Source organism: Ochotona curzoniae, unplaced genomic scaffold, assembly GCF_017591425.1.
Source record: "Ochotona curzoniae isolate NIBS_2020 unplaced genomic scaffold, NIBS_Ocur_1.0 scaffold_4683, whole genome shotgun sequence".
NCBI classification, from domain to species: Eukaryota; Metazoa; Chordata; class Mammalia; order Lagomorpha; family Ochotonidae; genus Ochotona; species Ochotona curzoniae.
The window spans coordinates 12,973,514-13,034,461 of NW_024467121.1; the positions used below are offsets into that span (position 1 = coordinate 12,973,514).

At 43.7% G+C, this 60,948-nt stretch overlaps 1 protein-coding gene across 1 annotated transcript; it reads right to left on the reverse strand.

Annotated features, from left to right (window-relative positions):
- Nucleotides 1-26,531: 26,531 nt before the first annotated feature.
- ASB13 (ankyrin repeat and SOCS box containing 13) lies at nt 26,532-54,125 on the reverse strand. The gene is made up of 6 exons (XM_040968090.1): nt 54,058-54,125; nt 38,900-39,087; nt 37,644-37,794; nt 35,291-35,425; nt 28,907-29,098; nt 26,532-28,210 (listed from the first exon to the last, which is right to left on the reverse strand). The coding sequence occupies exons 1-6, from the start codon at nt 54,098-54,100 to the stop codon at nt 28,083-28,085; spliced, it is 837 nt and encodes a 278-aa protein (XP_040824024.1). The 5' UTR covers nt 54,101-54,125; the 3' UTR covers nt 26,532-28,082.
- Between the last annotated feature and the right edge of the window lie 6,823 nt (nt 54,126-60,948).

Consider the following 60,948-nt stretch of genomic DNA (forward strand, 5'->3'; position numbering starts at 1 on the left):
CCACCCTGTGGCACCAACATCCCATTTGGATGCCAGTTCATATTCTGGCTGCTCCACTCCCAATCCAGTTCTCTGTTTATAGCCTGGGAAAGCAGCAGAGGGTGGCTCAAGCCCTGAGGACCTGGCACCCATGTGGGAGACCCAGAAGAACTTCCTGGTTCCCAGCTTCTGATTGCCACAGCCCTGGCTGTTGGAGCCATTTAGGAGTGAACTATCCCATGGAAGATCTTTCTCTATCTCTCCTTCTCCCTCCATAAAATCTTTCTTTCAAATAAAAATAATTAAGTTAAAAGAAAACTGCCTAAAGAAGGTAAGGAAATAATTGAGTAGGGTCTCACAGACCTGGCACTAAGTGAAGCCCACTAAATAAGCATTAATTCAATGGTGGCTATAGGTTATTCCTGGGCCAATTAAATTATTATTAAATCTTCCCCTAAACCTTTGAAGTAAATATTTCCTGGGCACCACCTGGTCCAGCCCGGGCTCTATGCCTTCAAGGCCTAGGCTCTCAACCACTGGGGTCTGGATTGACTTCACTATTTAGATAATCAGCATTTGGTGATGAATTACCTTTCTACCATGGCCCCGACTCCTTACTTAAAAAAATAATAATACATATTTTTATTGGAAAGGAAGATTTACAGAGAGAAGGACAGACAGAAAGAAAGATCTTCCATGTGCTGGTTCACTCCCCAAATGACCAACAATGGCTGGAGCTAACCTGATCCAAAGCCAGGAACCAGGAGCTGCTTCCAGGTCTCTCAAGTAGATAAGGGTCCCAAAACTTTGGGCCATCCTACTCTGCTTTTCCAGGCCATTAGCAGGGAACTGGATCAAAAGTGGAACAGCTAAGACTCAAACTGGCACCCAACTGGCATGTCTGCACTTAGAAGAGCAGGATTAGCCAGTTGAGCCATTGCACCAGCCCCTCTGTCTCCTTATTTTGCAATCATTATCACTGACAACCATTCACTCAAAGCATATCCATGGTCTATGCTGGAGACTGCAATTGGGCAGCAAAATGACAGAAGCCCCTCATCTTGGCATTGAGATTTACTGTGACACCTATCAATCAATCACACCGTTGGCACCCAAGAAACAGGTACTACCTGGCAACAATAACTAGCCAAACCTTCTGGGACAACCTGTGGCCACCAAACACTTCTTTTGCACCTAGTCCATGTCCCTCATCAATCACCTGTTGTGAGTTCAGGTCTGGTTCCTGCCTAGTGATTAGGTCTAGCTCTGACACTCAGCTTGTAACCACCAGTTTCTAGCTTAGTTCTCAAAGTGTACAAGAGGCTCACAGTTGATAAGACTGGCCAAACCCAGAATACTACCTATGCAAGATACTAGGCAGCCTCACTTCTTCCTGCACACTGCTGGTTCATAGTTCCTCTAAAATTAGCACAGCAAAGTGAGAGTTTATTTGGTACAGAATGAAACACTTCTCTTTAGATAAACGCTTTTGCCCCACTTTTCCTATTTTCTAAAAGACGTATTCATTTATTAGAAGAGCAGAGGAACAGAAACGGAAAAATAAAGAGATCTTCCAATCATTGGTTCACTCCCCATATGGCCACAACAGGGGCTAGGCCAGCTCAAAGCCAAGAGCCCAGGTATCAAACCCTGTCTCCCACATGGGCAATAGGGGTCCTGCAGTCTTTGTGGAAAGCTCTCCAGTCATTTTTGTTCAGGGAAATTCAAGCGCTTTATGGAGCCCTGAAACTTTAGGAGACTCTGTCATCATGACCTGTTAGAGGGACTTGCTGGTCCCTCTTGGTCAGTGAACAAACTTCAGGACCAGATCTCATAAGAAAATCAGCTGAGTGTGAATTTTCCTTGAGTTTGAGACTGGGTAGAGATCCTGAGCACTCCATCCCATGGGAGGGAAGGGGGAAGTAATGAGATCATGTCTGCACTGTGCCCCGGCCCCCTTGGATGATCCTTCTGTAATTTCTTGGAAAAGGCTTCTCCTTCCAGTCATTTCGGGCTCACACCGGCTCAGTTTTCCTCGGCTGGCTGCAACCACAAGCAGCAGCCTGCGAATCTTTGCCAAATTTCCATTTACTTGCCCTCTGGTCTTTTCATGCTGTTGGGTTTCTCCTCTCGGGACCAGATGCATGTCTGGCCACATGAGCCAAGTTTAAAATTGTGTGGTCTGCTCTAATCACTTAATCCTTCAGATAACTGTAATAAAGAGTGCTTGGGGATTTGAAGGGGACAGGTTTCATTTTGTTTTTCTCATTGTTATGCATTCCTTCACTCTGTCCGGATACAGGAATCTGGGGAGGGAGAAGGGTGGAATTTCTTTGTAGGCAAGGCTCACCTATTGGTGAGCACAGTACCTTGGACTCTGGGGACCCTTTGTGAGCCCTCAGCTATGTGTGGTTTCCTTTATTGGTTTTTATCAAGTTTCTTTCTCAGTGTACTGTGTTGGGTGTGGGTGGGGTGGCCCTGAGGCTCCCTAAACAGCTCTGCCCTGGATGCCATGGGACTGGGCTCCAATTCTGCTTCTCATGCTAAATGCTTGATGATTGATGCCAAAGCCCCTTTCATCTCAGTTTCCATCCTCTCCTTTCTGAGATGGCTGGTCTATCTGGCATCCCATAATTTTGCATGGGAATGTGAAGATGCTGCTTTGCCAAGGATGCAGGTTAATGAGGATGGAAGTATGAATCATGGGAGCAGCAAAACAGGAGGGCTGGCATGGGAAAGAGGAGTCAAGGAAGACTCAGAGACAACAGCTGGAGGACCAGGAAGGAGGAAGCTGGACAGGTGAGTAAGGTTGCTAGGGGAAAACTAGGCAGGGAGTTCAAAATCAATCAATCAGTAAAACTGAAAGAATTTTCCCCACAACTTCTATGTAGCATTGCATTATCACTCTGCCCTGTCAATCCTGCATGTACCTGTACCTATAGGTACATATCTGTGCAAACCTGTATGCAGCTGTCACTCCAGAGTGCTCACTTTTCTATGATGCACTTGTGTGTCATCTATGACCAGAAGGGAGGAGATGCCACAATGGCCATGTGGAGATTAAGTCTATGAAACTCCCAGAAAGCCCCCCACACACACACACACACACACTGAACTCACTCCTATTTAAACAATCAATTAGGGCACCACCCCCTATCTCACAAAATAAGCTGCTAATATGGAAGGGGTCATTCTTCTGCTCTTGGCTTCTGGACCAACTTTTGGGTCCTTCCCTGGCCTCCTTCCACTCACTATCCTCCACAGGCAACTTCCTGGCCCACTGTGACATGTCGTTCTGTTGTGCACATTCACATATCAATGCAGTCTAGGCAGACAATTGGGCAAAATCTTTAATACTGTGTTAAGGGGTTTGGGCTTTGCCCTGAAGACCAAGAGTTCTTCACAGGGTGCTAATGGAGTCTGGGACAACCAGAGGCAGGAAGACTCTGCTCATGCAACCCTTGGAGGGCCTCTCAGAGCAGCAGAGTGAACGGAAGCTCCAGGGATACCCAGAGACTCTAAAGCCTTCCGGCAGAGCTATGCCTGGAGAGTTTTGGGCCACTTGGGGGGCCAAAGGAGAATTTCAAAAGCATCAAGAATGTTCTGCTTCAGAGCAAGGGGCTTGCCCTATATCTGGGCCACACATCTGTTCACCAGTTGCGTCAGTTTGTGCATTGACCCCAGCTCATCACCCAGATTCAGCAGGGTGAGGCCAGGGCAAGACTGAGTGTTCTACTTTGAAGTCAAACTAACAGGCTCTGGAAGCAGGTAGAGGCTTGTGACTAATTACCTTTCCCTCGCTAGGGGTGGAGCAGGGTAATGATTAAAGGCATGGATTTGGGTGTTCAACAGCCAGTTGGAAATTCTAGCTCCTCTGTTTAACAGATGTACCAGATTGTGTTTCCTTTTTTTAAAAGATCTGTTTTATTTTTATTGGAAAGTCAGATATACAGAGGAGGAGAGACAGAGGGGAAGATCTTCCATCTGCTGATTTTCTCCCCAAGTGACTACAACAGCCAGAGCTGAACCAATCTGAAGCCAGGAGCCCAGAGCCTCCTCCAAACCTCCCACACAGGTGCAGGATCCCAAGGCTTTGGGCCATCTTTGACTGCTTTCCCTAGTCACAAGCAGGGAGCTGGATGAGAAGCAGGGCTGCCAGAATTAGAACCGGTGCCCATATGGGATTCAGGGACGTGTGCAAGGTGAGGACTTTAGCCACTAGGCTACCGTGACAGGCCCATGATTATGTTTATTAATGTCTCTGGACTTCCATTCCTTCACTATCAAGGTGAGTTTCCTAGGAATATCTACCCCATAGAGATAGCGTACGAATTTGGTGACATGTGTCAAACACATAGAAGTGCACCTGGCACTTTGGGAGAGTACATTAAAACTAGCTACCTGGTGACCTGTTTTGCTAAGTTTTTCTAAACTACCTGTGGAAATTCGGATAATAATAATGGTAAGTCTATTAAGTAGTTTGGAAGTAGGAGCTATAATTACCCCCAACTTCCTTATGTGGAAGCAGAAACTCAGAGGGCTAAATAAGTTATCTAAGATCCAGGGCTCTAGGCAAGGCTAAACCTAGACACAGAGTTTCACTTCCCAAGTACAGCAGGGAGAAGGGCAGCTGTGGACTAAGCCTTAAAAAGGCTATTTGTGTTTGGGAAGATGGACAAAGGGCCATCATTGTGGTACAGCAAGTTAAGCTGCCATGTGCAATTCTAGCATCTCCTACCAGAGTGCCCGTTTGAATCCCAGCTGCTCTATTTCTGATTCAGCTCCCTTAGTGGGAAAAACTGTAAAAGATGACCCAGGTGCTTGAGCCCTTTGCATCTCCGTGGGAAACACGGATGGAGTGCTGGGTTCCTGGTTTTGGTCTAGACCATTGCTATCATTTGGGGAGTGTGAAAGTGCACAAGCAGCCTGATGAAAGATTCTGTCATCTTTTATCTCTTCCACTGTGTATTTCAAATAAATATATATCTAAAAGAAGAGGAAGGCTGGATAAGTAGCAGGCAGTCACATGCTTGGGTCTCTGCACTGAGCCAGAGCCCCAGGCTGGCAGACTGGAAGGAGGTGGCTCACTCAGACTGAGGAGGCAGGACCCTGCACGTCTCCATGCAATCGCAGAGGTCTGCACTTTCTCTCCCCCAGTTGTGGGAGGCATCAGCATTTCCTCTGCAGAGTTGGAAAGGACATCCAACCCCTGAGGCCAACACAGGCTCCCCTAACCAGTAACAGCTGTGGCCTCAGCTGGCTGAGGGTCAAGGTTCCAGCACCTCTCTCTCTCTGCGGCTTTACAGCCTTGCTGAGCAGCAGCTGAGAGCAGCGGCTGGAACTCGGTGCATCGAGCCCAAATCTGCCCTCAGCCTGCTCTGTGGGATGGCCCACTTACCAATCTACAGAGACTGAAGCAGCGTGGGTGCTCACTCCAAGCTGAATCAGCAAAAGCACACAGATGGCTAAATGAACGAATCCATCCTTCTGCCTCTTCTCTCCTAGAAGGCATTGTCAGAATAACTATTGCGTCAGCTTCTGTGGGCTTTTCCGGGACTGTGATGAGGATACTACTCAGGGTCGCCCCCCCACACACCCTGCTGCAGCAACTATCAAAGATCATAACAGGTGGCCCAGCAGGCAGCCCACCAGCCCATTCTTCTTCCTCCTGCAGAGACCACTCATACCCACCACCCATCCTTCACCTGGCAGCTGTGTGCCTGAGCACCTGGGAGTAGCTGACACAGGGGAGAATCTACCCCAGCACAGGGTCTAGTGCTGTGCTGAACCAGGCAGGACACAAGGACAAGTGGAAAGAAAAGGCCGTCTTTTTGGGAAGAGAGGAAAAAAAAAAAAAACTACACCTCACAGGCGCTGAGCAGAACATGTGGAGAGAGTTAACAGAGAAACCACACACCAGGCCCTCTCGGGAGAGGCTGAGGTTGCAGGCAGGGCCAAGAAACGGGAGAAGAGAACCACTGATGGTGCAAATGCAGGCCTCACGGTCAGCTATCCATCCAGACAGCATTTCCTTTCCTTTGAGGCTGCCTGTGGGAAGCCCTATCTGGGGAACGTCTCCTCCCTCTTTGCTCCCCACCATCCCCACAGCCCCCTCCCAACAAAGACCTTTCTCCAAGGTCAGAAAAGACCGCACCGAAGCAGAGCCCCTCAGCCCATACATCAGAACCTTGTCATGGTCGTTGTTTCAAGTGGCTTGGAAATGAATTCATTCCGGGTTTGTTCTGAGGCCAAGCTATGTGTTCTTACTTTCTCCTCCCCTTCCTGGTGAATGTGTTATGACGGGGTTTGGAGACTGGTTTATAAGAGCGTAGAGGGTGGAGAATGTGGCCCTGGTCCCAAGGAGGGGAGCTCCAATCTGAAGGAGGGAGCTCAGATACCTGCCTGGATAAAGTCAAGGATCAGTGGGTAGAGTCCCAGGAGTGACAGGAGAGGGCAAAGGAACTGCCTAGGATCCAGGTTAGGCAAGGGATGAGTTGGGGAGACAGACAAAGGAGACCCCCGAACTCTTTGATGTTCTAGGCAATGCTCTGAGTGCAAGAAGCATTTTCTCAATTTCAGTTGTCTCCCCCGCCTCCCGCTATTTCTCTTTTGCTTGGGAAAAATCAAAAGCCAGAACTTAGATCCCAGTCCTCTGAGCCCACCAGAACAAAACCAACTCCATGAGTACCCTCTGCCATTGCTGTGATTGGCGGTAGCCTCAATTCCCTGGCCCTTGGGCGCTGAAGGCAGGAGCAGGCAGGGCTTGCTCTAGAGATATCAGGGAATACCACCAGCAGCATTCCACAGTGACCACAGCCTGGGAGAGGCTGAGGACATAGCTCCAGACTAAACAGAAGACGGGAAAACACTAATTCCGAAGAACTGCTATTTTCACATCCTCCTTCCCCAGAATTCCAATGTGTTGCAGATATGATCTAATGCAGAAAGAAATAGAAGAGAGGGTGGGAGACTACCCGTTATACCCATGAATGAAAATGATTCACTCTGCCAGCAAATTTCTAGCACAGTATTTCACTTGGGTGGCAGAGGGTTGAACAAATTCAGATTTCAGGGTATCTGGGTACAAACCCTGAAAATCAGTCCATGAGTAGAGCCCAGAACACCTCGTACTCCATCACTACCCAGACCCAGCTGATGCTTTGACATCATTACTTAGGGGTCAGGTGCTGAAATGCAGGGATAGTTAACTGCAAGCAAGGTGGATAGCTTTGTCAAGGTTCTTTACAGGAAGCCCCACCAGCCAGGCATTAGCTACAGTGATGCCAAACAAAGCCAGTCTTGTCCGGATACCTATGGATGCCGAATAAATGGGTGGAATTTGGACCCACCTGTTTGAGTTCCACTCTGCAATTTTTTTTCCTATCCAAACAAGCATTCCTCCAGATCTCACCAGGAGGACCATGAAGGGATCTAGTCCCTTGTGCCAAGACTCCAAGCCCTCATTCCTCTGAGACACATCGCAGCTGGGTCTTCCTCAACCAGTGCTTGGAAAGCAAAGTTTACATAGGTTTCCTTTCCCATCCCCTAAAACACTCCCTAACAGGCTGGGAACCAAAAAGAGAATCAGAGAGTGATATCTGACTTGGTCAACACACACAATGCTTCAGCGATGGAGGATGAATAGACCCTTCAAGAACTCCTGTGCAACAGAGTGACTACAGTTAACAATCCCCTATTGTATACTTGAAATTTGTGAAGACAACCAAATAAAAACCTTCACCCCAAGGAAGGCATTCAATGCAGCAGTTTAGCTGTCACTTGGTGCATCGACATTCTGTATCAGAGTGTCCAGGTTTGAGTCCTGCTCTTCTCCCTATTCCAGCTTCTTGCTAATGCCACACTCTGGGATGTAGCAATGATAATGGTACCAGTAGTTGAGTTTCCACTACCCAAGAGGGGAGAGATTGATTGAGCTCCTGGCTCTTAGCTTCAGCCTGGCTTAGCCCTGGCTATTACATGCACCCAGGGAGTATTCCAGCAAATGAGAGAGCTGGCATTCTCTCTCACTCTGTCTGCCTTTCAAATAAATTAAATAAATAAAAGCTTAACTATGTGAGTTGATAGATATGTTACCTTGATTGTGGCGATCACAGAATATACATAGAACAGAATGTCACACTGTCCATCTTGAAAAAAAATAAGATTTAACATTTAAATTATTTGAAATTTATAGAGAGCAAAAATGATGGTAGAAATCTTTCCCATCCCTCCACCTTGCTTTTCAGGTAGGGAGGTGACTCGTCCCCCACATCCACCACCTCAGTAGTACCACTAAGTGGTAGCTCGGCTTGACCTCAGACCAGTACTTTCCCTCATTGTATCCAGAATTACTGTGTTCACTCAGGGTTGCAAGGGGCAAAGAGTCTTCTGGGCAGCATCCTTCTAAGCCCAGCCCCATCTTCCTGCCAAGCCAGACCTGGCTCTTACAGGTCGCTTTGTGCAGCACTAAGCTGGCACGTTGGTGCCCCCATGTGGCCAGATGTCTAAATGCCAGGCTGGGTGCAAAAATTGTTTCCCCAGAACTTGATTCCTACCTGCATTAATAATCATACAAGACCAATAACAATAAGAAAATTGCTGCATCAAACTTCAAATCATGATTACTTTATGGATGAGTAGAGGCTGAAAAATATTTTGGAGTGTACTCCTGACTCTCATGGAAACTAAGGACTTGCTGAAGACCCTGAGTTAAAAGAAGTTTAATGTCAACATTTGAAAGGCAATCTCAGGAATTTTTGTTTTCCTTCTTGAGGTTAGCAGTTACAGAACCCCAGAAGGACCACTTCCCCAGAGAATTCCCAGGGCAGCCCAGCCTAGGGATGGTTGTGATAACAGGTGGGACTTGGTGCTGATTTATCCTCCAGGCACTACACGCATGACATCTGGGGCCTGTGACACTGTTCAGGGCTCCTGAAAATGTTTTCACTTCTAGTTCTTTTAGAAATCAGAAGGGAACCATAAACATATAACCAGGAATCCAGCCTGCATTCTGTTCATTCTTGTACTAACACATTCCTAAAACAGAACTTTTACTTTGTTTTTTCTTCTCTAAAGGAAAGCACAAAGTACTTAAGTCGGGCCCCACTATGTCCTGTCGAGGCTCTGAAGACATCATGCCTCCAGAAAACGCTTCCTAAACATTCATTTCCAGAGACGAGGAACACAATGCACCATTCCCTTTATCCTAACGTTTTTACTGCACTCTGAGAAGGAGCAATACCAGGATGGGAGCGTCATCAAAGAGCAGTCCAGAGGAAGGGAGAAGTTAGGCCTTGAGGGAGGAAGATGGAGGAGGGGCGTGCAATCCACCTAGAAACAATGAAAAGAAGCAGAGCCAGGAGCACTGGGTCTCCTCTGCACATACCCTGTTATCCTTGGCATGCCACTCTGTGCAAATGATCTAATCTCAGAGCTCATTTGCACAAAAGGGAAGACAACAGGGTGGAGAAACTAGTGTTCCATAGGCACCCGAGCCATGGGAGCTGTCCTGAAATATATATTTTTTTCTGTCTTTTCCAAAGTAGATACTAAGTCAAGATGTGGCCCTCAAAGAGAGCCCTATGGGATAAGCTTGCAGGTGGAAGTACCAGGGGGTCCAACAGATGATGTTATTGTCATTTGGTTACTGGTTTGCTGACTATCTGGCTTTGAACAAAATGCTATGGCCTCTTTGGTCCTCTGGGGAACTCTGGGTACCCCATGGGGGCCAAGGCACCATGCTCTTCCTTGATTAGAAATTTAGAAATGCCAAAGAGTTTTTTTGTTGACCGTGGGAAAGTGGCTGGTGTTGACCAGCACATGTGCCAGAGGCTATTTCTGGAAGATTCTGCGGATCTTCCTTCAGGGATGATTCTCCTATCCAGTAAATAAGCACAGGTCAGTTCCTATTCTCCAGTGCTAAAATTTAAGATTTCAGATTTCAAATGTTACTAACATCTGGACTCATTGATCCCAGAGATTGTCTGGCTGAGTCACTGCCCTGAGGCCCCTTTCATATTCACAAGGCTCCCCGTACAGTTGGATCAGTGACAGCCAAAAAATTACAGAACTGCCTCAGTTCTTGCTCTATTCTGTGTGCAAGAGCCGGTGCAATCAGAAAACTGATGGGGGTGTGGATACCCTCACCTCACACAGCACGGAGAGCCAGGGACCATGAAAGTCACTGCTCATCTCATCCCTCAATTCTGGGTGATGATCTCTGTCCGCAAAGCACTTATGAGTGGGGGGACCTGTACAGTCATGTTCACGAACTGTTAGAACTGGGGTGGGCATTTGGCACAGCAGTTATACTACTTAGGGTGCCCACATCCTAAGTACTTCCAAGTTCTAGTTCCACCCCTGCTAATGCACACCCTGAAGGCAGGAAGTGGTAGCCCAAGTAGTTGAATTAGTGTTCTCCAAGCGGGAGGCCTGGATCAAGATCTTGGTTGCTGGCTTTAGCCTGGCCCTGCACTGCTATTACAGTCACGTGGAGACTGATAGATCTCCCTTTCTCTTTTTCTCTCTTTGCCTTTCAAACAAATCCATGTAAAATGAAAAGCACCAATTGTTAGAATCGAGTATACATGGAAATAGTGTGGAATTTAAACCAAAGTGCTTGGGCCCGGCACGATAGTGTGGTGGTTAAAGTCCTCGCCTTGCATGCCCAGGATCCTATATGGTCTCCAGTTCTAATCCCAGCAGCCCTGCTTCCCATCCAGCTCTCTGCTTGTGGCCTGGCACCCACGTGGGAAAACCAGAAGAGCTCCTGGCTCCTGGCTTCAGATTGGCTCAGCTCCAGCCATTGTGCTCACTTGGGGAGTGAACCATCAGATAGAAGATCTTCCTCTCTGTCTCTCCTCTCTGTATATCTGCCTTTCCAATAAAAATAAATCTTTTCTTTAAAAAAAAAAACAACAAAGTGCTTCAGGTAGTTATAAGCAACACAGGTGGAAATTCAAAACAGGGCATGATTCTTCAAAGCAAAGACAACTTAAGGAGAGTTCACAAGGGTCGTAAAGGAGCTAAGCCCAGAAAGATGAAAAGGATTTTCTTCCTAACTAAGCAACCTTCCACACCCTCTGAGACATTTTTCACCACGCAGTTTCCAATGATGCTGTGAGTTATAACCTCACTGTGTTAATGTAGCTGTCAAGGAATAGTATGCAGAGCACACTGGCATTTAAACATTCCAGTCCCCAAACTCACAAACATCCAGAAGCCACACACCAAGCTGCTCCTTCCAGGACTGTAGGGATGGCACGAAGTCTGGCTGCTGCAACAAAGAACCATAGACTGCACAACTTAACAACAGATATTTATTTTCTCATAGTCCTGGACACTGCACATTCAGGATCAAGCTGACAGCATGACTGGATTCTGGTTGAAATCCCTCTGGCTTGCAGATGATAAATCATCTTCTGCCTTTGTCCTCACGTGGCTTCATCTCTCAAACAGAAAGCCCTGGTGTCTTTCCCCTCCTTTGTGGACACCAGTCCTACTGGATCAGAGTTCATCTTTATGCCTTCACTCCACCACAGACACCTCCTTGAAGGTCCCATCTCCAAACACAGTTGCATTGGTAGTTCAGACTTCCAAATATGAAGGGGGCACAGGGAGCACAACTCATGTCATAGGCACACCCAGTTGAAAGGTTGAAAGAGAAAAGGCCAGGGAGGAAAGAGCAGAAATTAAGGGGCATGGTCATGATGGCTGTCTGAGAGAGCTGCCAAAGACAAGTGGAAACCAAGGCTCCAGGCCCTGTGGGGCCAAAGGAAAAGGCTGGAGGGCACATGATCATCTCTCTATGTGTGCTGCCCTATTCTAACACTAACACAGGCTATCTTTGCTGTTGCCCTCACCAGAAACTCATTCTGGAAAACAGGAAGGGGTGATGAGACAGAACAAAGAGAGAAACCGTTACACTGAAGATCCCTGGAAAACTCGGTGCTCTCTGGGCCTGCAAGTTCAGGGACTTTCTACAACACCACATGTCTCCCAAGACAAGGACAGTGTTCACAGAGCAGCAATTCCACAGTTGGGGAAAAGACTCGTAGAGAACGGAGCAAAGCCAAGGTGGGGAAGTGCTGCCTTCTCACAAAGTAGGCTTAAGGAGTGTTGGAACGGGTGCTGAAAGTTTCACAGAAACTACTTCTCTACATCCTGAACAAACAAGACAGGCAACTCCTGGTACCCATAACCCATCATCCATCATGCTCTGGAGCCCTGTAAGCCCTCCTGTCAACTGCTAAAGCTGCTAGCCATTATTACTACATGAGCAATACATAATGGCCTCTCTTTCATTTGTTCCCCACCTGGAAAACTGAAGCATGAAATAAGTTAGATTTTGTAGAGTTTTTGTTTTTCATCATTTGCCAAGAGTTGGAAATTATGACTCCATTTTTTCTGCAAAGCAGACTGTGAGGTTGCATTTTCAGAAAAGATCTAATCAGGGTATGAAGTTGGAGGTAGCCAGAAATAAGTAAATGGGGATTTTTATTGATGGATTTTACTGAAATGTGCTTGTCATGGTATTACTCTAGAAGGAGAAGGAGAATTTACAGAAAAACAGAAAGAGAGCAAGGGAGGGAGAGGGTGGTAGGAGCTACTCACTATCTATTCTTTCTTTCTTCCTTAATAAGATTAATCGTGTATTATTTGGGATAGCAATGTGTCCAAACCAAAATAAACAGAAAGTATAAACAAGGCTCATTCAGTTGGCAGACGCCCCTTCGCTCCAGCTCTTTCTTTTTTCTTCTATCTGGCATGTGGGCATGAGGACTGGATCTACAATCTCCATCATGGGACCAGGAGGGAAAGGTCAAGAGAATTGTAACAGCACTGGCCCTGGCATATCTGAGCTTCTGCTCCAAATGTTGGTAAACGAGGGCATCTGAACAAAGTCTGGGCCAGCACTTATATTTGTATTGAATTTCAATTGGAGTTCAGTTTGTATTCATTCATTTGCCTGAGGCTGATTTTGCTTTATGATAATGGAATTGTTGCAATCAGGATCATGTGGTCCACAAATCTGCAAATATTTATTATCTTCCCTTTATATAAAAAATTTCTTTACCTGGGTTCTAAACTGTAGGGAGCAACTGCCTACCTCAAAATTTATGATGTGAAAATGTAATAATCATGTATTTAAGATGTGAGATTTTCTGCATTTAATGTCTTTAATGCATTTAATGTCTATTAAGTATCTGTCACCAACAGTCTAACTAACAGAATGCACCCATGAACTTAGAGTCTACACAACGATAGGAGCAGAGCATGGAAATTTCAGAGAAATTATAAAAACTGACATCCCAAAGCACTCCATTTGAACAAGAAGCATGGTCCATCAACTGGTCATAGCTCCCACAATAACTCCAGAAGAGTCTATAGTCGCAGTAAAGCTGTGCAGTGCACAGCCTGGGTAGTTGTATTAGCAGTCACTAGCCCTGGCTTCATCTTGCAGCCAATTTGGTCAACACGAGTGTATGGGTGACCTCTGACAAATGCTGTGGAAGGAAATAAAGCAAATACCCATATGTTATGGACTAAATTATACCCGCCCCCCATCCCAAATTCCTATCTCAAAGTCCTAGCCTCTGGTAGGACTGTATTTGGAAATGGGACCTTTAAGGTTGTGATCATGAATTAGGTCACTGGGATGGGGCCCTAAACCAAGGAAGACTGTTGTGTTTATGAGATGAGGGAAGGGCACCAAGAATGCATGGACACAGGGAAAGGCAGTGAGGCCACAATGAGAAAGAATCCTACCACCTTTAAACATAGGAGTGGGGTCAACCTGCTGACACCTTGATCGACTTTGCAATCTCCTAAACTGTATGAGACAATACGTGTGTGGTTTGAGCTACCCAGTGTGTGGCGCAGCATTATGCCAGCCCAAGCAAACTAATACACCAGGTAACTATACTACGTGGTAGCTTGAGGGAAGTATTCCAGAGTTGCAAACATAATTCAGCAACTGGCATAATTCCAATTGCTGGGGCACAAAAAAAAAATTGCAGTCCCTGTCTTCCATTCAGACAACCAATCTTTGAGCTGTTGTTGGTACATTCCCTTAAATGCAGTGAAGACGGTGAGGCTGAGGTTGAGATTTTCCTGGGTGAATTTTTTTTATTTGCAAGGCCGGCATCATTTTGGGAGACTAGAATTTACCTTCTCTGATTTCTTCTCTCTAATCTAGATTGGGAGAATCCTCTTCTAAGTTGGAAATAAAAATACTGACGAGGTGCCAGTGGGAACTCTTTGTTGTTCATAAAGTATTCAAGATAAAGTGTGTTGGACTTTAAGCTGCAGTCTTTTAATTCTTAACTTCTTGAGAACATGTTATTCTGGAAACAACATTTCCATAGCCTCAAATGAACTCAGATTAGCAAATATTTTTGCTGCTGCAGCTCCTTTGTCCTTAAATGGTGGCATTTGACATTGTCAGAGAATACCTAATCTCTGATCTGCCAGGCAGCTTGGAGAGTCCTAGAGGGTTGGAACTGAATACTGGGTTAGACAACACAGGAAGGGACACATACTTCCCCCCTCCCTCCCCTGCAGGGAAGATTAATGCAATAAGAATGCAAAATCTGACTCCAAGAAGGAACACTTCTGGACTTTCAAGGCAGAAATGTCCTTGGGTGTTTATGTGCGCATCATGTATCAAGAACCCCAGAAGAGGGTGACTGTTTTCTGGCTAGTAATTTGGTTGGGGGGAGGCATCCTTGGGGAATAAGGTGGCAAGTGGCAGGCTTTAACACTCTTCTGTGCACCACTCTTTGATGAGAGAACAGGGTAGTTGTTTGCTGTAGCCCTGTCTTCAGTGTCTAGGCACCGTCGCTTGTCATTTCTTGGTGTCGTTCCAAAGATGTTTCGTGTTCTAACTAGCTGATACATGGTAGTTGAGTCCACCAGTGCCTGCTGAGTTGGTTGTAAGGGCTGAGCCTCCGCCACGTGTTTCTCTCCCCTGGTCTTTGGGCCAACTGCAGAGGAATCACAGGGGAATGTCAAGACCTGAGATGGTGAACCCACTACACAGGAGCTGGGGTTCCTGACGAAAGCCCCCTTAACCTGTGTGCCGTGAACAAAAAACAAATTTGATTGTGCCAATCTCTGGGATTTGGGGCTGTTTCTTACAGCAGCTGCCTCTTATGTCTGATACAGAGACTAAAGCATTAGCAACTCCAACACTGAATTCCTGATCTTCCTTCAGAACTTTCTGAACTTGAGCAGCCTCTGTCACAAAGGAACAATACGCCTTAGTATTAAATATAAGTACTGGATGACTTATGAACAGCATTTATTGTCACAAAGTTCCAGAGTCTTCAAAGCCAAGATCAAGCCATCAGCAGGTTGGTTTTTCCGGAGGCCCTTTTCCTTGGCTCTCAGGAGGCAGCCTTCTTTCCTGCTAAGCTCTCATGACCTTTCCTCTGTGTTCATGCATCCTTATCTCTTCCTCTGCTCACAATGAAACCAGTCTCAATTGGCTTAGGGCCCCATCCTTATGATATTAATTCATAACTGCATCCTTAAAGACCCCATCTCCATGCACTCTAGGGTAGGTTTGAAATTTATACAGATATTCATTTTGAGTAAGGGAGGCGTAACAGTCCATAACCTCTGTGTGCTCCTCTAATTTCCTTACTCCTGTAAGTTTCTAAAGATCAAGGAGCATGTTTTATTCCCTTTCCACATTGTCTGACATAGTGATCATCCACATACCCTGGCTGAATGGGTGAACTGCAAGATGAAGTCAGGGCCACAGGTTGCCAACCCAGCTTCCCAGGCTGTGCACAATTTGTCTCTCCTTAGATTATGACATGAATGGAGCCTCCTAGTTCATAGAGTGCGGTTTGTCACTATGTTCCAAACATGCCGAGAGGGTGTCTCTATGGTTTATTTTATAAGAGCACTAATTCCAATTACGGGAGTGCAGTCCTCATACTCTAATTACCTCCCCTAGAGTCCCACCTCATATATATATCAGGATATTGTGTGTGTGTGTGTGTGTGTGTGTGTGTGTGTGTGTGTGTGACACAGAAATATCTTTGATCTTCTGGTTCATGCCTTGAATAGCTGCAATGGCAGGGGTTGGGCTGACCTAAAGCCAAGAGTCAGGTGTTTCCCTCCAATTCTCCCAGGTGGATGCAGGAACCCACAGACTTGAATCATCCTCTGCTACTCTTCCCAGGCCATAAGCAAAGAGCTATTTCATAAATGGAGCATCCAGAACATAAACAAGCATCTATAGGGATGTCAACACCACAGGTGGAAGCTTGGCCTACTGTGCCATGGCCCCCAGAGTCCTACTTCTTAACATCATCACTTTAGAAGTAGGATTTCAACTTGTGAATTTTGAAACAGTGAGACCATAACACACAATGATCCTGGGCAATATTAGTTTTGTAGGAAATATTGACAAGCTGAGAGTAAGCTTGATATAAACCCATCCTGAGACAGGCTCTTGATATTTTACTTGTGATGTTATTTAACAGTAAATAACCCAGGCATAAGAAAACACACACACACGTGTGTGTGTGTGTGTGTGTGTGTGTGTGTGTGTGTGTGTGTGAGTGTGAGTGGTGTCTGTATGCTTTTCTTTTTGGGAAAATGAGGGCCTGTGTGGGTGAGCATAGGTATTCTCCTGAACACAGCGGCCATTGTCACTACTGATTATCATGAGAAGAGATCAAAAGGTTTATGTTATGGTGAGAAATTAGGACTAGAAGGTGGATCCTTCATGAGAATAAAGGAAATAATTTCTTTTCTTGTATCTTGAGTTTGAGCTAAATCTAATTGAAAAGTTGAAAAGTTGAAAAATGGAGATTCCAAGACATCACAGTCAAGGGAGGCAGCCTGGAAGTGAGACAGCAGATGGCCCCAAACTTGCAGTTGATTCTCAATGTCCTTTCCGCCTGATACTTCCTGCACTGGGATGCATGAAACAAACATATTTGCCCTGATCTTGGCAGTGAAAAAAAAAGGCAAAGAGGATCTCTACCTACAAGTCCAGAGAGTTCTAAAAGTCCTTGGTAGTCCCCAACTACCTTCTAAAGGTGACGTGATGAGGATTCCAGACGGATGTGCGGAACCTGCCAACCAGCATTTATTTTCAGGGAAAGGTTAATATTCCAAACCAAAGTTTTCAGGGGTCATCTTACCACCACCACTGGGGTCACATACCAGTGTAAAGAACTCCAGCTTAGCATGAGAAAACAAAGGTTACTTTCTAGTTATTGAATGCCCACTCTTAGACCAATGAGTCTCTTAATATAGTCGATTTTTACCAATTTGGCAGGCATGGCCTCACCTTCACTTTCTCCCACATTGCCATCTCTTAGCCCTCTCTCAAACTGCAGAAGATCCTCTCATCCAAGCCTCCAGTCCCTATGCCATCCATCACAGTCTGACTAGTCTTCCAGGACACATTTCAGTTCATGTCATTCCCTGACTGCCTGTTCCAAGTTTAGCTTAGCATCTCCTTCTCCAGACATGCATATTTGGGAGGAAAAAAGTGAATTGTATGGCCTCTGCTACACTGTGACCTTTGCTAAAATTAGTATCAATATTGTTTACTCATCTTCTATCCCTCCTCAGTGAGGAAGCTAAAATGTTTGCATTTCCCTTCAAGAGCCCAGTTCAGAACATTTGTTGAACCTTTGCTACATGGCTAGACAGGTAAGTATTGGGTATATGGAAATGTATACAAATAAATGATAGTAAAAGGATAAATTAATCATAGACAGACCATCTACGTGGATGAGTGGATAGGTAAAAGAGATGATAAATAATAGACAATATATAAGATATAGAAAGAAAGGTTAACAGATGGGTAACAGTAGCAGCCATTATCTCTGCTCTTTTAAAGAATGCCACGGAAACCATGTTACCTTCCTGATTGTGTTGTATTTCATACTCTGGGTTCATACTCTGCCTGTAGCTTCTGGAATATGGTATAAAAGAATCCTAACCCTAAGTAACCACCTTTTTCAGAGTGTCTCCCTGGGAATATCCCATAAACCCAAGTGAGCATTCTGACTTCCTAAGGGAGTTGGATGTCCCAGTTTGGGCTAAAGAACTTTAGGGAAAAAATAGCAGCTGAGGATCCATTCTGGTAAACTCCCTAAAGAGAGATAAACTGTCCATAGCCCAGCACTCACTGGGATGTAGTAGCTTCTCAGAATGCAAAGGTATCACCTTCTGGGGCTAGCACTGGCATGTGGAGGCCATGTGTCCTGGCAGCTTTTATATGGGTAGGACATTTTCTCTAGTGTATGTTTTTATCCTACTCAGCACTCTAGTGCAGAGAAAGGGGGGGGGGCAGCTCCCTTCCTTGACCCCATGAAGCTTCTCAAAGGCAAAATGTTACAGAGTCTTGATTTGGTTGGAAATACAAAATGCCCAAAAGAAAACACAATTCAAGTGGTTTGCCTTACTCCTTGGCAAGATACAGGTTTATGTAACATCTTTGATTCTCTCTGGCTCATCAGTCATTCACTTCAATGCTGGGAACATCACAAGGAAACTAGTCGTCCACACCTGTTCTGAAATAACTAGTGGGACTGTGAGCACAAAGTGCACACAATTACAGTGTTTGGCTGCCAGAGTTCAAAGCTTGGCTTAGTCTTGAAGTCTAACAAGAAGTGATAGAATAACACACTATGATTCCTTGCAACCAAGATCTGTAAAGCAGGCTCCTGCTTAGGAAACCAGCTTCTGCGAGCTTTCTCCAATAAGCAGGCTGCAGAGTCTATGGTGGAAAAGCAGCCACAGGTATTGCCCAGCACCTCTAGACTCCATAAGATTTGAGCAGCACTGGGTGTCTGGTCTTGTGGTTAAGATGCCAGTGTCTCGAGTTGGAGAGCCTGGTTTCAGGACTTAGCTCCAGTTCTGGCTCCAGTTTCCTGTGAGTGCAGATTCTGAGTGATGCCTCAAGTGATTGGAGACCTGCATTGAGTTCCTGACTCCCTGGCTTCATTCCTCCCTCACCATCCCAGACCACTGAAGACATTAGGAGAACGAGCCAGTGGATGGAAACTTGAACCTCCTCTTTTTGCCTCTGAATCACTGTTGTTTGTCTGTTTCCATTTAAAAATAAAAGATTCAAACAGGTTATCACGGTGGTTCTCAAAGTACGTTTCTTCTATACACCCCACCAGTAGCATTAGGACCTCTGGAACCCATAGAAATGTAACACATAGGCCTCATCTGAGCTAAAAATTCTATGGTCAGAGTCAATAAATCTGTCTTTTAGCTAACCACTCAGATGACACTGGCACATGCTTCAAGTCTAAGAACCACTGGAAGGGACTGGTACTGTGGCTAGTGGACTAAACCATCACCTGTAGCAATAGCATCCCATATGGGTGCCATTTTGTATTCTGGTTGCTCCACTTCAGATCCAGCTCCCTGCTTAAGGCCTAGGAAAGCAGTAGAGGATGGTTCAAGTGCTTGTGTGCCTACATCCTCATGCAAGAACTGACATGGGAGTTTCTGGCTTCAGATCCGCTCAACTTCGCCTATTGTGGCCATATGGGGAGTGAACCAGCAGATGGAGGATTTCTCTGTCTCTCTCCTTCTATCTCTGTAACTCTGTGTTTCAAATAAAAATAAACCTTTATAAAAACAGAAACACTGGAATAGGAAATTAGCTGGCTTAGGAAATTTGCATGGTAGGTAACTTGCTCCATCAAGTCCAATTAATCTTTTTAAAAAATATTTATTTCTTTTTATTTGAAAGGTAAATTTATAGAGAGAAGGAAAGAAGAGAGATATTCCATCCACTGGTTCACTTTCTAACGACCTCAATGGCAGAGCACAGCCAATTCAAAGCTAGGAGTTTTCTATTGGTCTATTACATAGGTGCAAGGGTCCAAAGACTTGGACCATCATCTTCTGCTTTCCCAAGATGTAAGCAAGATACTGGATTGGAAGTGAAGCATCCAGGACACAAACTGGCTCCCATATGGAATGCTGGGACCACAGGCAGAGGATTAGCATGCTAGGTCAGCCCCCAAGTCAACCTAATCGTAAGACTCTGGAAATTCCAATGCAACTCCTTCCCTACATTAGCCCCTGACAATAGACAATTCTTACTGGATGGCAAACTCTGCTACCTCTTTCAGTAAATATCAGATTTTAAACATCATTACTGTTTGGCAAATGATGGCCTTTAAATTCATGTGTAGCCATCTTCGTATTGAATGACAATCAGACATGAAAATTACTGACTACTAATAGAATCTCTATGTCTCAATCCAGCTATAAAGCATCACACTCACCGAAATTAACTCCAAATAGTACCTGAGCTATGCTGAGCCAAATTTCCAAACACACATCTCCTTTCCTCCTCTAATTCATCTTTTTTTTTTTTTGGTATTCATTTTGATTCTTATACTCTTCTCCTGTTGTCAGCCTATATTTTATTATAATTTTTTTAAGACTTACTTGGCGGGGGGCAGAGAGGAGCATCATGATGGCCTAGTGACTAAATCCTTGCCTTGCATGTGCCAGGATCCCATATGGATGGCAGTGCATGTCCCTGTTGCTCAACTCCCCTTATGGCTCCCTGATGGTGGACCAGGAAGGCGGAGGCCTTGTGACCCTGCACCTGCATAGGGGATCAGAAGATACTCATGGATTTTTTTTCGTTAAAGATTTATTATTAACAATAGAATGATGGACTTATGACTGCTTATGAAAGACTATACTATTGTAATAATATGGGGAAAGTAAGTTGGGGAGGGAATAAGAGGAGAGGGTAGGGGAAATCGTAGAGCCTAAGGAATTGTACCATGAAAGTAAAATTAAATTGGGGAAAAATTTTCAAATATTTATTTATTATCTTTATTGGAAAGTCAGATTTGCAGAGTGAAGGAGAGACAGAATCTGACCACTGGTTCACTGCCTAAATGGCTGCAATACCTAGAGTTGAGTCAATCTGAAGCCAGGAGCCCAGAGTTTCTTCCAGGTCAACAACGTGGGTGCAGGGTCCCAAGGCTTTGGGTTGACCTCTACTGCTTTCCCAGTTCACAAGCAGGGAGCTGGATGGGAAGTGGAGCATCCAGGACCTGAACCAGTGCCGGTATGGAATCCCAGCACCTGAAGGCAAGGATATAGCCACTGGTCATCGCACCAGACCCAGCTGATATTTTAAATTTTGTTTTGCTTTACTCTTGGGTAGTTTTGATCATGTTTCTTTGCTGCCCAGTATTTCAATGACATTGTTATTCCTCCTTGCTCCTATGCAGTCTTCTCTAGAACGCTGAGCAGCCTGCTGCTATAGGTTTCACCTCTGTGTGACTTCGGTGAAATCTAGCAAAATGCTCTGACTATGGAAGACAGTTGACTTGGTTAATTAAATGCAAAGGGACAACATACTGTTGGAGGATGGCCTAGGAACTTAAACATCCCTCGAGACACAAGTTTCCAGGATAAGAATATACTCCCATCATGAGTCATGGTTAACACTTATTATTAGAAATATCACTGAGCTTTGTTAAGTCTTAGTGTTTGCCTTGCTTCCATTGCAAAGTGACACAGCATTAATTCATGGACTGGATCATTGAGTTTGGGGAAGAGCCTTATGAACTAGGCCACTTTTTGGGACAACCTCCCAGGGTTGGGAACTTAGGGTGTGACAGGGTGCAGCTGGCTGATAGCACTCATAGCAGGTGTGACTTGATTTTAGTTCCTTGACTAATTTACAAGATTAGTTAACTACAGCTATCAGCTTCTGTAAACAGGCTTGCTACCTGATTGGCTTAAGGTATGGTCTGAACTCAAGTTGATTGGATTGTGTGCTACTTAAGCTGATAGGATGATTTGTAATGCACACCGTCTAAGTTAATTGGAAAATCCCCGGCTGCTGTGTGTCAATAAGATCTTAAAAACCCCTGACTGCGGCCATGCAGTGCAGCGGTTTCTAAGTGTAGTGGGAGCTGCTGTTGCCAAGCTTGCCTAATAAAGATTCCTCCTTATGTCCTACACTTGTGTCCAGCGTGATCTCTGTCACTCTCAGTAACAATGGATGGGGGCGGGGACAAACACAAGGAAAGGACCGATTAGAGGGTTCAAACTTTTTTCATTCAGCCTTTAAGGTGCTATTGTTATGATATGTGCCATATTTGACCAAGGCTGGGCCTAAATAGTATATTCCTTATTTGCTTGAATAAAACTTCATACTGTTTGCCATTTTAAAAGTAGTTAGGGATACTGTCCTATGACCCAAAGAAGAAAAAAAAATATTAATCAGATTCTTTGAAGGTAGCTTGTGATGGATTTTATTCTACGGCTTAGTGAATTTCAGGTTTTCAGAATGACCTGCTCCTATTCTGCCATATGCGAATTCCCACAGGCTTCTCAGCAAAATCTCATGTCCTCTGTGTGGCCCAACCTTACCTTTATGGTAATATTCACAAAGCTTCTGAAAATTATAAGAAGAGATTATAGCAAATCCTTTTACACATGTAAAATTACATCTTTGTTTTTATGCTTGGGAGCAGACAACTGTATCGAGTTTTCTGTAAACTCACATTCCAGAAACTGCTGCCAGTAATCCAAATCCTTGTGTGTATTTGTATATAGGGAATATGAGGGTTTGGGGCAGGCATTGGGGCACAGAGGTTAAGCTACTGCTTGGGACATCACACCTTATATCACATTAGTTGGGTTATAGACACAGCTGCAGATCTGGCTTCATGCAAACGCTCATGCTGAGAGGCAGCAGGAGACAGCTCACATGCTTGGGTCCCTGCCACCCATGTGGGAGGCCAAACTGGAGTTCCAGTCTTCTGGTTTGAGTCTGTCCCATCGCTGGTTGTCACACATATTTAAGGAGTAGGAGTAAACTGGTTAGTGAAAGATTGCTTAGTCTCTGTCATTCTGCTTTCAAGTAAATAAACTTTTAATGCTTTGGGGGGGGGGGTTTAAGGATTTATTTATTTTACTTGGAAAGTCAGAGTTAAGAAAGACAGGCAGAGATCCTGCATCACTAGATTACCCTGTAAATGGCTGCAGAAGGCAAAGCCAGGCTTGTTCAAAGCTGGGAATCAGGAGTTTCTCCCGTGTGGGCACAGAGGCCCTAGGATGCAGGTGCAGGATCCCAAGGTTTTGGGCGGTCCTCCACTGCTTTCCCAGGCCACAAGCAGGGAGCTGGATGGGAAGTGGGGCCACCGGGATTAGAATCAGCGCCAATGTGGGCACAGAAGCCCTAGGACTTGGGGAATCTTCTGCTGCCTTCCCAGGCCATAAGCAGAGAGCTAGATTGGAAGTGGAGCAGCCAGGGATGCTAGCTATTGCAAGTGGAGGATTTGCCTATTGTGCCATCAAGGTGGCCCCTCAATGAGAATTTTTAAAGCTATGCAATCAACTTCATAGTTGAAGACTTTAGCAACTGGGTCAAAGGCTGTCTTTTCTGATGTCCCTTGGTAGGACTGCAATTAGTTGTTCCTGCCCTGTCAGGAGCCCATGCCTTGTTTTAACATCTTCAGTCTGCAATAAAAAATAGCACAATAGGTGGATTTTAGACAACAGCAGTATATTTCTCGCAATCCTGAAGACTGTAAAGTTCAAGGCCAGGGTACCTGTGAATTCAGTGTCTGGTGAAGCTGTTTTCTGGCTCCCAGCTCGTGCCTTCTTGCTGGGTACTCACAGGGTGGGAGGAGCATGGCAGTTGAGATCTCTTGGATAAGAACATTAATCCCATTCACGGGATTTGCCACCACCAAACACTCCACATTGAGGGTGAGGATTCGAACGCAGGAATTCAGCATGGGGGAAAGGCAAAAACAATCAAACCATGATACCCCTACCCTGCCATGTCACTAGAGGTAATATTTGTGCCTGTTCCCTAAGAAACAGACTTGACATTCGGTGTGCAGTGAGCTAAACCATGTGCGCATTCTGGCTCAGAGCTCAGTGGCAAATTCTCACAGGCTCTGAAGTTTGTGTTCCTAAGAACTGCACACCTGGAGACCAACTGCTAGAAAGCAAAGTTGTGTATAAACAGATACAAGCGTATAGAGGTATGTGAAAGAGACAGAGCTACCATCAGTCGGCCCTCCCTCTAGTCTTGGTTTGGAACATTAGGCTCTTATCCCTGGACTAACTTAAGAGATGTTTTCCTTCAATTTAGCAGAGATCACAAGAATTCCCTGCCAACACTGGCCCAGCTGCCAACACCATGAGGTCCCATCGTGAAGAAAAAAAAGAGAAGGCAAAACACTCCAGGGACTGGAAAGGTTTTCTAGGTCATTACAAGGAGAACAAGACGTGCTAGGGAGCTGTGGTGCTGTCTTAAGCTGTAACACAGCTCAGCTGCTCACAACATGTACAGCCATTCAGCTTTGTTCTAGAAGCCAGTTCCATGTGTGTGTTAGTAAATAAAGGAACTCAGCTGCCTAAAAGAAAAGAATGCTGCCTATAGCAAGAAACCATGAGCACCACAGCACTAGTGCTAACCAAGGAACCCACAGAAAGGCAAAGGCACTGTACATCCCAAACACCTTCTAAAGCCTCAGCAGATCCATCCAGAAGGAGAAAGGGATGCTGCAGGTAGCATTTTTGTGATGGAAAAAGAGACAAGACTCCACTTCCTCCTCAAAGCCTTAGAGACATCCTGAAGATCTGTTGCTGGGGTCCAACCCAGAATCCCCTTCCTTCCTCCTTTATCTCCACTTGCCTTCTACCTACAGAGGGCAGGCTATGCCCGGGAATGGGCCACTCCAGTACCAGGCTGAGGAGAGTGGGTGAACTTGGTTCTACTGTGAAATGTGCCTCAATTCACCGGAGCTTTTGAACTCTTCAAAGGTCAGAAACTAGGGAGATGGTACAAAACCCCATTAAAAGCTCATCCTTATCTAGGGAGTGAGCCACGCCAGAGCAAATGAGGGTAATCAATAAAGTATACGGCACTTTCCTTCAGATGACTGAGGGAAGACTCTGGAACCGAGGCAGTGTAAACCAGGGCTTTTCTTTTTAAAGGTAGGCTTTCTTTTTATCATCATCATCATCTGCGAGACAAGAAAGAATCAGAAAAATCGTTCACTTACTGTTTTATCCCCAAAATGCCCACAATAGCTGGTGCTGGACCAGACTGAAGTCAGGAGCCTGAAACAATCCTGTTGAATCTTCCCACAAACCTTGTGGGAGCCTGAAATAATCTGTGGCTCTCCCTTGGGTGGCTGGGACCCTGGTATTCGGTCTTCACCTGCTGTCACTCAGGTGTGCATCAGCAGAAACTGGAACTGGAAGCAGAGGTAGAACTCAAACCTGAGTATTGGCTAACTTTGCCAAATACCAGCCCCCAATCTAGAATTTTTTTTAAAGATTTTTTTCTTGACATTTTAATATATATTTTCATTATTATTTTCCATGATACAGCTTTGTAGGTAAAGGGATTTCTCCCTCTTTTTCCCTCCCCCCATGCATTTTCCCTCCCAACATTTTCCCTAATTTATCATGGTAGTATATAACCCCTTAATAATAATTACAAATTTGATTTTCTGTTATTTACAATCGTTGTACTGTCGGTACAGGTAAAGATAGATAATCTAGCATTATACTGCCAAGGTATATTTATTTATTTTGTACTTTGCAGGTAGGTTGTCTTATATCAGAAAGAATATGTTTCTCCTCTTAATCTGGGTTATTTCACTAAGCATAAAGGTCTTCAGTTAAGGCCATTTTGTTGCAAATGGTAAGATTTTACTCTTTTAAGGCTGGGTAGTATTCCATAGAATAGATATACTTTATCCATTCATCTGTTGACAAACGGCTAAGTTGTTTCCATGTGTTCACCATTGTGAATTGTGCTGCTATAAATATGGGGCAAGCAAGGCCTCATTTCCTCACCTGTGGCAAGAAAGGATTTGCTCTATGGTTGGCTATCAAAATCCTTTCAATAATGCATCTCTGATCTGTTATTCCAATATTGCTACTGGGATAATCCAGGTCCAGAAGAGCAGAAATCTACCCTATGATCACAATCCTGCTTGAGGGAGGAGAAAGGCCTACAATCTTATACTCATTTGATCAGTTGGACACTGCCTGTCTCCCCAAAGTCCACAACAGTGACTCACTAAAGACAGCATGAAGAGGCTTGGGAAAAAATCCAGAAGGTGCAAGTGACCCCTCTTTGCCACATAGGATGTAGCCGATTTCAGTGTTAAGAAACAAGTCAGGGCCCAGTGGCATGGCCTAGCGGCTAAAGTCTTCGCCTTGAACGTGCCGGGATCCCATATGGGCACCGGTTCTAATCCCAGCAGCTCCGCTTTCCATCCAGCTCCCTGTTTGTGGCCTGGGAAAGCAGTTGAGGACAGCCCAAAGCTTTGGGACCCTGCACCCGTGTGGGATACCTGGAAGAAGTTCCTGGATCCTGGGTTCTGATCAGCATAGCATCAGCCATTATGCTCACTTGGGGAGTGAATCATCGGACAGAAGATCTTCCTCTCTGTCTCTCTTCTTCTCTGTATATCTGACTTTCCAATAAATAAATAAATCTTTGAAAAAAAAAAAAAAAGAAACAAGTCAGATGAACATAAGGATGAACTTCATTCAACCATGTTTATTGAGCAGTAAGATCTTGTAATAAAGTGCCGTATTATGTAGAGATGTAATCAGATTTCATTTCACTGATAGAGTCAAGTTTCTGTTACAAAATTGAAACAACAGAACTCTCTTTTGACAATTATTATTACTACATGCAGAGACAAGGATTCATCTAGAACTTGTATCTAAGACTTAATCCAACAGAAGTGGCTCTTTTCAGTTTAAGATGAAGCCCTAATTACAATGGCTAAAGTCTTGGAGATGAAAAATACCCAGATCTATGGCCCCACTAAAGTCACCAAGTAGAGAGGTGAGCTCTGGTCAGGTGGCACAACTAACACTGTGTTGACTATCTCAATCTCATTCTAGGCCATACTCCCATTTCTAAGCATACTGTCTCCAGGACACTTGTGACCCAGCATTCACAGTTGATGCCTTCTCCATTCCCCCAGAAACCAAATATACCTAAACTAATTCCTGCTTTGAGTGACGAGCCTCATCTCTGTTGTTCAAAACACTGGAACAATATCCTTTCGAATGACACATTTCAGGAGACATGTCCCACGAGTATCCGAAAAATGAACAAAATAAGTGGGAGCTAGGGCCCATTGGGTTACAAGTATTAATGCCCACCAGATGCTGTCAAACTATATTACTTTTATAACTGTAAGCAATTAGGAAAATTTAGAGCGAGTGAATAACGAATGAAAATCCATCCCAGTATAGGCTAACAGCCCTTTACATTGGAAATGACTATTCTCTAACATGCCTTCATATTACCTTTTGATTGAATGACTCATTCATGAAACTTTAGTGTTATAGCCTACATGGCCTCTAAACATATTTTTTAATCCTACATAAACATTTTTCTAGGAGTTGAGACTTAACACTGAAGACAGACTTCTGAAGGAACACTGTGCTGGTTATGGGAAACAGAGCCTAAGCTATCCCCCAGACCTGGACGAAACCCCTGAGTGACAAATTCACCTGGACACAGATGGGCCTTAGAAAGTGCTACCTGCTGCTTCAGAAAAAAACCATCAGGGTGGCAGAATGTCAGCAGTGTGGGTAGGATCTGATGTTCCATGGGTGCAGCCTCTGGAGCACACTCACTGGCGTGCACCCAGAGATGGCAGCTGGCACCCAAGGCCCTGGTGCTTCTGTGGCATGCTACACAGACATGAAAACCAATAGCTGTGCCTTGCAACACCAGCCTCACCTGGCCTCCCATGCTCCCTGAGCTGTCTGCCCTGAGGAAGATCAGTGCAAAGAGGCACGCTGGTCTACTGGGCCCAAGCTGGAGCTGCAGCATAAGTTCCAGACCACCAGCACAAGGTTATACCTACAAGTGTGACCTGAGACACAGGACACCTCAAGAGTATAGAAATACTCTCCAGGGTTCAGAGTTCAGGCTGCTGAGGGGCTTAAATAAATGTTCTATCCATAGCAATTATAGGGTTTCAGACAAACAGGCAGAGCCCTCTCCTGCCTGATGCTGGGCACAGCAAAAGCAGCACGAGTCCCCAGGCTGTCCTGGTCCATGTGCCTGCACCTCAGTTGTAGGAAAGGTAATCGATGAGCCGGGGAGGGATGTTTAACTTGGCGATTTTCTCCAGCCCTCGGACTCCGGTTGCCTTCCTCAAGCTCACCCTGCAGAGCTGTGACAGGGTTAGAGGTGTCTCTGAAAAAAGAGAAGGAAGAGGTACCTGGGGAGGTTAGTGTCACAAAGGAGCACAGTATCGTTAAGCCTGATAAACACTGATATGGAATTGAAACATCTACCCTTCCCCCTGAAAATAGGATACACCCAGCTGGTCTTCTCTGGAAGCTTATCATAAAGGATGGCCAGGGACCCAACAAAAGATCAGAAGATAGAACTGGCTAACATTCACTGGGATTTTGTTTGGGAGAGCACTAGCTTTGGAGAGGTGTACGTGGGCTTTTTGGTATGTTTTGGGGGAGGTCTTTTGATTATTTCTCATTTGTTATTTTTGAGCCATTGTATGATACTTTAGTGTACAGATTTATCAACAAAGGACTTGTCTGCAGCTAGTAGGTTCATTGATAAAGCTTCTAACAAAACAAGGCTCAGGCCAGAGGGTTGGGTTCAGGGCAGGTGCTAGCAGCCAGCTCCTGTTGCTCCATGCTAGAGGCTCTACTCTCCTCAGTGAATGCCACAGATCACAGGGAACCCAGGGAAAACGGGTGCATGAACATAGACAACTACAGCAGATAAAGCATTCAAATGTACATCCAAAGGGCAAAATTTGAGGCCCAGGCCTAATACGAAGCTTTCAATGGATGCACAATGAGAACTAGCAAGCTGGGAACCCCAGATGAAAGATGGAGGTGCCCGATAGCATGACGCAGGACTCACTTTCATAGTACTCAAAGCACTTGGCAGGGGCACTGCTGCTCCACGTATAGTCAGATGGCTTCTTCCCACGGTTGTCCCGGGCGTAGATGTTGCCGCCAAACTCAATGAGCATCTCAATGAGATCCACGTTCTTCACCTTGGCAGCATGATGAAGGGCTGTCTCATGAAGTTTTGCTGCGTTGACATTGGCCCCTGGAGGCCCAATGCAGAAATCACATGTCACCAAGGAAAGAACTTACAGCCAAGACAAAACTGCCTTCTACATCTTCATCCAGCACAGTAAAAAACAAACAAACAAATAAAAAGAGCCAAAGCAATTCGTATCCAGAAAACAAACTCAAGACAGACTCTACCATAGTACACTCAAAAACATTTTTCAAAATGCCAAAGCAGCACTTACTTTTCCTTTCCTTATGAGAGCAGAGTTAAACACAAATAGTAATGGGAAAGAAATGTAACTGCATATAGAACCAAAAAGAAGAAAAACTACACAAAAACTTTCCTCATGAATTAAACATCAGCTCAGACAACCCAATGCAGTTTGCCTCACCAATCCTGAGATTGCTGGAAGCTCAGGCTGAGTCACCCCAGCACTCAAGAACACACACATTGCTTCTTCCTACTGTGGGCACAGCACAGGGCTCTCAAAATATTGATGGAATGAAGGGATCAATATTTCTTACACATACATATACCTCTAGCAAGGGGAGAATAAAGAGAAATCAGGTATGTGTCTTTTTAGGTACCTAAAAACTTAGGGAGTTCATGTCAAGACTGCACTGTGAATTCAGCTCCATCCTCTGTATCCTTCTAGTAGACACTGAGAAAGACATGAAGAAATGACAGCTAAGGTACAAATGCAATGGCAGAGTAGCCTAAGCCTCTGCCTTCGGCATCAGCATCCTATATGGGTACCAGTTTGAGTTATGACTATTCCACTTCCCGTCCAGCTCCCTGTTAATGTGCCTGAGAAAGCAGTGCTTGGGAGTGTGGCTCAAGTCCTTGGGCTCTTGCACCCACATGAGAGACCTGGAAAAAGCTCCTGGCTCCTGGCTTCGGGTCAGCTTAGCTCTGGCTGTTACAACTATCTGGGAAGTGAACCAACAGATGAAAGATATTTCTTTGTCTCTCCCTCTGATTTTCTGACTTCCAAATAAAAAGAGAAAATCACAAAAATAAAAAAGAATTGCTAGCTAAATACAGTACTTCTCAATGCAATAAAACTTACGATTTTGATAAAAATACAATTTGTGTAAATCTATTCTTAGAGCCTGGACATAACTGATTCTACACAGCAGGGCTGCTGGGACCTCAGAGCTATTTAGAAAAGAAGTATCAAGTTCTTTGAAGTTGATCCCTGAATAGAACTAACAAGAGAAAGGAAATTCAAGAGAAGTTATTTTAAATAAACCAAATAACCTGACCAGGCTCAGTGATCATTGGAATTTGAGGTGGGCACTTGGCGTAGTCAGTCTTGTTCTGCTCCTGCTCATGCATGTCCCTGCAGGCAGCAGGCGATGGTTCAACTGTCGGGTGCTTGATATCTGCACGGGAGATCTGAACTAAATTCTCAGGTTCTGCATTTAGCCCTGGTTGTTGCAGGCATCTGGGGAGTTCATCAGTGCATGTGAGCTCACTCCCTGTCTGTATTCTGCTCATCCTCTTGCCTCCCTCTCTGAGATGTATGTGCATATGTGCCTCCAAAATAATTTTTTAAAGATTTTTTTTAATGTGAAAGATTTTTATAGAGAGAGGGGAGGCAGCAATATCTTCCATCTGCTCATTCACTTCGCAGATGAGCATAACAATCAGATCTGAGCTGATCTGAAACTAGGAGCTAGGAGCTTCTTCCAGATCTCCTACATGGATACAGGGACCTACAGCTTGGGCCATTCTCTGCTGATTTCCCAGTCCATAAGCAGAGAGAACTGGATTGGAATGAAGCAGCCAGGACACAAACTGGCACCCATATGGAATACCAGCACTTGCAGGAGGAGGATTAAACTGCAACACTACTGCACTGGGTCCAATAGTTTACTATAATAAGCAACAAATTTAAAAAAATCATACCACTAGTATGTCACCACTTAATGGCAATGTCAGAGAATTTTACTGGACTATTTGCTCAGCTTCTTTAAAGTCTTTTCTCTAATCCCCTTATAATCTTCTTGTCAGATGACTTTAAGGAAGATGCCATTGTATACAATCAAAGATGGCCATGCCCTTAGAATGCCAGTTTACACACTGTTTTTATCAAAACTGCTATTGGTAATGTCTTGAAACAAAATGAATATAAGGCTATTATAAATTCTAGTTGCGCCAATTCTAAAAAAAAAAAAAACCCTCATTTCTGCTTTGTAATAATAATACAAAGAAAAGTTTTTCCATTTCCAAAACCAAAACTCAGAATTTAAGCCAAAAAATGCTTAATATATATGTAAAGTTTTCTATTTTACAGAAATGTATTATGAGAAAATATTAAAAAACAATACATTTGACAAAAGAAACATTTTTCTCAACAACAAACCACTATCTCACATCAGGGGTTTTCATCCCATACTTGCCTATAAGATTAATAAATTTAATTGTATTACAATCATAATGCAAGTAAAAACATTAAATGCTAAATGCACAACCACAATGAAAAACAAATCCTAAGGCCCACAGAATCTGTAGTCCAAATAATTCGTCTACTGTCATTAGTTCTGGCATCTTGTTGCCAACTAGGAAGGAAAGTGATTATTTCTAATTTAGCAATAGAGAAAGAGGCACAAGAGAAGCAAAACTACTCCCTCACAATCACAGAGAAAAGTGGCAGGAAAGAGCTGTGAAAACTTTTCCCTCCCTTTCATGCTGTTGGCTAGACAATTCTTGGGCAAGGTGGCTCTTGCTAAGGGCCTTCCCAAGGCACACACAATTGGATCTTTCTAATATATGTTTGGTATTTTCTGGTTGGAGGCAAAGATAGGAAGGTGAATATGGAAGGAAGCTAGAGTCATCAGCAGCAGTTAGAAACTCCAAGCCAGGTACGCACACATCAAAGTGGGCAGATGGACCTGGAAATATAATGTTGGATAAACAAAGAAGAAATAGAGTAAGATATACACCTAGTGCCATCTATGTACATTAGAAATGCCTGCCTTGACTGATGAGCATTTTACAAAGACAAAGAGATTTTAAAACACAGACACATATGGAAGAGGGAATGTAGGCACAACGGAAGGAAAGAAGGGAGGGAAATGGGGAAAAATAAAGTGGCTTTACATGAAGCAAAGATGCGAATCGGTCCAGAACTAAGAAGTGTGAGAAAGAGACAGAGAAGAGAAACCAGCACAACAAACATCATCTAGACATTAAAATCTCTCAACTGCACATGCTTTGCAGAAACAGGTCAAAGTTGGTTCATTATTAAAACCCAGACTTCAAAGAAAAATAGAATCAAACTGGATTCAGAGTAAAACCATGGCCAAGTGAAAGATGCAAGGACTTTGTGATACCTGGTAGCATGCCAGGAACCAGCACAATAAAAAACACATAGCTCACTTTGTGCTTTTGCAACAACAGACTGCCAAAGGATTGTGACAAGGAGTGTGCTGAAAGTGGCCACATAACCACAGCACTGCTTCTGAAGGCTTCCTTTGGAGTTAAACATTTACTGGGAGTGATCAGATTAAAAATTACTTCAGCATAATAACTGGACTTTCACCTTTCCTAGCCTTCCTCCTTTGCAAATATAATCTAGTTCCTTGACTTGTTCTCACTGCCTACAGAGGGAACAAAAAGAACAATGGTCTTTGTGTCTATCCTGTGGAACACAACACAGCTCAGCTTCTGCAGCAATGCCCAAGTCCTCTCCAGTTCACGTACAAAGACAACTACCTGCATCTAGGGGCCTGGTCCGTGGTTTTCTTTAGATTTTTCCAAGGGATCTGTTACCTGATTCCAAAGTTTAGACTCACTATATTTAAAATATTCATTTTGAGTATACGGAGATTCTGCCCACATCTTTGTTTGAAATGTCCCAACACGAAAAAAATAGTTCCAATGGTGGGAAAATGAGTATGCCATTTGGTTTGACATGGAATGTTAAGAATATCAGAGCTGAGAATAATCAAGAAAAACATTTAGAACTGATAGCTTGACAGCATCAGCAAGCATCAAACCAGCACTGACAACCATACTGTTTTCTCCAAGAAGATCTTACTCTTCTTTAATTCCCATGTAAGTAGAAACACCCTTTGAAAGCTTCTATAAAGCCTGTTCTATTTTTATATGGTTTCCCTGCTACTTTGCCCAGTACACCAACAATGTTGGCACCTTGCAAGACACAGAGTCAAAAATCAAAGTGGGGTCAGTAGGATCAAGTTAACCTCAGGTCTGAGTATGGGGCTCTGCTGGATCAACCTCTCATTCTCTTCCATTGGATTGGTTCAAATAACCTAGGCTTGAGTCAATCAGAAGACAAAAAAGTTTAAGCCAAAGAGGATCTGTTCAGGTTTTGGACACAGGACTCATCTTGGGCCAATGAACATAAGCAGAAGTATGCCTACAACATCTGGGAAACTACAACATCTGGGAAACATTTTCCCAGTCTGCCACAGATGGTTGGCATTGTGTTACAGCAGGTTAAGCAATTACCTTTGACACTCATATCTCATGTGGGAATACCTGCTTGAATTCACCTGTATTACTTCTGAGCCAGCTTCCTGACTATTGCTTGGGAAAGCAGTAGAAGATAGTCTAAGTTTTCCAGCCCTGTTTCCCACATGGGAAAACTGGATGGAGTTTCAAGCTCTTGATCAACCCTGCCTGCTGCGGACATTTGAGGAATAAAATAGCAAATGGAAGATCTTTATCTCTGTCACTCCCTCTCTATCATTTTGCCTTTCAAAAGAAAGTAATAAACTAAGAAAAAATCTATAACCTCAGAAAGTAAAATCTGGATTTTAAGTCTGAATCTACTATAGTCATTTGATCATTTATCTAAAGCCAGACTTATGTAAAGCTATCAGAGTAAAAAGCAGACTTGCAAAATTCAAAGAAATCAAAATATTGGAGACATGAGCAGGTCAGACTGCCCCTAAACCTGCTCTACTTCTCATCCTTTAAGTTAGATGAACGAATAAATACACTTCACTATTTAATCAGGTGCAAAAGGTTTGCTATGCCTTACAAAGGAGTTGCAACTACAAAGTCCTGAACAATACAGAAAGGGTGCTGTGTTCACATGGGATATTGAACACAGAAAGGAATTAAAGAAGACATGGAACTTGTGTGTTCTGAGCTCAGAAACACAACAGCAAGAACACTACCCTGTGTTTGGTACAGCCACCAGAGGAAGGCTTGGCTGGAAGACTAATGACTATTTATAATTAATATATTGCAATATAAAAAAAAAGTTTTACAACCCTAAAATTCATGGGAAACATCCACAAATTATACATTTGAAATAACAGGCATGAGAAAAACAGCAGCTGGTCCAAATCAGACTGACCTTGGCTGCAAGGGACTGGAGGGGAAACAAGGTCTACATCCCAACCTAAGGATCAGTTTACGGTCCCATGTGGCCCTAGAGGAACCAGGGGGAATTCTTTCCTCTCTCTCTCCTTTTTCTTGTTTAAGCCAGGAGAATTCTACATAAAATGGATCTTTTTCCACCGCAAAGTCTCCAAAGTGGTTCATCAAAGTAAGCAAGATTCTCCAAGAGAAAACTCCATATAACTTAAACTCAAATGTGTCACCTGGGGGAAACACATACTCTTCCTATTTCTGAACATTTTGCTTTTTGTCCTAGCACAGATGAAATGGCTGATCTGCAATTATCCCTCATTCAAACATTTTAAATTTGGCTCATATTTAATTCCTTGAACAATATTCTCTTGACCATGTGTTCAAATTTCTTGTACAGGCAGATCCTGCCCCTAATCCTCAGCTGGGTGAATGGATTGGTTTTTTCCCACCTTGGTACTCTATCCTGACTCTTTTTTGGACACCTGATAACAGCCTTAATTCCAGATGCTCCATTCTCCTAAACACTGCAAACTTCTTATCTCATGGTATCCTCTTTCTTAGATTCAGATAGCAACTCCATCAGGTGGATAGTTGTTTAAATTCTCTAAAAATCATCATTAGTATTAGTTGAGCACCGACTATATTCCAGGGTCACAGAAAACATTACCATGAATACTTCCAGCAACCTTGCACAATGGGTTTTATTTTTCCAGTTTTATGTTTTTAGAAATCGATGTCCAAGATCTCAGCAGGCAAGTGGAGAGTTAGATCCAAATCCTAGTCCACCTGAACCTGCCACCCGGTTCTTTAACAGGCACAGTGTTGGCAGGTCACGCACTTGTCAAATACCAGATGAAACAAACACCCACGCACCTGCATTGAGCAGCACTTTGACACAGTCCAGGTGCTCCCGGGCACAGGCCACATGTAGAGGGGTCCCAAAATGACAATCGTGTGCTTCCAGATTGGCCCCAACATCAATAAGAAGTCTCACACATTCGGAACTCCCTTAAAATAAACAGGAGAGGGTGGGAAACACCTATGAATTATGCACTGGAAATAATAAGCATGAGACGAACAGCAGCTGGACTAAATCAGATGGAACTTGGCTGCAGGGGACAGGAAAGAATATAAGGTCTATATCCCAACCTAAGAATAAATTTATGACCTTGGGTGGCCCTAGGGAATCCAGGGGAATTCTGTCCTTTCTGTTCTCTTGGGAAGTGAGATGATTCACAGCCCACTTGGCAGAGGGAAGAAGAGGAATGCTGCCCTCTTGCTGTGAGAACAAAAGATTTGAGACATGAGCCAAGAATGGGCAGAGCAGAGTCCTGGCAGCCCCTGTACTGGCAGGGGAGTACCCAGCCCATGCCGACAGCACATTGTTGGCCTCCCAGTCCAGCCTCTTGGACTGGATGAACTCCCTTGGACTTTCCCACCAACACTGAGAAAGCAGTGGGACATGTTCTAAGTACTTGGACTGCCCTCCAGCCAGATAAAGGCTACCATCTTCTCCCTGGCTTGGCTTCCTGTATTTCTAATGCAGTGTGGATCAGTTAGGAACCTTCCTCTCACCCTTCCTCACAAATTCTGCCCAGCTCTATCCTCTGATCAATCACCTCTTCACTATTGGTGGTTACCTAATTTACATCTCCAAGCCTAAAACCCAGTCTCACCTACAAGTCTGATGCCCGTTCTCCTGGATATCTCAGCTACTCTAGTCCTCTTTCCTCTCGCAGAGCCCCTGTTCTTGGTCACTTCCTCTGAGCCAACCCATCACTTCCAGCTCAAACCTTAGTCATTTTTTTTACCACTTGTTCCTCTTGCTAATACTAAATCCTACTGAATTTTCCCACAAGCCTTGTAAATAAGTTAACACCACACCAACATCCTACTTTGTTGTGTGTCAAGATCATTACGATAGTCTAATTCATCCTTCTGCTTCCAAGATATTCCCCAACCACCATTTGTCTATCTCTACACAGATGGCCACTAAACCAAGCGTGCAACCTTTGTTACCCTATCATTCAATATCAACTCAAAAACCTCTTGGCAACAATCTTCAGGTGCTAAAAGATTATCTCATAACACGGTAAAGCTACAAATACCTTTAGACTTGCAAGACCTCATCTCTTGATCTCCGTATTTCTGCCAGACCCTCTGATTATATTGTTCAAAGCTTCTTTTTCTCTAACATAAGTAAAACTTCACTTCTACTCTCAAAGAAAAAAAAAACCTCACTGAATAAATTGGGGGATGAAACAATAGAGAAGAAAACCCCAATACTGCCCCACAGAAGAAGGCACACCCTAAACCCCACATCCAAGAGAAATGCATCCAAAGGCAAACACTTTGCTGATTTCTCAAAATACAGGATATAGGATTATATATATATATATATATATATATATAGAGAGAGAGAGAGAGAGAGAGAGAGATTATGACATCAGTTAAGGGGCCTACATCCCACATACGAGTACGTGAGTTCAATACCTGGCTCTAGCCCCTGGCTCCAGCTTCCTAATAATGTAGACCTTAAGTAGTAGTAATGATGGTTCAAGCGGTTGGGTCCATGCAACACATGTAGGAGACCTAGACTAAATTTCTAGCTCTCAGGTTCAGCCTGACCCTTAAAATTTCCAGTCCAATTTATTGTGCCCCTCTACTGAGACCTTGAAAATCAGTGACACAAGAAAAGGAATATTTCCCTGTATCTGAAAAGATTCTCTTATATTTTCCCTCCATCTGAAATCTGCCCATCTCTGAGGACAGTTGTAACCTCACCTGCTCCCTGAGCCTCTGAGACAACCCACTCCTTGAATGTGCCCAGGCTCAGCCATGCTTGAATCTTGCTCCTCTCCCAGCTAAGACCAAATCACTGTAAACACTAAAGAACCACTGTAGAGTTGATCAAGTTATCAGAAGAATTCTTGCAGACAAATTCCAGTGTTCACATCAGAAGGATTTTTGGAGACTTCACTGCAGGAGGGAATCCTACGGGCAACACAGGATTCACTGCCTCCGAGCCCTGGATGAAGGTTTTCCCTCTAAGAGGAAAAGCTAAGATTTTCTACAGTTGAGCTATGGAGATCCAGAACCAGATCCAAGTCTCTCCTAAGCTAGCGCATGGGTTTCCACTTCTGTCTACACTGCATCAGCCCTTCCTAGGGAGGACACTTCAGAACCCCAGTATGGTGAGCAGCTCTGTTTCCACCCACCAACTCACCACTCATGCAGGCCTCGTGCAAGGGGGACGCTGTATACAGGGGTGGATTGACCTTCGCTCCATAGGACAGTAAGAGCTTCACACACTCGATGCTGCCTGAGGCACAGGCGTCACAGAGGGGAGTGCTGCCATCAATGTTGCGGGCATCCACCTCACAGGAAAGAAGATACAAGTGTCAAGGGGGCAGGGAAAAATGCCATGCAACTTGCTTTCACCATGGCTTGCTATCACGAGCTAGGGCACTGAGCTAGGCAAGGGAGTTCAAAAAGGAAAATGCATGGTTTGGGGGATACTTCATAGCCTCCAAAGTACAAATGTCATCCTGTTTGGGGCTTTTCTTTTGGGAGGGGGCAGAATAAGCTCAGCCTCACCCTCAACATCACCGTAAAACGCAGAGTAGAAAATATATCTTATATCAAGCCTCAGCTAGAAAGATGCCTAAGATGGCTTAACATGTCTTTTCCTAGTGTGAAAATCATAGACCAGGAGAAAGCAAGTCCCTAATTAGAAAACTACTTCAAATCTGTGCAAAGTCAGCTTCTATTTGGATACTCAGTACAACTTGTTCCAGTCCAAGCTTGCAGAAAGAGTAAATAGTGCATGGTCTTCCCCTCCTGGCCTTCTTCTCCCCCATTCCTTGAACAGGAGAGGGGAGCCGCATTCCTTCAGCATGGTGCAGGGCAGGCTCCTACCAGTTCACCAGAGCCATGTGCTAAATAACCAGAAATTCTGCTAGTCAGAAACAGCTGGCAGCTTAAAGCAAACACAGTGTGAAGATTTCTTCCAGGAAAAGCAGCAAAATATGTCTGTTCCGTTGTTTTCCTTCAGAGTCAGTTTGCTAACATTCCATTGAGTATTCCTGAAAGCTGGAACCCTTCTCTTTGCACCCTAAGCATCAGCTTTGCAGTCTCAGTCAGGTCTACCCACCTAAACGACCAGTCCAGGATGTAGCTGGCCTGCCTGGGTCCTGCTCCCTGCAGAACACAGCATTCCCACGGACATTTTGCTAAAACCGCCTTCTTTTCAGCCACCAAGGACTTCTTAATTAATAGTCCACAAGCACTTTCTGGCCCTTAGTTTCCCAGTCTTTGATGTGAAACTGACACAGCTCCTCCTTGTCCACCTTGGCTTCCAGCATATTCTATTTTGGCCTTGCCTGCCTTTCCTTTGAGGTTTCTCTTCCTCTGGAGTCAGTCTCCTCCATTCCTCTGTGCCGCTACAGCCAAGCAAGGAGTCTGTCTTAAAGGGCCACTTACCTGGGCTCCAGCTGCCAGCAGTAGCTGCACACACCTAGCCTGGCCCTGCAGACTGGCTGCATGCAAGGGCGTGATGGAGTCTACCGTGACCTGGTTAACACAGGCACCGCTCTCAATCAATCGTTGCAGCTGCAGGCTTTCACCTCTCTGGGCAGCCTCATGGACAGGGGTGCGTTCCACCCAGAAACCTGCAAAGGAAATGCACAAGATCAAATGCAGTGTTTTCACTTCTTCCTTTCCAATGGGGATGCCTTTTATTTCTGCTTCTTGCCTGCTTGCTCTGGTTTGAACAGAAATCATGAAAGAAGACATCCTTATCTTGCTATTGACCTTAGAAGGAAAGCATAAGGCCTTTTTTCAAAACAATTTTTTATTATTATTGTCTCATTATACAGTTCTATAGGCTCTGGGATTTCCCATCCCCCTCCCAAAGTTCCTTTCCCTCATTCCAATTTCCCCTCTAGTATTACAACGAATGGTCCTTCATGAACAGCCATAAGTCTATCATGCTGTTATTGAGGTGTTTCCTGACATTGTAGGCAGGGACAATGTTGGGGAGTCCAGCATCCTACTGTTAGTATAATTTTAACTGTTTCATTGGGAGTTCATCTTTGGTCTGGATGCAGAGAGACATACTGCACTTTGTCTCCACATCTGAACACATCAGTCTCTGCTACACCTGCATTATACATCCCCTCAAATACAAAGCCAGTGAACACAGTCCACAACAGGGAGAAAAAGGATAAATTTTCATTAACATGAAGTTAACAAACATGCTACAAAAATACCAATGTGTCACTAGAGTGATGAAAAAGAAAATCAAAAACCTTGTAGAAATTGATGCAATTGCATGACCCTTGAGGCTCTGGGGAAATTACAATTAAAACTAGAACATCATTGCATATGAGATGTAGCAAAAACAGTAATGAAAAGGACACTTACAATGTCAGGTGTTTACAATCAAACCATTTTAAGTTTCTAAAATTTGTATCAAAATAACTTTATTTTAAAACATAAATTTTAGTTGAATAACTTTCCTATTATTTTATTTCATTTATATTAAGGAAACAAGCTTCAGGTATTTCATTGACAAAGATTTAAGAGCATAATGATACTTCCCACCTGAAGGAGAGGGAGGATAGGAGTGAGAAGAGGGAGAATAGGGTGATCTTTCACTATTAACTTCTGTAGTTTGAATACGATTTGACTCCCCAACACATGAAGATGTCTAAAATCCCCAAAGTCACAGGTTCATAGTACAGTACTACAGGGGTGGAAGCTCAATCTAATTGTGGTGCTTAGGTACTGAACCTGGTGGTAGGTTTATGAATATTTGGGGGCCGGCCCTCAGATGGTAGCTCTCATCAGAGGATTGATTACAAAGCCAAGTTGTAGCTAGCTCATGGGATTGGCAGAGGATCCTTCCTCCTCACATTCTCTACCCTTGCCATGCTCATGTCCCACCACATGGACTAGCCGATGGAACCTACCCAGTTTTAGACTGGTGAACCTCCAAAGCAGTGGACCCAAACAAATCTTCATTCCTGCAAAGGTAGCTTATCCTAGGCACTGCATCATGGTAATGGAAAGCTAAGACAGTGTTGTCAGCTTCGGGCTTTTCATAGATGCTTTTTGTTGTGTTGAGGGAGTTCTTTTCTGTTTCGTTCCTTGAGTGTTCTTGTTACAAAGGGTGTTGAAGTTTCTCAGATACTTCTTTTGCAACTGACGAGGTAACTAGGTAGGCTTTCTTCCCCCTAATTCTGTCTACACAGTGTGTTAGTTTAATTGGTTTCTAGGCATTGTGCCAACCCTGCAATTTTGAGATAAATCTAATTGTTCATGGTGCACAATCCTTTATGTTGCTAGATTTAGTTTGTTAGTGTTTTGTTAAAGATCTCCCCATCCACATTCATAAGTATAGCTTTCTTGTAACCTATTTGTTTGGTTTAGTATCAAGATGATACTGATAATCAAGGTAATCTTACAGAGTTTAAGAAAATGAAAAGACAGGGGGAAGGCAACATGTGGCCATGAGGCATGAGCACAGGAAATGTTACCAGTTAGCAAAGGGAGTGCCCAGACCTGATCACAAGCTGTTCCCAGACCAGGTGTGTGGAACTCAGCTGAGACAAGATCCTCCCCTCCCCAGTGACTGCACCATTTCTGCTGGAGTGATGCTTTGGAAATCCAAGACCTGTGTTCTTCTGGCAAGATCCCTCTGGGACTGGAACTCTGCCCCTACATCCTAGTGCCACCACCACATAATTAGTCTCCTGTGCCCTCCTCTCTCTCTTCACTCCTACTAATGCAGTTAAGTCAAAGTCTGTCACATGGGACCTACTCATAATCTTCCAATAACTCCTTTCTCCAGGATGAAACCTAGTCCTGTCAGCCACCCTGACTCACCCCACAGCACACGCTCTTGTCTCCAACTACACATGGTTCAGTGTCTGATGGTTCCATGCCTCCTTCCCCTGCATGAAATGCCCTCCTCCATTCCAACTCCCTTCCAGCTGAGTGAGCCAATTCTTCCTCATCCACTAAGACTGAGTGGCATGTATGAGCCTTCAGGAAGCCTCCCAAGCATGCAGTGCACCGCATGCCATCTCTGAATCCATGCTGGCTTGCATTCTTCTCTTCCTAGCCTTTTCCTGAAGGCACCTCAGGGCAGTACCACAGTTGACACACAGGTATTCAAATGAATAAACACTGCACAGAAACATCTTTTATTTCTCAGACTAAACTTCCTACCCCTATCATTGGATCTACCCCTGCCCCACTGAATCACAACCACTTTCCAACCAACTTTACAAGTCTACCTTGTCCCAGACAATGACCTGAGACCTAACACAGTTTTGAACCCCGACTCTGGCTCTAACAGGGGCTTGTACATTAATTAAAACGGTTTATGTTGTAACAAGGCCAGGGTTGCAGCCCCTTGAAAACGGAGTGTGTGATAGTTTGTGGTCCAGTACTGACAGATGGACTTCAGCTTATTCCTGCCTCCTCCCTGTGCCTTGATTCAGTATCGCTGTGATACTGGATGACTAAGCAAGAATCATTACCTTGAAAGTCAGAGAGTTCCATGGTCATCATTTACATGTTGACTCTAGGTGACTACGGGTCACCTCAAGAAGGAATGACATGTACCAGAAAACTTCCTCCCTACATTTCTGCCCAAGACATGACCTTACTGATTCAGTACATATGCCAGGTCCACACCTTGCTGGCTTCATGCTCCTATATCCCTCTAATGTCCTGACACCCGCACATCTGACAACCAGGCCCCATCATAGACCCTAGCCTATCCTTTGCAATTGAGAAGTCCTAACTGAGTAATTCAACAGGTTCAGTATCAGCTTGCCCTTAGTGGCAAGTCTCAGGAACCACACAGTCCATGAATTCAAACCCCATCTCTGTCACTGGGGACTGTCACGGTGAGCTTAAAACTAACCCTCTTAAAGCTTCCATTTCTTTGCTGATAAAATGATACTGATGTCCACACAACATGGTGGCTGTGAGGCTGGAATGAAATAATGCCTAGACACTATTTTACATCATGCCTGGCTACCCGTAATGACTCAGCAAGTGGCAAAGGCTAAGACTATCACAGAACCTTAATCATTATTACTTCTTCTGTTAGTCCAGTTTGGACTCTTGTGCTTGTTCCATTACCAGTCCCACCTTGTACTCCAGCCCCAGTTACTGATCCTTGTCTAAGTCCTTGGTGACTGACTGAGTGGCTGCCCAATCTACCTGCTCACTTCCTGGGTCCTCTGAGACCAGAGCCCTGCAGTCTTCATAAATTGTTCAGTAGTGAGTCAGGGCCTGCTTCACAGAGCCAAATTCTAAAGACCTAAGAGTCGTTCTGGCTGGACGCTGCCAGTAGCAATAAATAGAGTTGAGTATTTGTACAAAACAACACAACAAATCATTTATGTTTCTGTTTCTTTTTCCTTTCCCCATCCCAGAGAATTTATTTAACAGCATCCTACTTCATCTTCCTTGAAGTCAGAATCCTGATTTTTAGAACCCAAGCAGAAGCTGTTCAGCCCTGCCTGCTGTGGAACTGAGCTTAGCCCAGCCGTTTTCAAACTCTCCATAGATCACCATCCATGCTTCTCCAGCTAAACTCATTTTGGTGGTCTTGATGTGGCCCAATCACGACCATGACTATGATCTTGATTGGGTTCCAAGCCACTATACCTCCAGTCTAGTCACTTCTCCATGGTCAGTAGCCCTGCTCCAGTAGGGAATACTTTCAAACACCACCAAAGACACCTTCAAGACAAAGCTGACTCAGATTGTTGGCTTGGAATTGGGTCACAATCTGCAAGAAGCACTCTTGATGTTGCTAAGATTATGAATTTAATTCAAAGGAAATCAATAAAGGAAGACTGGGGTCCTGGCCGCAAAAATGTCATTTCTGAAATGAAAACAGTCTGCAGGTTCTGGGAGAAGCCTTTCCCCATAAATATCTCAGTAAACATATTAGAAATGGTGAGGGATAACCCTCTTATATGACCTATCAATCAATACAGTGCTGTGAGATGAAGAGAGGAGGTCAATCAAATAGGATAGGAAACAACCACAGAACAAGATCAGGCATGGAGTGCCATGAGGTGAGAGGGGGCGGTTTTGTGAAGGCTGCCCTCAATAAGCTGTAGAACTGGGAAGTCAGCAAGTCTCCACTGACTTACCTGCCAGATAGTTAAGATTTGTACACAGATCAAAGAATCTTGGAGATAAAAAGATTCTTAGAAATCTTTTCCCACCCACAGTTCCAGAAAGAATGGCAAAATGCACCATTTATTCATCTTTGGCAGTTCCCCAGACTGCATTATGACAGTAAAGGAATAAAAAGGGTGAGGGAGGTAAACTGAAGATTCATTTATTTTACTTGAAAGTCAAAGTTGCTGAGAGAAAGGGAGAGACAGAGAGAGATCTTCCATCTGCTGGTTCACTCCCCCACATGGTTGTGACAGGTAGAGCCGAGCCAGACCAAAGCTAGAAGCCAGAAGCTTCTTCCAGGTCTCCTACTTGGGTCCAGGTTTCAAAGGCTTGACTCATCCTCTGCTGCCTCCCCAGTCCAATAGTAGAGAACCTATATAGCACTTTCTTTTTTTTTTTATTGTTGTTTACATTGTATTATGTGGTACAGTTTTATAGGCGCTGGGGATTCCCCCCACCCCTCCCATACCCCTCCCCCCATGGTGGATTCCTCCACCTTGTTGCATAGCCATAGTTCAAGTTCAGTTGAGATTCATTCCTTGCAAACACATGCCTAGCATAAAGTTCAGCGTCTTATTGTCCAGATAAGTTCAGTGGCCTCTTGGGGAGACCTTCTCTGGTCTGAAGGTAGGGCTAACAGAGTAAAGATCCGGTCAGTTAAAAGCCCCAACAAAACCTCAGTATCAATATACAACATTATGGAATTAATTGACATAGTATTGGGTAAACAATATGTTAAAAATAATGCAAGTTCCATTCTTCGAAACATCTGGGTTGAGACAGTATCAATGACAGGTTCAAAAAATAACAAACAACCAAACAAAAAATTACAGGTTAAATCAAGGCAAACATGTGGTATCTAACTTTTGGGATTCGCTCATTTCCCTTAGCATTATAGTTTCCAGTTGTGCCCATTTAGCCACAAAGAACTGCATTTTGTTTTTTTTAATAGCTGAGTAGTATTCCATGGAGTAGATGAACCAAAGCTTTCTTATCCAATCTTCTGCTGATGGGCATTTCGGTTGCTTCCATGTTTTTGCAATTACTGATTAGATACTAGACAGTGTTATGCACTAGCCTTCCACAAACAGAGGTTGTGTTTCCCTCCCTTAACTTAGTTTCTTTGCAAATTAACTTATTAAAATTAACTGTCTAAACTGAAGTCATGGAGCATCAGGTCCAGCCAGCCCCAAGAGTCCCTGATCATAAAACTCATGAAGTCTATGATGTGCTCAATCTTGTCTTTAGGGTTTCCCCTTCCATTCAGGACACCAGGCTCAGAATCAGAAGTGCTTACCACCTGACTGACTGAAGTCCACTTTGAATCATCAGAATTCTCAAAAGTGAGTCAAGCATCTGGCACAGTGGCCATGTAGGACACAGTATACCATATCAGAATGCTGGGTTCAGTGGTCTAGGCTCCCAGTGCCAGCTTCCCGTTACTGTGCACCCTGAAAGCTAGTCAGTGATGGCATGTGTACTTGGGGTCCCTACACCTAAATGGGAGATTCAGATTCAATTCCTGAACCCCTGTTTCAATTAGGCCATTTCAGTTGTTGAGTCTTTTGAGGAGTGAACCAACAGCTCTCTGTGTGTGTGCTCTTTGGGATAAATAAAATTCCCAAAAGTACATGAGACTGCTGACCAAAGAAAGAAGAGCACCAAGTACAAACCAACCACAGACCTGCATATTAGCTGAGCAAGTATTCCTCAACTCCGATTTCAAGAGATATCAATCTTCACCCCTCTCCCAACCCCTCACTTCACAAATAAATACTTTTTTCCCCAACTCAGATATCAGTGACTGGCTTGCTTCACAACAGAGAGGACAAACCAGACTCCTTCCTTATAGACCCTCTCCCTGTCCACATTACTGGCTCTGCTGGTCGGAGCAATCATGGCCCCTGTGTACTGCTTAGATGGGACAATGGATATAGTAATGTTGTTTCTGGTTTGTGTGCTGTCAGGAGTTTCAGGAGAGGTGAGGCCTAGCAGTAGTGGAATGTGGGCAGAGAAGCCAGAGAAAGGTGAATGCAATTTTGTAAGTGTGTCCAGGTTATTCGTTGCATATCTCTTGGGATAACTTATATTTGGGGAAGCTGGGACATTGGTCTTCAGTTAAATGGATAAACTTAAGGATAATGACCATTTGTTCTTCTTTGGATTATGTTTGGTTGGATTATGATCGGTTGGATTGCCGTATGGACTTGTGATTTACTATTGTGCTCTATTATCACCAAGCTTAGTTAATAAAGACTCCTTAATAAACCTTACACATATCTGGTGTGATCTCACTCGCACCCTGCAACATTAGGCATCAATTAAGGATCACACATGAAGAAATTAAACAGCCAGGTAAAAAAGAGCAGCTGTTCCCTCTGTTGAGGGCAGTGAGAGAGATCACCACAAATATGGAGTTTTAAGGAGGAGTCTTTATAGCCAAAGCTTGGCAACAGAGGCTACCACTACACTCAAGGACCACTGCAATGTGCAGCCAAAGCCACAAGTTTTTAAGCTCTCATCCTTCAAGCAGCTTGAAAGCCACATAGTATAGATAAAGTTTTTGTTCAAAGTACAAAAACATTCAATTAACTAAGTGGCAGGAGGCAGGAAGGAATCTGCCAGAGCCCAGAGTTTCTGTGTAGTTAATTTAGCCTAAGTATCATGCCTGGCACAAGTGGGGTGGAGCATGCACAGAGCCTCTGGAGCCATTTCTGAGCTGTGCATTAACTTGAGTAGCTCACAGCAGGCAAGAGAGGTGGGCCAGGAGGAGTCTCCTGGAGCTGTTTCTGTGCCATCAATTCAGTTAAATGGTGCAGAAGAAATAGGGCAGGCAGAGAGATGTTTCCACACAGTCTAAATCTTCCATTAATTCGGCAAGCCCACTGATACACGGAGCTAGTCATTATCTGACTGTACCCCATCAAAACCCAAAGAAAAATAAAAAGGTATCCAAGGAGAATTCTCCTACAATAGCCAGTGCTTAGTTGCAATAGTAACATACCCATCATAATGTAAACACTAAATACCTGATTTAAACAAAAATAATATTGGAGGAACATGGATGGAAACATGTAGGGAGGGATTGAAGCACCCACTGGGTTGAGGCTTTAGCTCTCATAGCGCTAAGTCAACAGGGAATACAGCACTTAAAAGTCAGGAAATGAACCACACTACTGTTTAGACAAACGAAGGTAAATTAGATGCACAGCGAAAAACACTGGAAATGGTAGACAGTGGATAAGGAAAATAAGAGAGAGATGATAATGGGTGAAAATGAAGTTTTCATGATGTATTACATTTCTGTCACTTGCTCAACCATTTTTACTAGGGTTCATTTCTACTTCAAGACCCTAAAACTTTCAAAGCAACTGATGTTTTACAATGCTGTCTCTCAGATTTTCCAGTCATGACCCAGAAAGAGGTACAACCCACCAAAGTGATCCAGACCTGTATTAAGGGCAACACCAACACTGGGGCAGAGGGGGTGAAAAAACTGTCCAAAGGTCACCCTTCCCTTCATTACAATGCAAAGAACCCCAGCCCTGCAGGCACCCAAGCCTTATTACCCTAACTTGCAGTGTACAAAATAGTGTATTTCTGAACAGCAGCTACAGTAGCTTGTGCCCACCTCTGTATATGAAAACCAGAGCATCCCCACTTCCATATAAATTCTGCCCTCTGTTGCCGCTTGCTCAGGGAAGTCACGGCTTCAGAAATGATTCTGGCCCCTTCATTTGATGAAGATAAATTACTTTGTGTGGTAAAACACCCAATCTCACAGCCTGGCACCACTGATTCTTTTTTTTTTTAAAGATTTGTTTTTATTATTTTTTTATTGGAAAGGCGGATATACAGAGAGGAGAGACAGAGAGGAAGATCTTCCGTCCGATGATTCACTCCCCAAGTGAGCGCAATGGCCAATGCTCTGCCGATCGGAAGCCAGGAGCCTCTTCTGGGTCTCCCACGTGGGTGCAGGGTCCCAAAGCTTTTGGGCTGTCCTCGACTGCTTTCCCAGGCTACAAGCAAGGAGCTGGATGGGAAGCGGGGCCACCGGGATTAGAACCGGCACCCATATGGGATCCTGGGCATGCAAGGCGAGGACCTTAACCACTGTGCCACTGCGCCACTGCGCCGGGCCCAGAAGTCCATTTAGTTTTGACCTTCCATCCCTAGCAGGTCACCATTTCTGGAACTACACAGGTATCTTTACATATCCATTAGAGCCTCCCTATAAATCTGCCAAGTTCCACCTCATAGAGTCAAATCCCTCTGGTATTTGAATCAGTGCCTTTCAATGAAATCTAAAACTACCAAACCATGCAGAATTCTCCTTTATCTTCTAACAGAACACATCTGTCTGTGCTTGTACTTAAAATTGATATTTTGGGCCCAGTGGTGTGGCCTAGTGGCCAAAGTCCTCACCTTGAACGCGCCCCGGGATCCCATATGGACGCCGGTTCTTATCCCGGCAGCCCCACTTCCCATCCAGCTCCCTGCCTGTGGCCTGGGAAAGCAGCTGAGGACGACCCAAAGCTTTGGGACCCTGTACCCACATAGGAGACCCAGAAGAGGTTCCTGGTTCCCGGCTTCGGATCGGCATAGCACCGACTGTTGCGGTCCCTTGGGGAGTGATTCATCAGATGAAAGATCTTCCTCTCTGTCTCTCCTCCTCTCTGTCTATCTGACTTTGTAATAAAAATAAATAAATCTTTTTAAAAAAATTGATATTTTAATTGCAATCATGACAGGATAGGTGGATTTGTTTTAGCCTATGCTTTGAATATCTGTTCATTTCAGCAGGTATGAGAGGCCATTTTACACTGTAGGTTTCACAAAATACTGAGAAGCCAACAAGCAGATCTCAAGTCACAGCAATTTAAAATGCTTTCTCACCTTTGCCTACTAATCACCTAAGCCTATACTATCCATGAATGTAGCCATGGAAAGAGCAGCCAGATAATTAAAACTCTCTCATCACCTACACAAATTTTACTATTTAAGATAATTGCTACTAAGCATTGTTCATAATAGCTACACCATGGAAACAATCCAGTGCCCATTGATGGATGAGTGGATAAACAAATATGGGATACATGTACCATGGAATTATTCAGCCCTAAAAAGGAAAGCAATTCTGACATGTGGAATCAGACAGATGAAACTTCAGGACATGATGTTATGCAAAGTAAATTAGTATTAAAGAGATAATGACTGTGATTCCACTTCTACAATGTACCCAAAGCAGTCAAACTCATGGGGACAGAAAGCAGAATGGTGGTAGCTTGGGCTAGGAGAAGGAAGCAAGAGGAAATCTAATGAATGCTCAATGTCAGCTTTACAGGTTGAAAAGACGCATGGTGATGGATGGTAGTTATAGTTCCACAACACTATGAATGTGTCTAACACCATTTAACAGGACATATAAAAATATCGAAGATGATAAATTCTGTATGATGTGTATTTGATAATTAAACATGAAAAATAAACAGATACTGACAATTGGTACATCTTAAACTACTTTTTACCCAGACCTTGATCAGTTTGCTTTATTACGCTGCCCCAGACTGCATTTTGATGAGATTTAAATCTTTTGGAAAATGGAAATGGAAGACAAAACATTTCTTCCTTCTTCCTTTCCATCCAATTGTACCATATCACACTAATTAAACTCTTAGTTGACATCAGCATTGATCTCAGCTTTCCACTTCAACAATACAAGTGGTGAGATCAATTTGCTAAAATCCAATATTTTCCAAAGGTAAGTACCACCCAGGAGGCAAGCAAGCTGCAGTTGGCCTGGGTCCTGCAATGGCCTTAAGCACAAAGCTCTTTTATCCACAAGGAACAGGAATGGGATTCAGCTGGCATTCCTCAGCCCAGTTTCACAAAGGACCTTATTAGGCTCTCAAGAATGCCAAATTCAGGGTTGGTGGTGTGGCACAAGGGGTTAAGCCTTCACCCATGATGCCAGAATCCCACACCTAAGTGGTGGTTTGAGTCCTAGATGCTCTGCTTCTGATCCAGCCTCCCACTAATGCACCTGAGAAAGCAGTAGAGGATGGCTCAAGTATCTCAGCCCCTGCACTCATGTGGGAGACCTGCGTGGAGTTCTAGGCTCCCGACTTTAACCTAGCACTGGTCTTTGTGATCAATGGGGGAGTGAACCAACAAATGGAAGATCTTGCTCCCTGCCTCTCCACCTCTCTGTGTCACTCTGTTTTTCAAATAGATTTTTACAAACTTTTTGAAAAAGTGGCAAATTCACTGGATATATAAGTCAAGGGAAGCATCCTGATGTTGGCCTGATTAAACCCCATTTGTAACGGCCATTTGGGGAGTGATCCAGCAAATGGAAAATCTCTCTCTCTCTTCCTCCCTCCCTCCCTCCTTTTTCCTTTCCTTCTCCCCATCTGGAACTCTGCCTTCCAAATATATATAGATTTTTAGAAATAAAAAAGATTGTCCTCTGAAAATAGGGTTTATTTACAGACAATGGAAATGATAAGCCATCATCTACAGAATTAAAAAAAAATACATATTCCCCAAAACATGCCTTTCAAATAAATAGATTTTTAGAAATAAAAAAATTATTGTCTTCTATAAATAGGGTTTGTTAATGGAAAATGGAAATGATGAGCCATGCAGAGCAATAACTCATTCCAAAATCCAAGCTGAAAATATCGGGCTGAAAAGCTTCAGGGAACAAGTCCAAGGGCAATAAAGGTGGCTGCAGTGTCTCCACAAGACAGCGATGCAATGTCTGCACAGCAAGCTACCGCAGAGCAGATCACTTTAACACTTCAGTTTACTGCTTGACACACAGTAGGACTGCATAAAGGATGACTGTAAACAGTCAAGAAGACGAAGTTTCTCACTATGTTGTTGCCATCTGATTTTACGAATTCAAATCTACACCCCAAAATATACCTCTTTTTGTGCCTGAATGCTTGTGCCCCATGCTCCTCTCTACTTCCAAAAACTGGCTGCAGGTAGGGTTTGCATTTTTACAAGACTTTCTCTAATTCTGTTGTCCTCAACTTCAGTCATGTTAGAATCTCTGGGAAATATTTAAAATGTGAGGTGCCTAGACTGTAACCCCAAAACCATAGGACTCAAGCATTAATAGTTTTTCAACATCCCCAGGGTATTCCAATTTGCGGCCAGGATTACTGTTTTGTGGGTTCTTTAGCCTAGAAGAGTATCACCCTACATTTTTAATTCCCATAATTTCTAGGGCAATTTTCTGGTTTCTAACGCAAGATGCACACTGTCCCTGAGCTTCAGCTGAATAAACTTCCAAGACCTTCCTATTCTTTAGGGCAGCAAAGTTATACTTAAAAATTAAAACAGATTTATATCTCTACAAATGATGACTGCTACCTGGCCACAGCCACTATTTCAAAATTCCATTGGGTCTTACAAAAAACCTAAATGGATTTTTAAAATTTTATTGGAAAAGCAAGGAGACAGAGAAAGAGATCTCAATGTACTGGTTCACACTAAAAAATGCTGCAATAGCTGAAGCCAGGCCAGGCCAAAAATAGGAGTCAGAACAGTGGGGTCTCCCACATGGGTGGCAGCTGCCTCTTAGGTGGCATTTGGGAAATAGGAAAATGACCCAGGACACAAGAGCAGGCACCCCTAAGCAGTGTCTTATCTCAACCATTATGCCACACATCCACCACCAGATTTTCTTCTTTCATTCTTACTGGCAATACAACACAGGGACCAGCGAGTTTTTTCTACAATACAGGACATTTCTGAAATGTCCAGAGTGCATCTTTCTTTACCTTGGGAACAAAAACCCAATCTGAAAACATTTACCTCCCAGCCATGGCAATGATTATCTAAATCTCCCAGAGAACTCTCACTATTATGTTTTGTTTTGTTTTTTAAACCACACCGGGCCTGGCCGCGTGCCCTAGCAGCTAAAGTCCTCACCTTCAACGTGCTGGGATCCCATATGGGTACCGGTTCTGATCCCGGCAGCTCCACTTCCCATCTAGCTCCATGCTTGTGGCCTAGGAAAGCAGTCGAGGGCGACCCAAAGCTTTGGGACCCTGCACCCGTGTGGGAGACCCAGAGGAGGTTCCAGGTTCCTGGTTTTGGATCGGCACAGCACCAGCCGTTGCACTTACTTGGGGAGTGATTCATCGGACGAAAGATCTTCCTTTCTGTCTCTCCTCCTCTCTGTATATCTAACTTTGTAATAAAAATAAATAAATCTTAAAAAAAAAAATCAAACCCTTCTGACTCAACATAAGAATCAACTTGCATACACTTTCCTGGGATTGTCACTGAGCAGGCGCTACAAGCCATGCCTATGTTCCTGAGACCCCGGAGACAAAACACATTACTCATCATGGATGTGGTATGACGTAGTCTCGGCAGATGTGATGAAAAGTACTTTCTTTTCTCCCCCTACTTTAAGCCCCCAGAGGCTTAAAGAGTTCTTGGCTGAGGGGTGTTTGATGTTGTGGCATAGCATGTCAAGTGGCCACCTGTGACTCTGGCATCTGCTTCAAGTCCTGGTTGTTCCACATCTGATCCAGTTCCCTACTAATGTCCTGGGAAAGCAGCAGAAGATGGCCCATCTACACGGGGCCCTGTCACACATATGAAAGATTATGCTGAAGCTCCTGGCTGCAGCTATCAGGGTAGTAGACCAGTGGATGGAAGATTCTCTCTCTCTCTCTCTCTCTCTTCACATGTGTAATTCTTTCTAATAAATATATAAATCTTTTAAAAACAAAAGTAGTAAAAGCGTATCTTTGCTCTACTGAGAGGAAAAGAGTTCTTTCTTGGTTGAGGATCCCTAAGGGCATCAGAAGCTCACCTCGCTTAGATCCTCAAATTCCTGAAGACATTTTTTTCCTCTTCCATCAGCCCTAAACCTCCAAGACAGATTCTTGTATATGGATGTCGAATGTGGGAACCACTTTTTCAACTAAGCAAGTAAACATGTTTAATCAGATTAATAATTATTTCTTACATTTTTCTAAGTAAAAAGCACTAGATTAATTTTAGGATGTGATTCTCTTTAAAGTCCTGTAATTGTGACATATGTGGGATGTTACAATTAAAAATGGGAAACTTCTATGTGTTAAGTTTCTGGATGTTTTATATAGAGTTTAAGGTCAGAATGTTAAAATGGGTTAAAGCTCTTACAGACGGCCTCTCTGCAGGGATAACAGTGGGGTTTCAACAATAAATATGTCATTAGGACATACTTTTGCATAACAAGATTGAATAAAAACCATGACAATGTCAGAAATACAGGAACTGAAGAAGCTGCACATCCACGAATTTAAAGGGTGTTTTTCTTCTACAGAAATATTTCTCTAGCAAAATGCAGAAAACACATTGACAAGTGGCAATGGGGTACTGAACCCTCTACAGAAACAAAAATAGTAAAGTAATAGTTTAAATCAGTTTGAATGGCCTTCATTGGTTAGCTAAGTTCGTTCCTTATTCCACTGAGCCAAGCAAAGGGAGATCACACTGTCAGGGTCAAAGTCTGTGCTTGCCTGGGGTGGAAGGTCAGACCAAAGCAGATGCTTATTAAATACCTTTGATCTTGTTGAAGGTGGCTAGATTGCAAAAATCAATGAAAATATCTTTGCAGTGCTATGACTGCCTTCAAGTTTTTCACTGTTACTTACACTGCTGTTTTTAGCACTGTCGTTTTGCTTCCCAGATTGTCAAAGCACTTTGACTACTCATTTCATTTGCCATATTATTATTTCATAGGCAGGGAAAAGTTGGCTTCCTGAAAGGACTCCTATATGCACGTTCCAGTTTTATTCAGGCACAGACAGCATGGTGAAGTAAGGTCACACTGTTCCGAGTGAGTCAGTGCTGGTGTCCCAAGGTCTCTCTGCTAACTTCACTTGGTCACAGCTGAGTGTCTCTGTAGGATGCTCACGACACTGCACCACAGCCTCCCAGGCGCCGGGGAGACAGACTTTGCTGCTGCCCCTGTACAGTCACTGCCCGGGCTGTCCAACAAATAGGCCCGGGGAGGCACTTCTCACTCTCTTGGTTAAGTGAGCCTCGGCCCTGCACACATCCCGCATCATCTCAAACTTTGGCGGCGCTCCAATGGGTCTGCGGTACTGAAATCCCACACCTGGTGGTGCGTCACACGCAGGAACAATCCGCCCCGCAGTACCCTGAGACTTGGTGCGGGACACCGGAGCTCCATCCAGATGCTTGGGATAAGCAGGAAAGTGCTGTCACCGCAGATCCCCCACCCAAGCGTCCCGACTACAAACTCGGAACAGGGTTCACCCACCTCACAGACAAAGCCATCACCGTCAGGTGTGCTTCTTCACAGTCCTCCAGAGCCGGCTCCTGCAGTTCTCCTTTCCACGCCAGCCCTCCAACCCCCTGCCCAGCACCCTCTGCAAGCGCCCCGCACGTACCCACGTCGCCCAACAAACAGCTGTCAGCGGCTCGGGACTCCATGCGTTCGCTGGCCGATCCCTCTGCAGGGAACTAGGCTAGGGAGCCGAGCTGGGAGCCGAGCCGGGAGCTGAGCCAGGCTGAGCCGGCCGCTGGGCGGAGACAATCTAGGCGCGGGGAGGCACGACGCCTGGAGGTGGCTGCGCGCGCCGGGAGTTGTAGTTCTTAACTGTCCCAGTGATGTTCCCAGGACGCCTACTAGCGTCTAGCACAGCGCCACTTGGCTGCAGAACGTGCGTCAGTGTGTAAACACGTGTCCATCTGCACACTCAAGCTCATTTGCAGAATACATGTGTCTTTGTGTAAAATAGGCCTCTGTGTGTCCGTGTACAAAACGGGCCCAGCTGCCAGGACACGGATCCTGTACGTTGAAAGCACCTGAGATCTTTAGTACATCAACGTTCAAGTGCTTTCTACAAGAACTTGTGTTAAAAATCATACTGATGGGTTTTTCTTTGTCTTGGAGAAAAATGAAAATTTTCAAGTCATCCACAACCTTTGTTTTAAGTATTTTTTTTTTCTTGGAAAGCCAGAATTACAGAGAAAAGGAGAGACAGAGAGAAAGATCCTTTGTGCATGGATATATGTTTTGTACACGGACACACAGACACCTATTTTACACAAAGACAGAGGCAGCTCCACTTCCCATCCAGCGCCCTGCTTGTGGCCTGTGAAAGCAGTTGAGGACAGCCCAAAGCCTTGGGACCCTGCACCCACGTGGAAGACCTAGAAGATGCTCCTGGATCCTGGCTTCGGATGGGCGCAGCTCCAGTCATTGCAGTCACTTGGGGAGTGAACCATCGGATGGGAGATCTTCCTCTCTGTCTCTCTTCTCTGTACATCTGACTTTCCAATAAAAATAAAATAAAATAAATCTTTTTAAAAAGTGAGTATTTACTTATGTTATGATTATTTGCCACAGACACTTGCTTTATTTCTACGTTTTGATGAAGAAAAACTTTTAAAAATTCCCTTGTGTTTTGGGGGCAGGTATTATGGTGCGCTATGATACCCCAGCTTGATACACCAACATCCTACCTATATCACAGTGCTGGTTTTATTTCCAGCTACTCCACTTCCAATCCATCTTCCGTTTAGACCAACTGGGAGGACAGCAGATGATCATGGTCCAAGAGGAACATGGTCTGACATCCCCATAAGACACAAACGGAGTTCCAGGCTTCTGGCTTTGTCCTGGCCCAGCCCTAGGTTTCACCGGCATTTAGAGTTAACTGGTGGAAGATCTCTCTCTTTCTCTCTCTCTCTCTCTCTCAAGCGCTCTCTCTCTCTTGCTCTTTGTCTTTCAAATAAGTGAATAAATAAATCTTTTAAAATGAAGTTTCAATGTAGTCAGAAATACAGTCCATAAAAGCATTTATCATTTTTTCTTCAGTATTCAGAATGCATTTCCCCACCAAGGACTAATGTTTTGTTTTGTTGTTAAAATTTTAACCAAATCTGGAAATTGCTGGAAAGTATAGGTTGAAAACATATGATTTAGGCTAATTCTCTCAACTGATATGAATATTCCAAAATTACTTAGTAGCAATCTACTTCTCTATTCTGAGTTAAACTTCTATCATTAATTTAGCAAATACTTACTATTTACCTAATCTAAGGTATGCAATCTTTAAACGATCATCGCATGAGATTTCTTGAATAAACGCCACTTTATAAGACCATGACTTTTTGGTTAGAGTTTCAGAATCTAATAGGACAGCTTTTAGAGAAATAGTGTATTGAGGAATACCTGCATGTGGTAAATTGTAATATCTTAATGAGTTAGATTGCCTCCCATGTAGCAAGGCTTTCAGCAAAGCAGTAATTAATATACCATGAAAATGTGGAAGATAAGGAATAGTCCTCCAGAGATAGATACACTTGCATAAAGAAAACTGATATTCAAAAGGAAAGACTGGAAATCTAGGGAAAAGTAGGTCTATCTGGGAAAAAGGTGAGCTTTGCTTCCTACTTCATATCACACTTAAGGATTAATTCCAGGTGGATAAAACAATTGAGCAGGAAAGCAAAACACCACTGCAACATAGGAAAAAATCATCATAGCATCAACATGAAGAACGATTTCTTATGAGATAAAAAAGAACAAAGTATAAAGTAAACTATTGGTTGGTTTGACAGTTTTAAGTTCTGGTAAGACAAAATACACATGAGCAAAATGAGAAGATAAACCACTAATGAAAAGAGGATATTTGAAACTCAGTATAACCAATAAAAGGTTAACCTCCCATATAACTAATAAAACTCTACACATCAGTGAGAAAACCATAAACCAACAAAATACTAAGCAAAGGACATGAATGGACAATTTACAGAGAAATAAAATGAAATTTTTAATAAAGATTTGGTATACCGCTCAGATGCCGTTTTGCCTATTGGCAAAAATGTTAAGACTGGTACAAAAATTGTGGTACAGCAGTTAAGTTGTGAACCAACAGATGGAAGCCCCTTTCTCTCTCTCTCTCACACACACACACATACACACATGCACACACACACACACACACACACATGCATTCTCTCAAATTGAAACTTTTCAAAAAGTTTTGTTGGAGTTTGACATGGGGCTTGGAGAGAATGTGAGAAAATAATAACTCATATATAATAAAAGAAAGAGAAAATATTTGCAACAAATTGAAAAAGCCAAGAAAGTTTGAAAATGACTAAGGTTCTCCTGAAACAATCACAGTGTAAGCCTCCTGTCCCATTCATCATGAAAGTGTTTTGGCTTAGATGATAAGTTATGTGGTCATCCCACACGTACCCTGTGATGGAATGATTCCACCTTTTGGCCAGGTAGGCTCTGAGCAGTGGTTCTTCACTACAGGTCTGTCTGTAATAGAGGAAAAAGTGGAAGCAATCAAATGGTGAAAGAATCAGCTATTAGTGTTATCTAATTAACTTAGAATCAGCTATATTCACCTGCATTGATCTGAATAAATATAACTTAAAAATTTTTGCATTTAATCAAAATGAAGGAGTAAGAATATGTTTGTGATATGATGTCATGTGTATTAGAATATGAAAAAACAGAATGGCCACTTTCCTATATGCACTGCAAAAACAGAAATGTCTGAGGGAGGCTCACACCTTCATTTCCAGAGAATGGTTTCTCCAGAGGAAAGGGGAACATTGAACTACGTATGTAAGGTTTTACTCCAAAAAGATAGGTATCTTAAATATGGTAAAATATTTATATCTGTTTAATCTTTATAAGTACTTAAGTGTTTACATCATTATCTATATTTTTATGTGTTTGAAATTACAAATTAAAATGGAAATTTTATTGTCTAATTCTCAGGAAAATGCACAAATAACACTGATTGGAATATTTTCATTTTTTTAAAATTTACTTTAAAGCAAGAGTGACACAGAAAGAGGGAGAGTTAGTGAGTTTTTTCTCCCACTAGCTCACTCCCCAAATGGCTGCAACAGCCTGGACTTGGCCAGACTTAATCCAAGAACGCCATCCTTGTCTCCCACGTGGACACATAGGAAAAAGCACTTCGGTCATCTTCTGCTGCCTCCCCAGGAAAAATTAGCACATATAGGGAGCTGGATCAGAAACAGAGCAGCTGGGACTCTTATGTGGAATCCCAACATTACAAAGTCAAATGTTTTATGAATGTTATTATATGTATATTGAAAGAATAGAAGCAGGTGTTTTGCCTAGTAGTTAAGACACTGGTTATGATAACCAGGTCTCACATTAAAATGTTTAGGTTTGGGCCTGACGTGATGGCCTAGTGGCTAAATCCTTGCCTTGCATTCCCAGGAACCCATGTGGGTGCCAGTTCATTTCTCAGCTGATCTTTTTCCCATCCAGCTCCCTGCTTATAGCCTGGAAAAGCAGTAGAGGATTGCCCAAGTCTCTGGACTCTGTGTAGGAGAGCTAGAAAAAGTTCCTGGGTCCTTGCTTCAGATAGGCTCAGCTTTGGCCATTTAACCTACTTGGGGAATGAACCAATGGATGGAAGATCTTTCTCTCTGTCTCTTCTCTCTGTAATTCTGTGTTCCCAACACAAAATAAACAAATCTTTTAAAACAACAAAAAATAAACAAACAAAAAACACCCAAAGTGCTAGGTTCAAGGAAACAGATCTGTGTTACCAACAGACCTAGCCTTTCACTGGTTATATCAAGAAAATGGGTCTTCAGCTGAGGGGAATGGCCTAGATTGCATTGTACTTAGGCGAGTGTACTGTTGGGAGAAAAACAGCTCATAACTGGCGGGCACCCCAGACCTGGTTAATACCAAATTTGTGTTAACCATACCTATGCCAGCATAGTCACCTATTCTTCACCTATTCTATTTTCTTTTTCTAAGATACGTAGGGAGGTGCTGGATCCATGAGCCCAGAGGTAGGAGGTCCAGTGGGGCCTGGGTCACCTGGCCTGGATTCTTAGGCCAACCTGCACGGTGGGTAGCAAGTCTGTGAGCTCCAGAGACAGCAGGTTCAGCTGGGCTCGGTCCTCCTTAGGCCTAGCTGTGCAATAGATGCTAGTCCATGAGCCCCAGGGGTGGGCAGTCTGGCGGGGTCCAGGTCACCTGGCTTGGAACCTTTGGCACACCTGTGTGGTGGGTGCTGGGTCCATGATTCCCCAGGTGCTAGGAGATCAAGCAGGGCCCAGGTTGCCTGGCCTGGGTCCTTAGGCTCTTCTGCTCGTGGGTGCCACATCCATTAGCCTTGGAAGTGGAGGCTTCAAGTGAGACCCATGTCAGCCACCTGGGTCACCAATGGTGACAGGCAAAGCTCACCGCCCAGTAGTGCACTGGTTGGGGCTTGGTGTGTGGGTTTCCTGCAGGTCTGGAGGATGATACAAGTGGGGACATGCGGGGACATGAGGCCTCATGTTCAGGACTGGTGTTCTGACCATAGTGTGTGTGTCAGAACTGGGCTCCTCAGTGGAAAAGATGGAGCAGTGGATGGCAGACCAAGATGCACATGGAGGATATACCATCCTATTGGGGCCTGCAAAGGACATCTGGTACCGTAGCAGAGGAAGGAGGGCAGAACAAACTGGACAACTACTCCAATCAAGTGATAACAGTAAATATCTGGGCAAATACAGACTCTAAGTCAGACTATATCAAGCAATGGATATTGAAAGAATTTCCTCATCCTTGGATTGCTGAGATTGATGGTAGTTCAGAACTGCTGAAACTATTTAAGCAGAACTCTCGGAACATGCTCCACATCAGGGCTCAGGGATGATATTCAGTGGTGGTTGGGAGGCCAAGTGTGGCTTCTCCGCTTATATCCCCTTTCCCCAGATACAGGAAAAAAGAAAAAGAAACTTCGAAACAATAGTCTTACCACTTTTCCCTAATCCTCCACACTCCACCCTGATGAACTATGTAAACATTACCAAAAATAAAAATTTAAAAGAAGAAAAGGAAATGGGTCTTTTGTTCCCCAATGACTTGGAGATTAGATTGGATACCAGAAAAGGAGCTGTGTACCCATCAGGAATTGAAAAGTCTGCCCACAGACCTGAGAAACCACAGAAAAAATGCCTCCTTTCCATTGCCAGGACATCTTGTGCTGAGAAGTGCCTAAGCACCCTGTGACTATGGCAGTCCAGTGCACAAAAACCTTGAGGGTTTTGTGACTGTGTAATTGGCATAGTGTTTAGCTGAGTCTCAGGTCACACACAGAACAGCATAGGTTTCTTGGGTGGTACTTGCACTAGCATGGGTTAGGGTTACAGCTACTATGGCATAACCCTTAACACTGATCACCTTGAAAGAACTGAGGGGAGGTTGTATTTACACAAGCTGATAATCATGATCACTACTTTCCCTTTTGGACAAAGAAAAGAGGTGATCTACAATGCCCAGTGACTCTCACCTCATACTTGTAAACTGTCCACTTGCAGAGTACACTGTCCATTTGCAGCACACACTGCAGAATTTTCACTAAAGGATAAGTTACTCCACTAAGACACAGAAACACAAATCAGAGCAGAACCATCAAAAGAGAAAATCCACAAGTCTATACTGAAATGCTCAAGAGTAAAAGGAGTTACACAAGCAATGCTAATAAGGAAAACAATAAGACTTCCCTAAAGGAACCATGAAACACTTCAATCTTAGAATGTGAAGGTAAAGACATTAGAGAATTGCTTGAAAAAAGAGTTGAAAAAAAATGATCTAAAGGCTACTCAAAAACAATGGGAAGCAAATGCAGGAGTTAAGAGTATCCACACAAAACATAAATGAAAAATTTTCCCATGAGGCAGAAACTTCTAAGAGAACTAATGTTGTAATACTTGGAATGAAGAATTCAATGTGCTAAACTAAAATGTACTAAATAGCAAACTGTCAGGCTTGCAGAGGCAGAAAAAAGAATCTCTGAACTGGAAAACAAATATTTTGAAAAATCTCCTTTAGACGTAAAAGAAGAAGCAGAAATGAGAAAAAAAAATAGTGTCCAAGATTTATGAAATACCAGCAAATATCTAACATGTAAGTCATGGGAGTTCCTGCAGGCAATAAAAGAGACTGGACTAGAAGCCCTATTTAGTGATACAACAATGAAAAACTTTCCTAATAAGAATAAAAAAAGGGGTAACCAAATACAGGAAGCACATGGAACTCTTAGGAGGCATTACCAGAAAAGATCTTCACCACAATACATCATAGTACAACTTTCTGCAGTAAAACACAAAGCAAAAATTAAAATGTGCATGGGAAAAAAAGACAGGTTACCTGCAGAGAATCTCCAGATCTATACTTGACTTCTCATCAGAAACCATAAGAAAACGGAAAGACATAGTTCATGTCCTAAAAGAAAGACACTGCCAGCCCAGAATGTATATCCAGTAAAGTT

What these genes read in the sequence shown, in the direction of transcription:
- ASB13 (XM_040968090.1), bottom strand. Translation starts at nt 54,100, where the DNA reads ATGGAGTCCCGAGCCGCTGACAGCTGTTTGTTGGGCGACGTGG. An exon ending in CTGTTTGTTGGGCGACGTGG is followed by an intron (nt 39,088 to 54,057) that starts GTACGTGCGGGG and finishes TTTCCTTTGCAG; the next exon opens with GTTTCTGGGTGGAACGCACC. An exon ending in GTGCTTTGAGTACTATGAAA is followed by an intron (nt 28,211 to 28,906) that starts GTGAGTCCTGCG and finishes CTCTTTTTTCAG; the next exon opens with AGACACCTCTAACCCTGTCA.